Raw genomic sequence first — 72,089 nt, forward strand, 5'->3', positions numbered from 1 at the left:
ACGCGTTAGTCCCAACACTGATGATGAGTGATTAGAAATCGGTGAGTACACAGCTGAACTTAGTCTGACTAATGATACATGGAAATAACTGGAATACGCAGGCGGTATGCTGGCACAGAAAACAGGAAGTGAGAAAACTGAATGTGGAAAATAAACAGAACATGACAAAACTGAAAACGCTGGGTCAACGACCCCGGAAACCTGACACCCTCATGCTGTACAGCAGTGGTCCCCAACCTTTTTTGCGCCGTGGACCGATTTAATGTCAGACACGGAGCGGCCATTAAGGTGTCGCGGAAAAATACAACAAAATACGAAATGCGAATTAACTGTGTAATTGTGTAACTTTATTAGAAGCGTCCTCCTGAAAATGCGCCAACAGAGTAACATCCTCCTCTCTGCCCCTTAATGCGCCCCGGTTGCTATGGTAAGGTGTAAATATTTCTTTTAAAATAAGACACACAACTACAACAAAAGAAAAAAAAGAAAAGAAATAAAAGACCCAGGGAAACAGAGTAACGATAAAAACCTGAAAACCATAAATTTCACACCGGAGCCTCAAGTCTCACGGCCCGGTACCAAATGACTCCAGGACCGCTGCTGTACAGAACCTGTGATGTCCAGACGGTATTCCTCTTGTGTTCTTTTGGATTTAGGGATTAACATAGTTGCCATGGATTCCTTTCTTCTCTGATTTGTTGTGTGTGATCAGGACAATTCTGGAGAAGATGGGCCTGCAGGTGAAAGTCACCCCCTTGCAAGCCAGAAGACATGGGATAACTTTAAAAAATACAAAGTACGTATGTGTGTTTTCAAGAAGATAATCCTTAAGAACACAAGTTAATAAATGTGCAATTACTAAGAGTTGTTGTGTTGTTTTTATTTGTCTGCTGTCATTTTTGATTTCCTCTGCCTTTAGGATTGCAAGTATCCAGGCTCAGGAGAGGGGGTCAGTGGGAAGCCCACTGCTGCTACTTGGCCCTGGTTTGCCCTCATGGATGAGGTGATAGGACAGATGCCGTCCATTAAGCCCTCTGTCCTAATTTCCTCTCTTCCTGAGGACACTCCAGGGCCAAGCGCAGCAGTGGGTGACCAAAACGACAGCGATGACGAAGCGGATCAGCCACCTACAACAGGGAGAAAGAGGAAAATAGACAGGGATGATGAGCTGCTAGAACTCATCAGAGAAGACACGAGGCAGCAAAGAGAGGCTGAGGAGAGGAGAGCACAGGAGAGCAGGGAGAGGACGGACAGACTGTTTTCACTTCTTGAAAGATTAGTTCCAAAATAAGTTATGCATTAAGAAATGTATTTATTTGAATATATTTGTTACATTGTTATATGTGTTGTATTAGGCTACGTCCACACGTACACGGGTATTTTTGAAAACGGAGATTTTCCGTTTTCGTTTTTAAAAAAAATCCCGTCCACACGTAAAAGCCAAAACCGAAGGAAAACGCTGCCAGGAACATGCCAAAGCAGCAGGTGGCGATATATTCCTAACCGTGTAGAAATGTTGGCCAATCAGAAGTCTAGAAGCCTGGGTGGGAAAGAGTAAACAAAGATGGCGCATAGAAGCAGAACTGAGTCCTATGTGTGGAGGGACAGTAACTGTGTGTGTATATGTAAGCATTTAAACACTGCAGAGAGTAAAATTAACAGTAACTGTATTTTGTCTAAGTCCACCATTGTAGAAATTCATTTCACCAAAACAATACCCTGGCGCACAGTGTGACGTCAAAAAAGGCGCACACCTTTGACGCTGCGTTTTCTCCGTTTTCCTCGTCCACACGTAAACGCAAAAACAGAGTTTTTGAAAATCTCCACCCTGGCAGGAGTTTTTAAAAATCTCCGTTTTCAGTGACCGAAAACGCCGTTTACGTGTGGACGAAAGGTGCAAACGCACAGAAAAATCTGCGTTTTCAAAAATACCCGGGTACGTGTGGACATAGCCTTAGTTTAAAAGTTTTATGTTATTAATAAATTGATTACAACAAACAGTAATTGTCACTGAGCTCATTTTATTTACAGGAATTTTTAACATGTATGAACATAATGCTAACTTCGAAAAATATTTCATGGATATTTAGTTGATAGCTATAAAGTAAATAACAATAACAATTAAACAAGAATATTTCAAATACACAGTGTGTAAAAATAAAAAAACAATATTTACAGTTGTTCACACAGGATTAACCCGAGTGACCTGTTCCTGGACCGTTTCTTTTACAACTGTAATAGATTACAGGAAGTCTCTGGCAGTGTTGCTGAATCTGCCCGAGCAAGATCAGACATGGATGGGGTGCTGCAACTGAGACCTGCGATTTGTCTTTTCTGGTCGGCAAATGGAGAATCACACAGGGTAAAGCTCTCTGCAAAGAGAGCTTTAGGATGCTTCCTCCCACTGTCCACTGCATCGTACATCCACAGGGTTTGCAGGGCTGGCTCACTCGATGGCTGCCACACCACCAAGATGTTTTCAGAAATATGCAAGCAGATGGTGAGATGGTGGATGCTATATTATTAGTATAATACTTGTAACTCTGTAGCAGACAACAGTTTGATAAAGTGCTATGTACAAAACAAAACAAAACAAAACAAAAGATTAGATTCTATAAGTTTCAAAGATATTTAGTTTATATATACAGTACATGTGTAAGAATGACCGGTGTTGTGCCAAAAACTGATTTCCGGTTTTTGCCCTTGTTGAGGTTTAAATTCATAATCTTAAATGCTTATATGCTGATTATATTGCATTTTATAAGAAAGGCTTAACTCTGAGTACACTTTGTGTCAAAAGTCCTGACAGGAAACGATATTGTTTTGCAAAAGCATGGTAACTGCATACTTTTGCAGAGCATAGGACCAGAAAGTGAAACCAACTAGGCTGTTTGATCGAAACTTAAAGTGTATGTGACGTAGAGCAAGTATATAAATACCTGGGCTTCCGTTTGTATTTCAGACCTGGGGTTTTGTGTGTGTGTTCAGGTCTCCATATCCGAATATGTAAAATAAAGATCATTTTTGAGCCCTGTGTCTTTCTTGGCCCTAAGAATCCAAAGAACCGGAATTTAATACCCTAAACTGATTGCTCCTATTTAAACTGCTATAAATTGTTAGGATGCCTGGGTCGTTGACCCAGGGCTTTTGAGTTTATTATATTATTTATCATTTCTAGTCTTTGGTTTCTTTCTTAGAGTTCCGTCTTATGGTTTATGTCTCTGTTCTATAGTTGCTCTGTCTCCCCTGTCGGCTGTATCCCCTTGTTAAGTTCACGTCTCTGTGTTATGTTTCCTGTTTTACTTTGAAAGTCCGTGTCTCATGTTAGTGTATCTGGTTTTGCTTTCCTTGTCTCGTTAGTCCTGATTTGCCCCAGCTGTGTTTCCCTCCTGTTGCCCATTCCCTGATTGCTCCCTCTATGTATTTAAGCCCTGTGTTTTCATCAGTCCTTGTTGCGATCTACCGTTTACTATGCTGTGTGTTCTGTCTGCTTGCCTGAGTTTATTTGGAGTGTTTATTTGGAGTCTCAGTTTTGTTACCTTTTTTGAGTTCAGCATTAAAGCTGTTTTGAGTTCACCTTTTTGCCTCCGAGCGTCTGCGCTATGGGTCCACCATTCCTGCCTGCACACAGCCTACACCTAACATAAATAACTTGTTGGTCTATAATACGTGAAACATATGTCAAATGTATCCCTGATTAATGATATCAAGTCACCTGCCACCAGCAACATTCCTGTAACAAGGTAGAAACTGCAATTAGTTTTTGGCAGTGACTTTTATATATCCTTTATTTATCCAGTTCAAAAACAATCTTGTTGACATTAGAAATTTATTTTTTAAGAGTAATCTGGCCAAGAGGACAGCAGACAGCGCAACAAATATATCAATTGTACCTACATTATAACCAGAGTTATAAAGATACTTGAAAAACATGGAAACATTGAAAATCAGTTTTGGCAGGCGAACACTTTTTTTTGGCACAACACCGGCAATAATTCAATTATCCGTGTAATTAGCGAAGTAATTCCTAAATGCGTGTAGATTAAAGGAAATTATTTTAGCTGGATATGATTGTCTGTGATGAGCCTAAGGTACAAAACATGCGGGCGACGACGATAAGGTTTTTCTAGCTTCTCGAGAATTAAAATTGTCCACACAACGGAGCGACATTTCAGAGTCCATTTTAAAGTTTTCGCGCTGTGGCGCTTGCGACCGAAAAAACACGTAAGTAAGGGCAGAGTTGAAGGCTAGAAAGCTTTCCACAGCCCATCTGTTATTTTGGATACTCATTGTTTGTTCAATAAAGTTTGTATGGAGAAAAAAAAGGGGGCTGTCCACAGCTGCTCACTTCCTGACTACCCGTCCGTCTAAGGACACTACCTACGTGACATAAGTAGGTAGTGTCCTTATGAGCATCCTTCCCCTGAATTCGGACACAGCATTTGTCAGAGCCACTGGGACATGCCCAATAATGTGGTCCTTCGCACTCCAGTCTTCCCTTGAATGTCTTCTAGTTTAATGTGCTATTGGATGCGCTAAGCGATGTTTGTTTACACATAACAGAATGGCACCAACATGTTAACACACCTCTCCTAACCCTGCCTTACAGGTCAAATTCGACCAATCCCTGCTTCTTCACAGCTTTCAGTGGTGGCTCATTTAAACTACAGAAATGGTTTATCTGAAATCAGAAAAATACTTGGTCAACTTACTGTAATGATGTGATATCTACATGACAAATTAACACTGCGAGAACTGTCATTTTTCATTTGTCACTTAGTCACTGATTCTGTAAAAAATAATTTTATAGACAGAATTTCTAGTGAAGGTGGTGGAAATCTTCCATGCTAGTGGCTTCAGGATCCCATCTGATTTTTGTGGTTGTGGATCTGTTGACTTCATCTGGTGGTGGCCTCCCGCCTCCAACTGGAGCAGTCCATAGCTGAGTGTGAAATAGCGGGAGTGAGAATTAACTACTCCAGTGATGTACTCCCACATCCTTATGCATTTATTTGCTTCCTCTATGTCATTATAATACTAATCTTTGTATGGGTTGGATCCACATGAAGTTGTTCCAGTTATATCGTCAGTCCTAATGACCAAAAGGGTAAACTGATCGGGCAGGTTTATTGCCATTACTTTAAAACTCAAAAAATACAAGAACTCGGCAGAGGAGAAAACTAGGACTTGGAACTAGAATTGGAAAACTAAGGAAGTAAGAAACATGGAAATTACAAGAGAAGCATGGGACTCAGTGAACACAGGGGAAAACATACCATGAGGGGATGATGCAACATAAAACAGGGAGCACAGACATTACATACACCGGAGGAGATTAGGGCAGAACAGACACACAGGGAAACACAGCTGAATCAAGGAGGGGACCTAAGGGTACATCTGTCGCCATCTTACAATGCTGTGATTGCAGCCATTCCCAAAATCTCTGTGAATGGTACTCATGGCCATTGATTAGTGGCAAATGATCAGTGGTTGTTGATCAATAGTCATAACAATTTGCATATTATTGATCAAGAAACTGACCTCAGAGCCCATTTTTCATTCAGTGGGCTAGTTTTAGTCATTGTGCAAAGGTACTGCTTATAAGGTTGGGGAAACCTGCAGTCAGCTGAGACTGTCACTTGGATGAGTGACAAAATGCTTCTCCCACTGATCACGTTAGGTCCAGATGAACAGAATCAACTTTTTGGGATGAGGTCAGTAAGATGAGATGGAGCCTGAGAATGGAAGAAAGCAGTCCTACATATTTGTTTAATATGTGCATTGAAGGACATAAATGATTCCAAGGTGTCACGGTCAGACGGTCCTCCCCGGTGGCTGGTGGTGTTTGTGTTTGTCTCTCTCCTTTTTTCCTTCTCCCCTCCCTCCGGGTCCAGCTATGTTTAGGAGCCGCACTTTCGGGAGAGTGAGAGTGTGGCGACCCCTGATCCGGACGGCAGTCGACGCTGGATTGTATTTGAAGCTCGGTAGTAAAGCTTTAGCCGGCTAGCCTTCTCATCTGTTGTTGTCGCTCGTTCTTTAGGAGGAAGAAGTCCGGAGTGTTGGAGAGAAGGGCTCGCCAGGATTATCACTCGGGACAAGAAACACACTCGGATTACCACTGGGTAGACTCACCTGCACCGCCACTGGGAATTTGGAGAAAACCACTGTTGGACAATTACACTTCTTTCATGTTTGAGACTATTTTTGAGCACTGTAAATAAACGCACTGTCGGCTTTGCATCCAGAGTTCCGCGACTGAGTCCATATTTCCCATTACCCATGACACAAGGTTCCTCACAGTGTTACTGGAGGCCAAGGTAATGCCATCCAGAGTAAGAATCTGGTTAGATACCATATTTCTAAGATTTTAAGGGCCGAATACAATAACCTCAGTTTGATCTTAATTAAGAAGTCAGAGGCCATCCAGGTATTTATGTCTTTAAGATATTCCTGCAGTTTAACTAATTGGTGTGTGTTATTTGGCTCCATGGATAGATAGAGTTGGGTGTCATCTGCATAGCAGTGAAAATGTATGCTATGCCTTCTGATGATACTGCCTAAGGGAAGCATGTAAACAGAATTGGTCCTAGCACTGAACCCTGTGGAACTCCATTATTAACCTTAAGCTGGGCATAAACTGTGCGATTTTTTCAGTCGCGTTATTCAGCTCCTGCTCACACTGTAAAATTGAATCTCAGGGGTTAGAAGTTCATAGGTCACGATGCAGGGTCTCACGCTATACGGCCTGATGCTCTGATGTGACTTGAGTGCTCGAACTGTGCGTCCATAACATGAAGCTTATCATACAAAATCTGTCTCTCGCTCTCCCTCTCTCTGTCTTTCACTCACACAGACACACACACCACCACCATCGACTTTGCTAAATTACTAATGAAAAACATTGACCAGGCAGCTGCAATTGAGCAGCAATGTCCATCCAACTCTTTTCATGGTTGTTGTAGTCGTGATAATTTTGTGAGGCCACATTGAAAAGCCTTGGATACGGAAGCGTAGCACGGAAGCATAGAGCTGCCACCCAGGCAAAATAGAGCTATATCACGTTATAACGTGAAAAGTATATTGTTCTAACAATTATCACGTTCATACAATATGCTATTTATATTGTATGAATGAGATAATTATGTATATTGTAATAACGTGATATTATATTGTTCAAACGTGAAAAGTATATTGCACTAACATGAAAAGTATATTGTTAGAACAATAAACTTTTCACGTTATAACGTGATATAGCTCTGTTTTTCTTTTGCCTGGGTGGCAGCTCTACGCTTCCGTACTCGGATGAGCTTGCCAAAGTTCTACAAGTTGTGCCTCCATCAGATCACATGCTGCACTGCCGTGCTGCTCCGCCTTTTCACTTTAATTTCTGTGTTTGTGCGTGCGCAGTGTGAGAGGCTGCGTTGAGGGGCGACAGGATTTCGAACGACTTTGATTTTCTTGCGACCATATGATTGATGATCGGGAGCTGGTCGTGAGGTGTTAATCGCTTTTCGTTACCCCATGTATACAACACGATGCACGACACACGATTAAGGCGAAACCCGGGCAGATCCCCAAAACGGTTGCGCGACTGAAAAATCAGCTCAAAATGGGCCAAAAATTGCACAGTGTATGCCCAGCTTTTGGAGGCTAGCTTCATCCAACCCCCTCCCCTGTGGTTGGAAGGGGCGTGTTTCATCTTTTTGCAGCCAGACTGAGGTGTTTGCCTTCTCAGGACAGCCATGGAGAGATTAGAGGCTACATCGCAAATCCAGTCACGGCTTCCATCACTGTCTTTCTCGTCTTTTCCCAGAGCAACAGCCAAACAGTGCAAGGAGGATCTATTGGCTAGCACTGCTTAGCCTTGCATGCGTTCTTATTTTAAACTTAATCTGGAATTCATTGCAGTGCGGGATATGAATGACAAGATTTTGTTTTTCTTGTTTTTTGCCCTTTATCACTGTTCCTCTTCCCCGCTGTTTTTCTTTCCCTCTTTCTTTCTCTCTTTTCTTTTCCCCAGTCAAGTCTGTCCCATGTTTAGCAAGTGAAAATAAAATAAAATAAACAATAAAAGCAAAGGTGAATCAAATAGACCAATACGGCAAGGCTGGGATGGTCCATTTGGTAAAGTAAATCCGTTGGGCATCTTTCTTTGCCTTTAGACAATAATTCTGATGGCAAAAGAACCAAACAGGACAGGCGGGGAAAAAAAAAAAAAGATTTTGTTTTTCTACAAGAGTTAGTAAAAAACATCTCCAGTGTGATCAAATTTGCTTGCCAAACATCCGCAGCTTGGCAGTGTATACAGCACTATAACTGTATACACTTTTACTCCGATTAAAGATTTTTTGAATGATAGACAGATCCTGGAGATATTTCAGTCTGGATTTAGGGTGAACCACAGCACAGAGACTGCTCTCCTAAAGGTTTTAAATGATCTTAGATGTAACTGGGACTCCCAAAAGCTCTCAGTCCTGGTGCTACTGGATCTAAGCGCAGCCGTTGATACAGTAGACCACGCTATTCTAACAGACTGAAACACATGGTGGGCCTCTCTGGTGCTGTACACAACTGGTTCACTTCCTATCTCTCAGACAGAACTTTTATGGTGAGTATGGATACATGCTCCTCTAAGATCCATAAAATGACATGTGGTGTGCCCCAAGGGTCGGTTTTAGGCCCTGTACTTTTTAATTTGTATATGCTCCCTCTTGGCAGTGTCATCAGGAGGCATGGAGTGAACTTCCACAGTTACGCTGATGACACTCAGCTGTACATCTCCGTGTCTCCTGATGACACCAGACCAATTGATGCCCTTTTTAACTGTATTTTAGATATAAAATCTTGGATGGCAGAAAACTTTTTACAGCTTAACCAGGACAAAACTGAAGTTTTAATCATCGGTCCTGAGGCTCAGAGAGAGAAACTCTTGTCTAAATTACAGGCATTTTCACTATGCCCTTCACTACAAGTGAAAAACCTGGGTGTTATTTTTGACTCTGAGCTTGGTTTTATCTCACATGTTAAACATGTAACCAAAATTGGATTTTATCATCTAAAAAATATAGTCCGCCCTATTCTCTCTCGAGCCATGCGATGTTGATGCATGCTTTTATTACCAGTCGCATTGATTACTGTAATGCCCTGCTCTCTGGTCTCCCAGAATATTTCACCTTTACAACTTTTACAAAACTCTGCAGCTCGTGTGCTGACGAAGACCAGAGGGCGGGCCCACATTACACCGGTTTTAGAAATGCTGCATTGGCTCCCCGTGTGTTTCAGGATCGATTTTAAAGTTCTTTTATTGCTTTTTAAATGTCTTAATGGTCTTGGGCCTTCTTATCTCTCAGATTTGCTTTTACCATATGAACCCTCGCAGACCCTGAGGTCCTCTGGTACTGGCCTTTTGATTGTTCCTAAAGTCAGGACACATACTCACGGAGAGGCAGCTTTTCAGTGGTATGGTCCTCGTCTGTGGAACAGCCTGCCAGAGGAGCTCAGGGCCGCAGAGAACGTACATGTTTTTAAGAACAGGCTCAAGACCCACCTTTTTAATTTAGCTTTTACCTAACATTTATTTATTTTATGCTTATTTATTCTATCCGGTTATTCTATTTATATTATTAATTTAGGTTTTACCTAATATTTATTGATTTTATTCTTATTCATTTTTTGTCTTCTTATACTATTTTTATATTGTATCCCATTCTTATTTATTTTATCTTTTTATCCTGTATATATTCTTATTGGGTCATATCTCCAGTGTTTCTTCGGAGGGGGCTCTCTGCACTGGGGCTGTGATCGACCGTGGCTGCTGGGGCTCTGTCGGTCTTCTCAGCCTGGCTGGGGGGCTTCTTTGCCTCCCTCCTGCTGTGTGCCCAGCCTGGAGGCTGCGGTTTGTGACCGGCTCCCGGTGCAGACGGATCCCTGTGATAGTGTTTCCTCACCTGGCTCATGTGTGCCCAGCCCAATTTTACTCTTTAAGTGTGTGCGTGTGTGTGTGTGTGTGGGGGGGGGGGTCCATTCACTGGAGGTGTGGATCTATTGCATGGCTTTCGTCACATCAACAAGCTGTTCATCAAAATCAATACAGCTCTTCCTGCATCTGGAGCTTGTGAAGGACTTCTTAGTCATGCAGGACTGTATGGACCTTGTTCACTGCTAAACAGTTAGAGCTTCACAGAAAGAACCTTAAGAGCAAACTGCTGCTGAAGCTTAACCATCACCTCACTGACTGAAGAAATGGCACATTTTTCCTAAATATGCAGAAATAAATGCACACCCATACAATTTATGGTAAACTGAGCTGCCTTGTGTTGAAGATGCCTCGTTCTAATGTTTTCTCTGAGGCTGCTGTGCCATTTGGAGCAAAAATGAATATAAAGTTTACAGCATATCTTGTCACAGGAAATTGTTTGCACTGTTTATATATTTATATTATTTACTGTAGGTATTGGTGAAAAAAGCTTTATCTTGCGAGAAACTGAAATCTGGAAATTAGAATTGTTGTGCCTTATTTTGTTGATGTTTTTACATATATTCCTTTTAAAAATACTAAAATGTGTATATTTATTTATTTTCGTTTGTCTGATAGCATTTATTTAGAAAATAAATCGGACATTTCAAACAGTTACTCACTACTTGAGTAGTCTTTTCACCAAGTACTTTTTTACTCTTACTTGAGTAATTTTTTTGAAGACTACTTTTCACTTTTACTTGAGTAATAATATTTTAAAGTAATGCTACTCTTACTTGAGTACAATTTTTGGATACTCGACCCACCTCTGTAGGTACCTGGGTGTTCACCTGAATAATAAACTAGACTGGAGCCACAACACTGATGCTCTTTACAGGAAGGGTCAGAGCAGACTCTACCTGCTGAGGCGGCTGAGGTCATTTGGAGTCCAGGGAGCGCTTTTAAAGACCTTCTATGACTCTGTGGTGGCATCTGTCATTTTTTACAGTGTTGTATGTTGGAGCAGCAGTTTATCGGCAGCTGAGAGGAAGAGGTTGGATAAACTCATTAGGAAGGCCAGCTCTGTTCTGGGATGCACCCTGGACCCAGTGCAGGTGGTGGGAGACAGAAAGACTCTGGCCAAAATAACATCTCTAATGGACAGAGTCTCCCACCCCATGTATGTAAATGTTGCTGAACTGCAGAGCTCCTTCAGTGACAGACTGTTGCATCCTCGATGAATGAAGGAGCGTTTCCGCAGGTCCTTCCTCCCTGCAGCTGTCAGACTGTACAATCAAAACTGCTCCCAACAAACATAGAGGTTTACATCAGCGCTGTAACTTGCACTATTTTATCAACTGATTTACACTATAACCAGGGTTTGCCTCTTAACTTAATTTTATTTTATTTTATTTAATAACGGTACAGTGATGTAAATGTAAATGTGTAAAAATTGTGTATGTTTCTGTTCTGTGTCTTGTGTACTGTTTGTTTTTATATGTGTCTTTCTTGCTGCTGTTACACCCAAATTTACCCTTGTGGGACAATTAAAGGACAATTCTATTCTATTCTATTCTATTATAAAGACACAGTAAGTGAATACTGTAAATATAATTAGCGAGTGAATCAACAGAGAGTGCACGTTGGATAAAGCACATGAAGATTACACTATGAAATAAGATGTTATCTGTAGGTGTTTAAAAAATTGGCTACACAGGTGAGCTACACAAAAACACCACTGTCTATTGTAACAAGAACAGGAAGTGACACTCTACCACAGAGAGCGCCAACACCAACCTTCACGTAAACGACATGCCTATACCCACCCGAATGCCAACACCTGAACCATTGGTATCTGGCCCTCCAGCCCTATAAATTAAGGTGATCCATAGTCAGGGAGCACAGATGGTTGTGGCCAATTTTCTCTCAGAGTCACGGGGGGGTGAGGGTTAGGCTGGACAGCTCTTCGGCCTAAGTCAATGGGTTCAGGGGGCAATAGTGGAAATTGTTGTTTCTCATTATTTCCATCATGTCTCCCCTGTTTCAGTAACGTGCTGGGACCTGGAGGAGAGAAGAGTGAGGGAAGGCAACATATCCACTGATAGTTGGAACACTGTGTATAAAGCCCTGTAAATAAAGTATTACTGTTCACACGACACTGTGTGCAATAGGTCCTACTTCACATGCATATCTAGCAGGAATAATAGTTGAAGACATTATGGGATTGTCAGAATAGTCTTGTTTTTATTTTTCAGTTTTGTCTTCTTTATGGACGTGTAAAGCTGGACTGTGTTAAAACTTATTTTAAGGTCTCAAAAAAAATACAATCCAGGCAAAGTGAACCGTGCTCTAATCTGTAGTATTTTAAAATGAAAGTACAGGTACACTGTGGAAGGGCTAAAATGGCTTAAATCTCTCTTAATTCACTGCATTTAGAGAGAAACCAATAGAATGGTTTGATTTCTCCTCACAAATTTCAGTTTTTCAAACCACCATTCGTGTGTGACCGCTGCAGTGTGTTGGCTTTCATGCCAGGTTGTGTCTCTGTAATTATTTGTAACATCATGCATGATATTGAAAAAGTTAGTGTGTGTGTGTGTGTGTGTGAGAGAGAGAGAGAGAGAGAGAGAGAGAGAGAGAACATGGGTTTCCTGTCAGGTATGTGTATCTCCAGAGTTTATGAAGCCCTCAGGGCAGCCCGCAGCTCGCCTGCAGCATCTGTTCCTACACTGCGAGAGCAACAGCAAGACACACAGAGTGCTATCGTCATCACACACACACACACACACACACACACACACACACACACACACACACACACACACACACACACACGCACGCACGCACACACAGTATTTTAATGTGTGTATTTACATAGGACCTTCTGATCAATATGGAGTAATGCCAACTGTTTAAAACACACAGACAAACACACACACACGGACAGTATACCTGTAAGCCCTCACAGACAGTCCAATGTGTTCCTCTTTCTCCAGTTTCCCCATTTCCTCAGAGCTCACAGTCAGCTGCAGGATGAATGTAGCTGCAGTGTGAAAGGTGCCTGTTAGTGCCACCTAAACACTGATTACCTGGCTTTGTAGGTTAAGTCTAATTACCTGATGGAGTTGCCTACGTGGATTTCCGTCTGTCAGAGCACTCAGAGAAAGCCACTCATTATCACAGCCAGACTAGCTTCAGCTTGAGGTTGTTTTACTTTCAGCACCCCTAGGTGTCATTATGGCTCATGAAGACAATCAGGTGGGTGACACACATGAATGGTCTATGAATGAATCTGTGGTACCTTAATGGTACCTGCAGAACATAAGTCAGCCTGAGCCATTGTTGGTATTAAACAGATGTTTATTAATGTAGATACCTATTGTTACTAAAACCTAACCGAAACTAAATATGTGTAACCCACATACATAGATATTAATGTAGGTTAAAATGAATATGATGAGCCAAAAAAAAAAAAAAAAAAAGCAGGAACCAGGCCACAGCTTTGAGAAAAAGAAATGCTTAGCAAGTTAAACACACAGTTAGAAACCAAACATCTCTTCATCAGTGGATCAGAAACAGAGCCAGATTATTATGTATGATGGTAGATCCAGACACCAGGTAATAAATATTTTCAAAAACTAGAATCTAAAGAAATTATGGGATGTGAAAGTACAGCTATGAGAGATTAGATCATATGCAGCTTGAGGTTTTAGCTCATTGTTTGCTTTTTATTGGGCAAAAAAAGTTGCTGCTGTAAATAAATACTGAATGATCCTGGACGTGTTTATTGAATCAGTTTGTTAAACTTCACACTAGAAGATATAAATGTATTATCTCTCACCTTGATGTAATCCGTTTGTAATAACATCACAAATCACATCCTGCTGACTAAGGCTTTGTGCACATGCAGAAGTGTATATATATATAAAAATTCCCCGCTCAGGGTTAGGGTTAGGCTAGTCTAATGCTCACTAGCCACTGAGCATTGCCGTTATGGGTTATGGGTTTCTCCCATATGCTCTTCCAGTATTGCTCCATCTCCAGCCTTGGTGGTGCTGTTCTCATATTGTTCCCTCGCCACTGAGAGTACACCTTGGCTGGTTCTGTGGAGAACAGCTGGTTTATTCTCCTGCCTTTGATCTGTCTAGTGTACCTCTTCAAGCAGCTGGCCAAGGCTGCGAGTCGTCACTTGGCCATTTCCAAGGCCTCAGGTATGGACAGCTTGCTGTACTTCTTAGGTACCTTCTTCATCACATCTTTCTGCAACTCTGATAGTTGGCTAACCTCCTTCCGTGCTACCTTGATCTTAGCCTCTAGCCTCCTTCTCCATGGAGGGTACTGCCCCTTGTGGCTGTTCAACTTGTAGCCAAGCATTTCACTGATCACTGTGGCCGTGGTGTAGATATGATATGATATGATATGATATGATATGATATACCTTTATTAGTCCCACAAGGGGAAATTTCATAAGGCTGCCGACCTATTGCACGCAATGGCGGTGCCATCTTACCCTCCGACCATACATACATTACACAAAAACATCACATGGGGAAGACAGGTCAGAGAGGTATAACAATGGAAAATGCACCACATGAGGAAAGATAAGGAGAAAAAAAATAACTCCTCCCAGACTGAGCTCCAACAGGGAGATCAGTTTGAGAACAGAAAAAAACACCTCTGCACATAGCACATGAAAAAAACTCTTAATACACCAAAGAAACACATGACAAGCAACAGGGATGGGTAAAGGGTGAGAGACAGCCGATGTAGACAGTACATCCGGGCCTGCAGCCTATGCGCTGGTCTCCTTGATCCACTGTCAGCATCGGAAGGGAATAAGCGTCGATGGCGTTTGGAGGGGGGATGAGTGTATGTCTGCATGTGTATATATGTCTGTGTGCGTGTGTGTGTATGTGTCCAGAGTTCAGCTGAGACAGTGTTCTTCGCCCTGCCAGGCTAAGTAAACAGTCTTCCAGCCAACCCAGGTGGCCTTGCATAGAATGGGAAGAACAGTCAAAACACAGTCGTTATCAGGGTGTTGTTGTTCAGCTCCAGCCTTGCAACCGCACCTGGCGGTGAAGGGGTCTCCGCATGAGTGATGGTGCTTTTTACTTTAGTGCGAACAGCTCATATGAATTTCCAAGCAGTTCTACAGTCCAACACTGGTCTCTCAATCTCCCGTTGGAGAGCCGCGAGCTTTGCCATACTTGCGTTCTCTGATGTTGTCATTCTTGTGCCCAAAGAGCCTATTCTGAGAACTCACGACACTGTGCCTCCCCGAGATGTCATCCAATTTACGCTCAGAGATGTTATGCCGAGCGAGCCCTTCCAAGATGTAATCCAGTCTGCACTCAGAGATCTTATTCTGAGTATTCACGGCAGCCGTAAGCCTTTCTAAGATCTTATCCATGCTGCACTCAATGAGCCCATTTTGAGAAACTCACGCCTCTTCCCATCGTTTCAATCCCAGCGGGCAGCCTTGTGGGGGTTTGAACAGCCGGTTCCGCTTCCTTAGTTCTCCGGTAAGTCAGGGCCAAGCCAGCTCCGATCAGCCAGAACCCTGTTACCATGGTTCCGTATAGGTAGATATCTGCCGAGATGGTTCCGAATAGGTAGATATCTTCATCACTCAGGCTCACCCAAGCCCAAAGTTCTCGTTGAGAAAGGTGTGTCAATTGCATTCAGAGACCAGTTGATCAAATCCATAATTCTCTATTAGGTTTTAGAGAACAGACTGTGAGAGAGTGTTCCAGGGAAAAGTAATGCAAAAAACACGAGACTAGACAAGGACACAAGAGGCTAAGCAGGGAAGATAAGGGAGAGGAGGAGGAGGAGAGGAGAAAAGTGCGACCGCCTTCGTCAAGAGCAAGAGCATTACTGAGACTAACAAGATCAGCTTGTTAGTCTCAGTAATGGTGGTTGTAGGCATTGTCCGTAGTGCTGTATTAACACCATCTAGCAGACCTTCTGAGGGTACTTCACATAGTCTTGATAACCGGCTACGGGGGATCCAGGTTTCAAGCTTGGCCATGATCCTATCTTTCAGGTCAGTTCCTCTCTCTCTCTCTCTCTCTCTCTGTGTATATATATATATATATATATATATAAATAAATGAACTGTTTTTTTATTTAATAGATGCCATGGGTTCTAAACCCACAGTATGCAGGGGGAGCACTGTGTCAGTCATTTCAAAGGAGAAGCACTCCATTCATGCAGTCATTCATTCAGGATGAGGACTTTCCTAACTTATCAAAACACTGGAGGCGTAACCAGATCTACTGTTGGACCTAATATGGAATGCTCTGAACATGGAACACATGAAAAAGAGAGCTGATAGTGCTGCATGACAAGCCCAGATCTGTCCCCCAGAGCAGCGCTATCTCCTGACTCAACAAAGGTGTTACAAACCGGTGGGACGGTAAGTGACGGAAGTGACGGACAAGGTAAGGGACTCATGTTGTAACTGACGTCAGACGCCGGAGATTTTGGCGGAGAATTGAAGCGAATGGTAGTTTAGATTTGAACAAATTCCTTTAAGCTTCAATCTTACCAAATACATTTATCAATTGTCTTACAACTAACGTTATTTGTCTAAATAATCTCCAACACCCTGGAGAACAACGGGGAGAGTTTAGAGGCTCTCCAAGATTATATTGATCAGTGCTTTCAGGATCTAGTGATGAAGAAGGCCCAGTGTGCAGCTTCCCCGGCTAAATCTGAGACGCCGTCGTCGAAAAGACTTCGCCCGGCAGATTCCCCCGGCACAACATCGCCAGCCGGCAAAGATATTGCCGACATACTGGAGTCAATCGACAAGCGATTGTCCACTTTCGACGCAAGGCTGTCCTTGGTGGAGCTTCTTCACCGGGAACTTAAATGCTTACGAGAATCACTGGAGTTCAGCCAGCAGCAGGTGGAAACGCTCGCTGCTGAAAATGCCACGCTAAGGGAGTCGGTGAAATGTCTCACAGACAATGTTACTGAGCTAAATAGAGAAAATAAAAAAATAAAAGAAACAGTTATTGATCTACAAGCCCGTAGCATGCGTGATAATCTGGTATTTTCTGGTATTCCAGAAGCCACTGGAGAGGACGCGGAGACCACGGTAAAAAGCTTTATCAAAACCCACCTAAAGCTGCCGGAGGACACGGTGAAGAACATCGTCTTCGATAGGGTGCATCGCCTCGGCCCTATTCGGGCTGCAGCCGGGAGACCACGTCCTATCGTGGCCAAATTCGGCCACTTCAAACAAAAGGAACATGTGAAAAGCCGCGGCAGGGAATTAAAAGGAACGGACTTCAGCGTGAACGATCAGTTCCCCAAAGAGATCCTGGAACGAAGCAGGGTCCTCTTCCCAATCCGACGCGGCTTCATCCAGAAGGGCTCCCGCGCTGTCATCGCTGTGGACCGGCTGTACGTGGACGGACAGCTCCACCGCGACCCCGACACCACTCCGTGGCTGTATTAACTTCACACCAGATAAGAATCCGCTACACCCTTTCCCCATCCACTCACACTAACTTGCATTAACATCTGTCTAACTTAGTAGTATTAAATCGCATCTTAAGTGTGATATCATAGCAGAATTAACACCGTCACTCTCCGTCAGTGGTTTAATTGGAATGTTTCCGTTTTTTGTTTCTTTTTTTTTTTTTTTTTCCCCTCTCGTTTTTTCCTCTCTCTTTTCCCCCTCTTGTTTTTATGCTGCTCACCCTTGTCCTTGGTTTCTTTATTTATTTATTTCTTTCACTGCTTCGATCACCTGCTTCCACACTCATCCACAAACAACATCCTTTATTTCGACACATGCACAGCACGATCACGCACAGTCATGCGCGCAACGGCAGCACATTTACATCAGTCAGACAGCGCACACAGTCGTATAGGATACACACACTTAAGCCAAGCGTACTCATATTAGTAAATATGCAAACACATAGTCAGACTCAGGGAGCATCTCGCCACATATTCCTTCTCTCTCCCCGTCTCTTTATTTATGAACAAGTGATGCACTCTCTCCACCTGTCTAAGCGACACACACAGCATACACCCCTAGTTATACACAGACATCTATGGGTGCACTAAGATTCGTCTCATGGAATGTAAATGGAGCTGGCTCCAGAGAAAAGAGGTTAAAAATATTTAACCAACTCAAAAAACTACAGGCAGATGTTGTCCTTTTACAAGAGACCCACAGACCTCTTAGAGGTTCGAATGAACTTAAAACACCTGAGTTTCCTAATGTGTTCTCAGCTTGTTATAACTCTAGACAAAGGGGAGTAGCGATTTTAATCCATAAAAAAATTAATTTCACAGTACTCGATACAGTTATAGATCCAGAGGGCAGATTCTTAATCATTAAACTATCTATACTTGATAAAAAGCTATGTATTGTAAGTGTATATGGTCCAAATGTTGATGATCCCTCATTCTTTCACGGTTTTTTCAGTGCACTCTCTGAGCACTTAGATGGCACACTTGTTCTTGGAGGCGACCTCAACCTTGGACTAAATGAAGAAATGGATAGGCTCAATACAGCAGGAACTCAGCGTAATTGGCAGTCCACAAATATAATCAAACAGTATATGAGCGACTTTGGTCTTTGCGATGCATGGCGCTCCCTTCACCCCACCAGTAAGGAATATACTTTCTTCTCACATGTTCATCGCTCCTACTCTCGTCTGGATTATTTTTTGGTCAGCAGCTCACTGCTGAGTGATATTTCAGACACTAAGATTCACCCTATAGCTGTCAGCGATCATGCTCCTGTATCTTTAACACTAATGCAGAAGAATAATACCACACTAAGTAAAAACTGGAGATTTAATACATCACTGCTTAAAGATGAAAACTTTATTAAATATTTTAAAAAAGAGTGGACTCTATATTTAGACTTTAATGACACTCCCGGAACATCAGCTTCTGTTTTATGGGAAGCAGGGAAAGCTGTGATGAGAGGTAAAATAATTTCTTTCTCATCACATAAAAAGAAAAAAGAAAACAAAAATATTCAGGAATTAGAAAAAACCATCAAATCACTAGAAGAAGCCTACGCGTCCCACCAAGATCAGGAAACATTGAACAAAATACGCAAAACAAAACTAGAATTAAATGAGATAATTGATAAAAAAACCAAATTCTTAGTACAAAGACTACGCTTACAAAATTATGAACATAGTAATAAATCCGGTCAATTTCTAGCAAACCAGCTAAAAATAAATAAAGAAAAAACAACTATATGTGCTGTTCAAGATTCATCTGGGAACACAGTATATGACCCGAAACAAATAAACAACATCTTCAGGGATTTCTATAAATCGTTGTATTCACCACAAATAAACCCATCTAAAAAGGAAATTGATCAGTTTTTAGACAACATAACTCTCCCAAAATTATCAGACTCTCAAGCAATTGCACTGGATTCGCCACTGACATCAGGTGAACTCCAGGAAGCCCTGATAAGTATGCCCAATAATAAGGCTCCAGGTCCAGACGGCTTTCCTGCAGAATTCTACAAAGAATTCTGGACGATTCTAGCACCAGTTTTTTACAGAACGTTGTTGGAAATCAAAGAAAAGGGCAGACTTCCATCAAATATGAATTCTGCAAACATTAATCTCCTGCTAAAACCAGGCAAAGACCCTGTATATCCCTCAAGCTATCGTCCAATATCCCTTATAAATGTAGACCTCAAAATTATCTGCAAAGCTCTCTCGAAGAGACTAGAGAAAATAACCCCCCTCTTAATTCATCCTGACCAAACTGGTTTCATAAAAGGTAGGCACTCATCAACAAATACACGTAGATTACTTAATTTGATAGACTACTCATACAGTAAAAACCTTGAAACTACAATATTTTCTTTAGATGCAGAAAAAGCGTTTGACAGAGTTAACTGGAAATTTCTATTTACAACTTTAAACAAATTTGGTGTTGGATCTTCTTTCATCAGCTGGTTAAAAATATTATATAATTCCCCAACAGCTTGTGTCAGAACAAATGACCAGACATCCTCCAGCTTCTGTCTCCTGAGGGCACCAGGCAGGGATGCCCACTCTCCCCTTCACTGTTTGCAATTTTTATCGAACCACTAGCAGCAGCAATTAGACAGAATTCAGTAATTAAGGGCATAAAATGCAAGAACGTGGAACATAAAATCAGCCTTTATGCGGATGATGTGTTACTCTTTCTCCAAAATTCACAAACCAATATCTCTGGGGTGATTGAACTGATAAACTCTTTTGCAAGAATATCAGATTACTCAATTAACTGGTCAAAATCTACAGTCCTTCCGATTAATTGCTCCTTCCATAATTCCTCTTCTACTCCACTGCAATCGGGAAATATAAAATATTTAGGTATTAATGTTTCTCCCAAGCTTGCAGATCTAACTAAATTAAACCATATCCCACTTTTAAAGAAAGTAGAAGGTGATCTGGCTAGGTGGAAATGTCTACCCATATCACTCATGGGAAGGGTTGCCGCTATAAAAATGATGGTATTACCAAAAATAAATTATTTATTCTCAATGATCCCAACTAAACCGCCGCAAGATTGGTTCAGATCTCTAGATTCATATATGTCCAAATTCCTTTGGAAAAATAAGCCCCCACGTATAAGCTTAAAAACATTACAAAAGACCAAGGATAAAGGAGGATTAGAACTACCTAACTTTCAGCACTACTTCTTAGCCAACAGGCTTCAGTTTATCTCAGGATGGCAAAAACATACCCTCTTAGATGAACCTTGGCTAGATGTAGAACAAGCACTTTGCAATAATCTAGAGATTTCAAATCTACCATTTATTAGCTCAAACATCCAACGACATGAATGCTTCAAAAGCATCAACATCAGTTCTTCTCTGACAGCATGGTGGGAGTTTCTGAAGTTGACAGAGTCTTCATTAATCCCATGCACACGTACACCTATCTGGAACAACCCTGACATATTACAAAACAATAATATGATAAACTTTTCAGATTGGAGTGGTAAAGGAATCAAATATTTAGAACATATACTAGAAGGAACAGAATTTATTTCATTTGACAGACTAGTTACACAATACGGGATCAGCAAGAAAAGATTTTTAGAATATCAGCAAATTAAATCCATAGTAAAAAAGAGATTTAAACCAGGTCAAGATGAACTACAAACACCACCAAGTGTGGTTCAATTTCTGACTCTTAAAACCCCCAAATTACTGTCCAAAATATACAGAATGCTTTCTAAAATAGATGAATCAATATCACTTCCTATTGCAAAATGGGAAGTGGGTTTATCAGTTAACTTAGACCAAAACTTCTGGTCTCAGATTTGCTCAAAAACCTTTCATCTAATTAGAAATCCCAGTCTTCAATTAATTCAATACAAAATACTACATAGAGTGCACTATACAGGTCATCGGATGTTCAAGATGGGCTTTACATCTACCAACAACTGCTCACACTGCCAAACCAATTCACCGGACAATTATATCCACGCTCTTTGGTTCTGTCCACCAGTTCAGAAGTTTTGGCGCGAGATATGTGAAGACTTATCAAAGTGTCTGAAATGTAACATTCCAACTTCCCCTTTAGTGTGTTTGTTGGGCAGCTTAGATAATGTCACTACGGAAAAGAATATAGCCCATATGGTTTTCACTGCACTATGCATAGCCAAGAAAACAGTCCTCATGAACTGGAAAAATAAAAATAATCTTAATTCTAACCAATATAGAAATTATCTATTAGATTACATTAGTCTTGATACAGCCTCTGCCACCACATCATATCAATTGCTCTGGGCTCCTTTGATCAGCTCCATCACCTAGTGGGGGTGGGGGGTCATAGTTTGGTCCCACCTTCACTGTTGTGATAGGTGTGGGGGTAGGGACAGGCTTAGGGCATCGGGGGATTCCCCAGGAGCATCTTCCTTGGGGGGCTCAACCCGGGGTAGCGGTCATGGCCAATTAGGGGCTCTGTTGGCTCTTGGGTGACGGTTTCCTCGTGGCTGCGTGCAGCGGGGCTAGGGGAGGGTCTGTGCTGACGGACGTGGGTTACTGACCTGGTAGCCTGGCTGCCCCTGGGTGGGTCCGGGATGGGCGTGAGGTTCTGGGGGCGTTCCGTCTCTGGGCTGGGGCCCTGGCCGGGCCTCAGGGGCCTGGGTCCTGGTTGGTGTGTTGCCGGGGTTGTGGGCGGGTGGGTGTATGGGGGCCCAGCCCTGGCGCAGGGTGCCGCCGGTGCATCGAGCCACCTGGGGGCTCTTCAACTGGTGGGGGAGGTTGTCACATCTTGCAGGAGCTTTCCTCTCTTCGGGAACTCTCTCTGCAGGAGGGGGAGATACAGGAGAGGTGGAGGAAGCTCTCAGCCTGGGCGTCTATTGTCTTGTGTAGTCTGGAAGATGAGTGGATGATGGGGTGGGTGTAGTTTTCTCTGTGGTGGGGTCGGGTGGACTGTCCCGGGCTCTGTGGGGCTGGGCGGCGCTGCTGCACTGGGCCCCGGTCCGGATGGGCCTGGGCCCCCTTTCCCTGGCGGGTTGCAGAGTATGGGGGTGCCTACTGGGGTCAGCGGGGGAGCTGGCCCCAGGGAGGGGTCACTTGCCCCTCCCTTCCTTCCCTCCCCATCTCCAGCTGCCTCCCTCTTCTCGCTCCACCACAGTCACCCACACATGCAGGGCCTTGGGGTAGGGGTATGTCACCAGGGTGCGGGGGAGGCATCCCCCCCCTCTGTCCCCTTCTGGCTGCCTCTGCCTCAATTTTATCCCACAACTTAGACATTCACATTACTCACACTCTCATTACACATACATATAGGATCTTGGGGGTGGGCACGCCACACAGAATCCAAATTACCATCAGGGTGTACACCTCACCCCTGGCGTCGTTGCCCACCTCTCAATTTTAAATACACGTAGACATTGAGGGCTAGCAGGAGGGGCTATGCGCCTACCTGCTGCTCTGGCAGGTGGCTCCATGCCCTCCTGGGTTTTAAATGCACCTTGGAACACACATACATCAACACTACATATGAGCGGGTGGAGGGAGGTTTGGAGTCTTCACACACCCCCGTTCTCTGCGGCCTGCTGGAGCGGGGGTGCTAGGAGGAGGAGTTGGCCGTCCGACTGGGGTCTGGAATGTGGGGCCTCCCTGCTGCTGCGGAGTCGGGGCGGTCTGCTTCTCCCCACCGCAGGGAAAAGGGTAACACCACCTGGGTCTGGGTGCAGTTTCCCCCTCCAGGGGCAAGGGTACCCGGACCCGGTTCTTAGAGTACGCTTGGGGAGAGTGACTGTGTGTACAGCGTCTCTTTATGTCTGTCTCCGCGTTGGTTGAGTGTGGAATAATTGCCTATGAGAGCATGAGGGTGGGAATAGATGTTTGTATCTGTGTGTGCCTGTTTGTCTGTGTCTATATGTCAGGTTGGGTATCAGACGCCACCTCTCTGGGGACATCTCAGGCCCTCCAAGGTTTGGAGGCCTATCTCCCCCACCACTTCCCCTGCCGGTGGTGGACGCCCTCAGACATCGGTGCGTTGGTGGTTCTCTGTGTCCGGGGGTGGGCGCCCAGGTACACACCGGCTCACTCCTTGGCGGCTGCTTATCGGGGCCTGGAGCCTGGGGCTCGCTCGGGCCACTTCGGAGGCGGGGTGCCCTCGGCCTCTCGGCCCGGGGCTCGGTCACTCTGGCACAGCTGGCTGCCGGCGGAGCTCACGGGCACGTCACTGCAACCCCCCCTGGCTTCTGCTCCGCGGCTGCTGAGTGACCCCTCATCTGGGACTCTCCTCAGCTCTTTCTGGGACAGTGACGCGGCTGCCCCTCTGTTGGTCTTCCTTGGTCTCTTGTGTTCTGGGGGCCTCTGGATGTCTGGAGTTTTGATCTCCTCCATACCTGCTTCATGCCCTGGAGGACGGGGCAGTGGCCCCCCACACCCTCTAGCAGATCATTACATGAAGGAACCTTTTAAAAACAAGCGCGTTCATGCTCACAGGTGTACACACAGGTGATCACACACAAACTACACCCTTTTTGGCTCTTACCTCAAAGCACACTGTGCGCTGTCGATCTTACGTGCTGCACAATAATGTTTAATATTTAGTATTTACTGTCATATTCCCATAGATCATTGTGATGTTGTTTATTACTCTCGTTTTCTTCTGCTTGCTTTCTCTTTTTCTCAACAGGTGATCCAGGTGATCGATATATGTATTTTTTTGTCTGCTTATTCTGTTGGTTTTTGGTTTTTTGCCCTTTTTCCCCGTCCCTCTTCCCCGCTGTTTTTCTTTCCCCCCTTTCTTTCCCCCAGTTAAGTCTGTCCCGTATTCAGCAAGTGAAAATAAAATAAACAATAAAAGGTGAATCAAATGGACCATTACGGCAAGGCTGGGATGGTCAATTTGGTAAAGTAAATCCGTTGGGCATCTTTCTTCGCCTTTAGACAATAATTCTGATGGCAAAAGAACCAAACGGGACAGGTTAAAAAAAACAAAACAAAACAAAAAAAACAACAAAAAAAAAAAAACAAAGGTGTTACCTTTGCTCAGGACACAGACAGGATGACAGCCGCTGTTTGCCCCCATGTCACAGCCAGCATGCCCTGAGCAGAGCATAACTCAAACTGAGCGCTAAAACTGTCACAAGCAATGGCGGGGACTCAAGCGCAGAGCAGAATTTAGTTCCAAAAAACAGAGTTTTATTTACACAATCACCAGGTGCAGAATATATACAGTGGGAGTTCCCAGGGAGGAAATCACAACACAACGGGTTGGAGAGCACCGGCTTAACCTGGGACACATGAAACACGTTATGAATGCGCATGTTACCCGGCAACTTGAGACGTAAAGATACAGGGTTGATGATGGCGTCTATGGCAAAAGGGCCGTTGAATTGGGGTGACAGTTTCTTAGATTCGGCCCTTAGTGGCACAAAGCGAGTAGACAGCAATACCTGTTGTCCAACAGCATACTCCGGGACGGGCATCTGACGGTGGTCCGCGAGAGTCTTGCTCCGTTTTTTGGTCCGGAGCAGAGCGGCCCGAGTCACATGCCAAGCCCAGTGGCACCTCCAGAACGGTATGCTCACCTTCAATTTCGGGAAGCAGAGGTGGTAGGTACCCCAAGGAAGCTTCCAAGGGGGACTTGCTGTGGCAGTGGACGTGTGGCTGTTGTGTGCGTACTCTATCCACGGAAGCTGTTCACTCCAGAACGACTGGTTACGGGAGGCGATGCAGCGGAGGGCAGCCTCAAGCTCCTGATTTGCTTGCTCGGTTTGTCCATTACTCTGTGGGTGAAACCCAGAAGAGAGACTGACCTTTGCGCCCAGGGCAGAGCAGAATTCCTTCCACACTCTCGAAGTAAACTGCGGGCCCCTGTCTGAGACAATATCCTCAGGGATCCCGTGGAGTCTGAACACGTGAGTGGAGAGAAGCCGAGCCATCTCCAAGGCAGTAGGCAGTTTTGGGAGGGCGACAAAGTGAGCCGCTTTGGAAAAATCATCGACAATGGTTAGAATAGTTAGAAAGTGGTAATCCGGTAATGAAATCCAGGGAAATGTGTGACCACGGACGACCCGGTGTGGGGAGGGGCTGGAGAAAGCCCTGCGGAGGTCGGTTGGAGAGTTTGTTCTGGGAACACATAGAACAGGCAGACACATACTCACTGCTATCCTTGGCAACAGTGGGCCACCAGAAATAGTGCTGGAGGAAGTTTATGGTGCGGAGGACCCCCAGGTGGCACGAAAAACGTGTGGTGTTGACCCACTGGAGGACCTGAGGGTGGACCGACGTAGGAACAAAGAGGCGTCCAGGTGGACCGGTTCCCGGGTCCGGCTCGATTCTTGTGCCTCTTGGATGAGCGATTCGATCTCCCATGACACACCCCCAAACAAACACAGGCAGCCGCACCCACCCCAGCGTCGGATGCATCCACCTCCACAATAAACTGCTGGGTGAGATCTGGTTGATGGAGAATGGGCGTTGTAGAGAACTTTTCCTTGAGCAGGGTGAAGGCATGTTGTGCGGCAGAATCCCACTGACATGAAACTTTGGGAGAGGTAAGTTTAGTGCATGGGAAAGCGATTCTACTGAAATCACGAATGAATTGCCTGTAAAAGTTTGCAAAACCCAGGAAGCACTGCAGCTGCCGATTTGGAGGTACAGGCCATTCCACCACTGCTCGCACCTTCTCCGGGTCGGTCCGCAAGTTGATGATGTAGCCCAAAAAAGCCACTGAGGTCACATGGAATTTGCACTTCTCCCCCTTCACAAAGAGCTGGTTCTCCAGAAGGTGTTGGATGACTTGCCTCACGTGAACATGGTGCTCAGCAAGCGTCTTAGAAAGAATGAGGATGTCATCCAGGTAGACAAAAACACAACAGTTAACAAAATCACGAAGCACATCATTGACCATAGCTTGGAACACTGCAGGCGCATTAGTCAGACCAAAAGGCATCATGAGGTATTCAAAGTGGCCTAAGTCGGTGTTAAACGCAGTCTTCCATTCTAACCCTAACCCTAACCCTTCCCTAATCCGCACCAGATGGTAGGCGTCGCGCAAATCCAGCTTGCTAAAAACCGTCATGCCCTGAAGCACTTCAAAAGCGGAAGAAAGCAGCGTAACGGGTATTTGTTTTTCACCGTGATCTGATTCAGACCCCGATAATCTATGCACGGCGGCAGAGACTTATCCTTTTTATCCATGAAGAAAAACCCGGCATCAACAGGGGAGGAGGAAGGGCGAATCAAACCTGCCGTGAGTGACTGGTAATGTACTTCTCCATGGCGTCTCTCTCAGGCTGAGAGAGGTTGTAAAGCCAACTGGAAGGCAATGGGGCCCCGGGAAGGACATCAATGGCAACATTGTACAGGCAGGGGGGGGGGTGAACGCGCCCAATCTTTACGAAAAACCTCCGTAAGTCATGGTAAATCCGTGGAACCGCTGAAAGGTCCGGAGGGTCGAGTGGCACAGTCGTGGGCTGTGAGGAGATGGGGGAGTGGCGGCCCGGAGGCAATGCATGTGACAGTTGACACTCCATCCCATTATTTTCCCTTTCTCCCAGTCAATATGTGGATTATGAAGCACTAACCAGGGGTGGCCCAATACTAGTGGAGTGGGCGGTGCTTTAAACACCCAAAAAACAAATTTCTCTCTGTGTGATTGCTCGAAAGAGAGAGAGAGCGGCTCAGACACATGGGTTATGCTGGGTAGGCGCTGACTTGATAGTGCATGAACATGGAGTGGGTTGGGCAGTGTCTCTAGGGTGATATTTAATTTAGAGGCGAGGGAAGTGTCAATGAAATTTTGCTCCGCACCGGAGTCGACGAGCACAGAAAGGCAATGGGAGACAGTCTGAAAGCATAATTTAGCTGGTAAGAGGAGTCTGGGGAGAGTGTTATTACTTGATAGATCGCCCACCAATATTCCCTCCATTACTGGTGGGCGCGCCATTTTGCCAGTGGCGGGAAACCGAGTGGCCCTTGCGGACGCAATAAATGCACTCAACCGATCAAGAAAGATCGGTTAAGCTGAATCACAGATTTACATACGAAAACTTTACTGAGGCTAGAGGCTCACTAACGTGTCTCACACAATCATCCAGCGATGAGACTGTCTGTGTCCTAGCCTTAAATGGCAAACACATAATGGGCAACAGGTGTGTGGGCCAAGGGAGGGAACCCGCAGTGAGCTCCACCCAGGCGGAGAGGTGAGAGAAAGCGAAAGAGTAAACAAAAACACATGTAGCCTTGCGGGGCCGGCCGGGCAGACACGGGGACCATGACAAAAACTCCATATTGTGTCAGATTAGTCTGAAGTTTTTCAGGCCTTTCTGGTCTATCAGTACAGTGAGAGTGAGCAATAAGTCAATAAGCAGAGTGGGCCGAAAGGGCTGCCTTTTGTCACTGATTATTTTGATTATATTCATGGACAGAATTTCTGGGTGCAGCCAACGTGTGAAGAATAGAGGGTTTGATGGTTTCAGGATCTCATCTCCTCTTTTTTGCATGTATGCTTGAGAGATGAGCTCTCTGGATTTGTGTTAATTTAATTTCAATTCAGTACAATGTAATCTTTACTCGAAATGATCGAAAGCTAAGTGATACAAGATCAAAGGATGGTACATTCAAGATGTATCAAAGAAAATTGAAATGAAAATCTAAATTATGTATAATATATTTAATGTCTTTAGATAATATTATGTAAGTAATAATGCTTTATGAAAAAGTTTTATTTGCTTCTCACACTAAACAACCAACAACCAAAACACTACACATGATAAACGTACAGAGATACATGACAATAAGATCAAATGAGAGTTGAGATGGGCTCCGATCCCATCACCTCACCGCCTGACCCTCAGAATATAATAACTGATAAAAGACAAAGAATCATCCTGAGGGGAATTTTTTTGTCCCACAACCTGGGACACAGTGGGATATCTGGGAAACTCACAGAGGCCAAAACCATGGCCACCGTGAGAGACCCTCAACAACCTGGAGACAAAGGCAATTGCAACTATTAATGTTCCTTTCACAAGTTCACCTACAAACACCTTTAACTTTTACTTCCTTCAGTCAGATCTTGCTGACTTGAAGCTCCCTCCAGGTCGTCTTCCTCAAGCTGAACTAAAATGTGAGTGAAAGGTAATGGCTTTGATTGCCAAGTTAACAACAACAGGAGACTGTTGCAGCAAAAATAAATAAAGTTGTACAGTGATTATCTTGTTTACATAATTCTTGAAAATCAAAATCATAACTGAAATTAGAATTAATGTTTTCAGAACACCTGAAGACCGCGTGGTTTTGTCATTGGGTGGATGAGTGCAGCTTTCTATTCTCTTTTACATATTCTTTCTGATACATTTCTACTATAAACACAATACTGACAGTGGTTACACATTGAACTACTGTTGGAGGACACCTCTGTGTTACAAGAAAAAGGAAACCTGAAAAGAGAAGCAGAGGAGAGAGGAGAGCAGAACCAATGAAAAGAAAAAAGAAGAGCAGGAGGAGGTGCAAAGGTGAGGTGATGGAGGAGCGATGGCAGTGTGCAGCGGAGGCATGTGTCACATCCCATCAGGCGACAGGACGAGTGAAAGATACAGTATTGCCTTTGCTGTGTTAGGAAATAACACACACATGGTGACACACACTCAGGCCCAGCCGAGCTTATCCGGCGCAGCGTGGCTGCTCGGCCTCCGTGCAGAGCAGCTGTCGGCAGAGGCCCCAATCATTTTGGACAGTATCATTAAATGCCATGTCATTACGCGTTATGGAGTAATGCTCTCACTGCCTGCCTCTCCCCCAGGATGCTGCAGCCCATCTGATAGGTATGGAGGAGTGTGCGCCTGTATGCGTGTCAGCGCATGTATGTGTTAGCCTGTGTGTTCGTGGCGAAGCTGGAGGGTAGGTGTCAGCTGTGGAAATGGGATGGATGAGGCTGAGGGATTGAATTGGCATTAAATTTTAGACGCAGAGGGAGGATTGACTTTGACTGGAGCGCAAGGGGGCTGTTAGCTTATCTTTAAGGCCGTGTTTGTCACAGCACTGAGGGCAGCTTGGTTAGACAGGCCAGGAAAGAGGCAGGGGAGCACCAAGCCGAGCGTGGGCTGAGCGATATGGATAGGTGAAGGCTCCCGGTGGGACTGCCCTGCCTGAGCTGGCGAGCTGTGCTGAGGAAGGAGTGCAGGAGAGCAGCTAAATTGAAGGTTTATTTATCCAATTCGCTGTCAAGGTCGGCTTGTCGGTGAGCTGTCCTGTGTGTGTTCACAAAATGCCAAAATTCGATGAATTGTTTTTTTTTTTTAAAGGCAGCGAGCTGCACTGTAGAGGGGGGAATCAATGACCTTTGGTTGCGTCAAGCTTCAAGCTGCCAGCAGCTCTTAAGGCTGTCCTTACCGGCCATTATGGTTGCCTTTTAAAAACAAGGCAGGAAAGAGAGGAGCTGTCGAGGAGAGTTGTCCAACTCTGACACAAACACACAGGAAGATTTAGACTGAGATTTCACACACACACACAGAAATCACCTGCACACGAGCCCTTTCACTTTATAAAAGAAAACGTTAAAAAAGTCATTTAATAATGACTTCCTAATTTAACTTTAAGAGTTCACTCAAAGCCTGAATCTTCTCTCCACTATCTGAAGGTTTATTTACGGATGGATGTCTGCTTAACTTTGGTTAATTTTACACGACTGGAAGGTAGTGCTGCTTGTCACTGATAATCATTTTATGCCTTTACATCTCCGTGGGTAAGACTGTCCATCCTGGTTCAGCATGACTGAACCTTGGAAATGCAGGTTGAATAGGAAAAAGAATTTTTGATGCAGAGCATTAATCAGTTTGGCTTCGGCTCGAGCTGCTGCTGCTGCTGCAGTGTAACGGTGCTATCCTTTAGAGGGACCCCCTCGTCAAAGTTTTGGAAGGCCTCTGTCAGCGTGAAAAGAACATGACCTTTAAGATCGTATCAGCATGTTTGCTGGTGCATACACCACTGAGGAAAGGTTCAGTGCCCCATCAGAAAGAAAAGAAAATTGGTGTTTGTTTGAAAAAGCAGTTTGTTGGCACTCAAGAGTGAGCAGCTTTAATGCCACAGGCGGAAGGAGGAAATAAAGATGAAAATAACTTTTGTGCATCCGATGATTTGTTTCCTTGATTGCTTTTTCATCATTGAAAACTACTTCAATAAAAGTCATAATGAAGCTCAATCTGTGTCCAGACAATAATGAGCATTTGTTGAAAGTAATGTGACAGTGGTCATCGGTTACCTCCTGCACCCAGTCTTCAAATTTGTGGTCTGTCGGCTCAGCTACACACAAAACACCAACATCAACAGCTCCTCAAGCTCAGTTTAAATCATTTGTGTGCTTTGCAGATATATTCCTGCAAACACTGATTGTAGAAGCACTGTAGGAGAACCAAAACAACAAGCTAAAAAAAACTAAAATGCTTTTCAGTACCGAAGAGGACAGCAGATTATTTATGCTCCATGGATTTATAAAAAGGTAAGATGGGACTAAATATGAATTTATGGTCAGCTCCCATAGTTTTTAAATCATTTGCCAATAATAATATTCAGCACTGGAGATTTAATATTACATTTTTTAGAAGTGGAGAAGAAAATTGTTATGCTTTAAACTTCAGTCAGCATGTGTCATCCAGTTCCACCTTCTGCTCACCTAACCCAACACTGGATAAGGATAACTTTAGGGAAATAGGGAAACATTTGTACACTTTTAGATTTCTTTTCTTTAAAAGTGCCAAATGTCAGCAGTACCTCCACTAAAGGCTTTCTTTTAAGATAATTGAATTTGACCAGCCAACCTAGTGATCCATTGAAGACTCTGAGAACTTGTGTGTGCAATTCAAAAACATAATCTTGATTAATTACATGCCTTATTATCATGAATTGCAATTAATTACAAATACATTTTAAACTGTTGGAAACCCATTTCAATCCACACCCATCCCATTAAATTCACCCCACTGAAATCCTGAGATTTTAGTCGCAGGTGTCACTGTGAGTCATCAGCATAGAAATGAAAGAAGATGTTATGTCTCCGAATAATATTAGCAAGTGGTAGTAGATTAAAACAGAAGAGGACTGAGCCCAGGATGGATATATGAGGGACCCAGTAAGAAACAGGAGCAGGGTTTATTTCTAAACTATTACTTCACGTAGGTGATTACAGGCATTAATCAACACCATTTACAAGGGAAAAACAAGACAAAACGAAAAAAGAAAGGAAAAAAAACAACAAAAACAAAAAACAAAAAAACAAAAAACTGTCGGGAGTGACTAGTTAGCTAGGTTGGTAATTTCCAGCTTTGAAAAGAAGATTCGGCTTATGGGTATTGGCATATAGGACCCACTTATCCCAACACGAGCGGAACCAACACACCCTGTCATTGACATAAGCTGTTACCTCCTCCATCCTATAAATCTCTAGCGTAATTTCCCACCATAGTGACAGAGTCGGTATATCTTGCGAGGACCATTTCTTAGTTATACCTTTCTTACTGGCAACAAGTAACGCTCTTAACAGACATCTATCATTTTTAGACCAATTCTGCGGTATACAACCAAAAAAGATTGTCTTCATGTCCAGAGGGAATGTACAGTCAAAAATGCCTTGTAATGTACCATGAATGTCTTTCCAGTAGGTCCGTAGCAAAGAACAGTCCCACATAATATGGGTGTGATGTGCTCATTGGTGTCCACAGTTTCTCCAACACACAGAAGGATTCCCATCATAATGAGCCTTTTGACACGGAGTAATAAAGAACCTTATCAAAGACTTCCATCCAAATTCCCTCCAGCTGCTGGAGGAAGTACTCCTCCATTGCCATTCCCACATCTGAGTCCATTCATCCCTTGAAATACACACCCCTCCCTCCTTTTCCCATAACATCTTCACATAGTCAGTTGAGTGGGGAAGCTTTTTTATAAGAAAATTATATAGAAAAGAAATGAGTCTTGTATTGACATTCCCACTGTATGCCTGTCTAAACAGAGTTACCAATTCCACATTAGTGTTTGACATCACACCGATTGTTGTCTTTATATAATGTCTTATTTGCAAGTATCGATAAAAATCCTGTTTTTCTAGATTGTATTTCTGTTTCATTGTGTCAAAACTAATTAAGTTCCCATCCTTAATCAGACTATCGAATGTAGATAACCCTTTAGCAGACCAACTTTTTTAACTTTTTTAAAACGTGAGTCCAATTTATTCAGGGCAAAGTCAGAGTCATATGCATACCATTTGAATAGAGCCAAATCCCGTTACAATTTAAATTCTTTCACAACTTTTCTCCATACAGTAAGTGTACATGACACCCAGGGGTTGCAAATCTTGTCAACACATTCACGAATGTTTGAATCCATCAAGACAGCTTGTATTGGAGAGGAAAACATGCTCTCCTCAATGGTCTTCCATTGTGCTTGGTAGCTTGTATCACACCAATTGACCACTGTCTTCAACTGAGCAGCCCAAAAATAATTTTTTAGTGACGGCAACCTCTATTCTCCCGCCTTCTTATGTAGTTGTAAAGTTTTAAAACAAACCCTCGGCCACTCCCCCCCATATAAACCGCGATATTATTTTATCCCATTCGTTCAATCGTCTTGAATCAATAGGTATTGGTAATGTTTGGAATAAATATAATAATCTTGGCAGAATATTCATTTTAATAGATTCAATTCGAGAGAGAAAGGGGATCATGTTCCATCGTCTAATATCACCCACTATTCTCCTTTGTAGGGAACCAAAGTTCTCCTCAAATAGTTTAGTTAAATCCTTAGGAATAACAACTCCTAAATATTTCAATGATTTTGCTTGCCATCTCATTGGATATCGAACAACCAAATGAGCCGGAGGGCTATAGTTATAACTGAGAATTTGAGTTTTAGACATATTAATTTTATAGCCAGAGAGTTTCCCAAATTTTTGGCATAAATTCATCAACGAAGGCAGGGAGTTAGTGGGCTGATCTAGGTATATCAATATGTCATCCGCGTAGCAAGCAAGCTTGTGTTCCTGTCCCGCAATGGTAATCCCCTTAATATCTTTATTTTGTCTAATTGATTGTGCCAAAGGTTCTAAATACAAAGCGAACAGAAGCGGGGACCAAGCACAGCCTTGTTTATTTCCTCTTTGCAGAACAAAGCTATTTGAGAGAGAACCATTAACTTTAATTCTTGCGGTGGGATTAGTATATAGTGCCCTCACCGTATTAACAATTCCCTTATGTAAGGCAAATTTATCCAAGACTTTATATAGAAAGTCCCAATTTACGGAGTCGAAGGCTTTTTCTGCATCAATACTCATAAGCATGGCTGTACTCTTAGATGTCTGTATCTGATGTATCACATGAAGAGTTCTGCGTATATTGTCCTGGGTCTGTCGTCGTCTTATGAACCCTGTTTGGTCATTACAAATCAGGTCGGGTAAAAACAGTCTGTAATCGATGTTAAGAAAAGAAATGGGTCTATATGAGCCACACTCCATTTTGTCTTTCCCTTCTTTCGGGATAGCCAAGATGATACCACTCCGCGGTGTAACCATCGGAGCCCGGTGACTTATTTGGTTTCAACCTATTGATGGCCTTCGTAAGTTCAGCTTCCGTCACCTCCGCTATCATCATTTTATTTTGTTCTTCATTAGGGCTTGGTAGGCATAAAGAATTCAGGAAATCGTCCATTTCATACTCAGTCCCCCCTGGGACTCTCGCGTATAATGTTTTATAAAATGATTCAAAGGCCTCCTGTATCTTACTAGGATGAGTCGTTATATTTCCCATCTCTGGGTGTTTAATTTTAGTTACAGTATTCTCCGCTATCTTCTTCTTAAGTTTCCACGCTAAGATTTTCATTGATTGCGATCCCCCTTCATAATATTTCTGTTTCAAATATAACAATTTTCTCTTTATCATTTGTGTACTCAGCGTATTTATTTCATTTCTGATCGTTGTTAATTTCTGCATAGTGCCCGCTGAAAGCGTATGTTTGTGCTCACTTTCTAATTGTTTTTGAATCTCTTGTAATTCTTCCATTTTTTTCTCTCTTGCTTTTTTTTGGAAGGAGGCAAACGCTATGATCTTCCCCCTCATGACAGCCTTTAACGCATCCCATAGTATCGGGGGAGGCACCTCCCCATTATCATTAATTTCAAGATAATCTTTAAGTTCTTTTCTTGTTACTTTCCTAAATTCCACATTTTTAAGCAGAGATGAATTCAGTCTCCAAATTGAAGTTTTGGGGTATAGGTTCATATCAATCGTCAAATACAGCGGTGCGTGGTCACAGTGGTGGTCCTAGCCTGTTTGGTGCCCTGGGCGAACACTCCCAGGCTCAGTCCCCGGCATCTAGCGACTGTGGAAGTCGCTACACTCCTCCTCTTAATCAACAAAATATAAAATATACATTTAAATTGTTATTGATCCCTTGACCCCTAGTCCTAAAGTGTATATTTATTTTCTTACTCTTCTTATATTTATTGTTTGTTTACTTGCACTGCTGTAACTGGAGCCTCGTCGTCTCGTCTCTCTGGACTGTACAGGGAGTGCAGAATTATTAGGCAAATGAGTATTTTGTCCACATCATCCTCTTCATGCATGTTGTCTTACTCCAAGCTGTATAGGCTCGAAGGCCTACTACCAATTAAGCATAATAGGTGATGTGCATCTCTGTAATGAGAAGGGGTGTGGTCTAATGACATCAACACCCTATATCAGGTGTGCATAATTATTAGGCAACTTCCTTTCCTTTGGCAAAATGGGTCAAAAGAAGGACTTGACAGGCTCAGAAAAGTCAAAAATAGTGAGATATCTTGCAGAGGGATGCAGCAGTCTTAAAATTGCAAAGCTTCTGAAGCGTGATCATCGAACAATCAAGCGTTTCATTCAAAATAGTCAACAGGGTCACAAGAAGCGTGTGGAAAAACCAAGGCGCAAAATAACTGCCCATGAATTGAGAAAAGTCAAGCGTGCAGCTGCCAAGATGCCACTTGCCACCAGTTTGGCCATATTTCAGAGCTGCAACATCACTGGAGTGCCCAAATGCACAAGGTGTGCAATACTCAGAGACATGGCCAAGGTAAGAAAGGCTGAAAGACGACCACCACTGAACAAGACACACAAGCTGAAACGTCAAGACTGGGCCAAGAAATATCTCAAGACTGATTTTTCTAAGGTTTTATGGACTGATGAAATGAGAGTGAGTCTTGATGGGCCAGATGGATGGGCCCGTGGCTGGATTGGTAAAGGGCAGAGAGCTCCAGTCCCACTCAGACGCCAGCAAGGTGGAGGTGGAGTACTGGTTTGGGCTGGTATCATCAAAGATGAGCTTGTGGGGCCTTTTCGGGTTGAGGATGGAGTCAAGCTCAACTCCCAGTCCTACTGCCAGTTTCTGGAAGACACCTTCTTCAAGCAGTGGTACAGGAAGAAGTCTGCATCCTTCAAGAAAAACATGATTTTCATGCAGGACAATGCTCCATCACACGCGTCCAAGTACTCCACAGCGTGGCTGGCAAGAAAGGGTATAAAAGAAGAAAAACTAATGACATGGCCTCCTTGTTCACCTGATCTGAACCCCATTGAGAACCTGTGGTCCATCATCAAATGTGAGATTTACAAGGAGGGAAAACAGTACACCTCTCTGAACAGTGTCTGGGAGGCTGTGGCTGCTGCTGCACGCAATGTTGATGGTGAACAGATCAAAACACTGACAGAATCCATGGATGGCAGGCTTTTGAGTGTCCTTGCAAAGAAAGGTGGCTATATTGGTTGCTGATTTGTTTTTGTTTTTGAATGTCAGAAATGTATATTTGTGAATGTGGAGATGTTATATTGGTTTCACTGGTAAAAATAAATAATTGAAATGGGTATATATTTGTTTTTTGTTAAGTTGCCTAATAATTATGCACAGTAATAGTCACCTGCACACACAGATATCCCCCTAAAATAGCTAAAACTAAAAACTACTTCCAAAAATATTCAGCTTTGATATTAATGAGTTTTTTGGGTTCATTGAGAACATGGTTGTTGTTCAATAATAAAATTATTCCCCAAAAATACAACTTGCCTAATAATTCTGCACTCCCTGTATGTAGCGGAGATGACAATAAAGTTTACTTTGACTTCAGCAGCGAGCAGGCGCACCGAGGGCTCTCGCGCTCACTTTTCTCATATAGAATTTTGAAAAAACATCGGTGCAAATTATAAGTCTGTATCATAATGTCTGGTGTTTTCGTGTTTGTTGGTTTGTTTTTATTTTTGGGAGTTGATTATTAGATGCTGCTCCAGCCAGCCAGAGAATCCCCCGCCGCCCCGCCCTCTCCTCCCTGTGCTGCAAGCAGCAGGCGCACCTCGCAAACGGAGGGCGCCCTTACTCCCAGCAAATGGGCAATAGAAAACCGATCGGTGCCTATGCCATTCCCAAAATGCACTGGCATGATGTCGGGGCAGCATGAGTACGAGCAATTTTTTTTTTTTGCCGATGCCCGTGATGCCGCCCCCCACCACGATGCCGCCCCTTCTACTGCGTGGTCACTTATATCTATCGAGCCCATCTCACCTGTTAAGATTTTATCCCTATCTCTTCCGAACGTCAAAAAATAATCTATCCTCGTGTAAAGGGAGTGTGGGGCTGAGAAATGAGAGTAATCCCTCCTTGTAGGAAAACAATTTCTCCATACATCAATTAAACCCACCTCTTCAAACAATGCTGAAATTTTTTTATATAGGATATTTGATTGCTGCTTCCTTCTGTTAGAACTATCTAAATCTGGCTGCAGGCGTACGTTCAGATCGCCGCCGCAAATTAAAGGGCCCTGAGTTTCTGTCACCATTATATTAACAATGTTCTTAAAAAAACTCAAGTCACTTCCTGGTGGAGCGTACACGTTCATTAAAGTAATCTGATTACCATCAACTGTTCCCCGAACCAGTATAAACCTCCCCTCCTTATCTTTAAGTTCGAATGACTTTTCAAAATTTAAAGCCCTAGAGATCAATATCGCCACACTCCGTCTGCGGCCGGATTCGTATGCTGAGGAGAACATGTTTGTAAAGCCCATCCTCTTAAGTTTTTCATGTTCATTATTATTCAGGTGTGTTTCTTGTAAGTATACAATCTATACTCGATCTTTATTCATTTTAGTCAAAATTCTCCTTCGTTTAATAGGATTCGTAAGCCCATTCACATTAAAAGATACAACCTTAATTCCCTTAGCGCTCATTTTTCAAAAAATAAAGTATCCAAACTTAAGTAACTTATCAACTGATTGACTCCCTCTAAAAACCCGAACAGTGAACAACAACAACCATCCAAAACCGGACAAAAAAACAACCAAAAAAAACGAAAAATTTAAAAAAAAATTTAAAAAGATAACGTGATTCCAAGGTTGGGGTCAGTCCTATCAGACCCTGGCACATAAATCCCATAAACAGGGGGAAACCTCCCCTGGCTAAAGGGCAAGGGCCCCTGATAAATCCTTTAACATGCATTTCTCCGTAGTCTCTCTAGCAATCTTAATTATTCATCTAGTAAGGGGAAAGTATTTGTTATCTCACCCACTTCGCCAGAACAGTAGTATTGAAGCTGCTCTTGAGTAGGTCTTTCTCTGTGCCCCTCCGAGTCGCGCCGCTGCGGCATTCCCATCTTCTCCCACGTCAGATTTGACAGCTGCTCCGTTAGGGTCTGCTTTGGGACGACTTTAGTGATCTGGTATCCCCTTGTCCACATATCTGCTGTCGCCTCCTCCACAGTCGAGTAGAGCACAGTTCCCTCTTGATAGAAGACCCTCAGTTTGGCAGGAGTTTGAAATCTTATATTCTGTTGTTTCCGAGCCCTTTTAGCTTCAGCATAGTCCTTACGTTTTCGCAGGATATCTGGCGCGTAGTCCTGATCGAAATATATTCTTTTACCGTTCCACAGAACAGCCCTCTTGGCCCACGCTTTGCGCAGAACTTCTTCCTTTGTGGTAAAGCGGGCAAAACGGATCAATATCAAGCGTGGGGTTCCCTCTCGGTCCCTCACTGCTCCCAGAGCCCGGTGTGATCTCTCGATACCAAGCTCTGTGCCCTGGGGGAGGTCGAGGCGTTCCGCGTTCCCTTTTCCACAAAAACTGGCATGGAAGACCCCTCTGCTCCTTCGGGGACATTATACAGCCTCAAGTTCTTTCGCCGAGCCCGGCCTTCCTGATCTGCGATTTTATTTTCTTGCTCGCCAATAATTTTTAGCATCTTTAGCATCACCTGTTCTACGTTTTGGACCCGGTCTTCCATCTTCACGATACGGGTTTCTGCTTCGGTTATCCTATTGTTGGCTCTGACCAAGTTGGATTTAAATTCTTGGAACTCTCTTCGAAATTCCCGTAATTCTTCCAGTATCATGGTCAAAGCCGAGCCTTCCTCCGTATTAGCCCTAGCATGGGCTTCGTGTCGAGGTGGCGATGCCGCTGCTAAAAACCCTTCATTTGCGCGTTCTTCTGCCGAGCCTTCTTCTGCCCTGCTGTTTATATCTTTTCCCCATGTTCACCCCGCTTATATCTCTACTGTCTGTCAAAAAATTGGTAATAATTGTAACACTTCACGAGGTGAACTAATTAATTATGAGAGAGAGCTACTCGTTAGACTGCCATGCGTTGGGATGACGTCACCGGAACCTCCGAAATTTCCCTCCTTAAGATAAGAACTGGACCGATGCAAAGCTGCACTCTTGATGCCAGCCGAGTGTTCAAAGTTCAAGAGAACAATATAATCCATGGTATCAACAGCAGCACTGAGGGCTAACACACTTAGGGCTGCATTATCACCTGAATGTAAGGGTGGTAACGCCTTCAATAAAGCTGTTTCAATCAGCGGCTGACTGAAATGGTTCCAGTAACTTATCTGAGTTCAGCAAAGGCAGCAGCTGGGACATGACCACTTTTTCCGTCATATCTGACCTGAATCTCCACTTTTCCAGGGATTTTCCACAATTTTCCAGGAATAAATATCCCAGGGCAGAAATGCATTCCATCTGTAATTTGGTCAATTCAGCATTTTCAAGAGAGAGGCAGGAAAAAATAAATTAATTAATACTTTTCGTGAGGTCTGCAACTCCAAAACAATTATGCAATCTAAATCCTCATCACATTCTTGTTGTTGCACCACTGACATTTACCATGGGGTACTAGTTTGAGGGATTTTTTTTATTGTGTGATCCTGAGAACAGAATGAGAAAACTTAGACAACACAAAAAACGATGAAACAAAGTTGTTAGTGAGGAAGAAAATTGCACGTCTTCATTGGCACTGCAGTTTTCATGTTTATCATTAAACAGATATTTAACATAGTTTTTTTCTTTACTGCTGACCATCATAATATATATATATATATATGATTAAGCTGAGATCGGGGGTCTGGGCTTGGTCACTCAGCAGGGACTCTGAGTGGAGCTGCCTCAGTTAAGGAGCCAGATGAGGTGGCTCAGTATGTGGCTGAATGCCTCGTAGGTGAGACTTCTGATGTCCAACTGGGAGGAGACACTTGAATGACCAGCATACACAGGAGAGCTTAAGTCTCTGTCCTGGTTAAGGAACATCTCAGTCTCTCCCCAGAATAGCTGGAGGAGGTGGTTGGGAGAGGGAGGTCTGGACATCTGCTTATAAGGTTGCTGTTGAGACTTGGATAAAAGGTAAATAATGATTGACTTACTATAAATCCTTATAAAGACATCAGTTTCTATCTGCATGTAGTTGGCAAGTAAAAAGTCTCTTTCTTCTCAGTACGTCAACAGATTCCTCATATGAGCAGCAGATTCAAACCCAGAACCTTCCTGCTGTGAGGCCACATCACTAATCAGGGCACCGCTGTGCTGCCCACGCATGTAGGAACAAGAAGTTCAGACTGTGCATATACTCAGAATAATCTCATTGTGCAGCCCACAATGAGGCTGCAGCATAAATCATATGATGAGATGCAGAAATTATGCAAAATTTATAGATTTAAAAAGTAGTCTTCTAGTAAAACCAGTCTGTGGATCTTGTCCCTAGACGGAGTTGGGTGTGGAGTAAGCTGGTGTGTGGCAGCTCAAAAGCCGCCCTGTGGAAAAGACAAAAAACATTGTAAATAAAGACTCAAGTGTCAAGTGTTGCAAAGTTGTGTGCAGTTAGGTCCTTATATCACTGTGGTGCAGGAACCCAAGCTGTGGTATGACAACCAGCTAGAGGCGCTTGTCACGGCAGGGTACGCCGGTGTGTTTTGTTGATTGGACCCAGAAGCAGACACTGAAGAGACGAGTTGCTGGTTGAACAAAAGGCCATCCTTTATTTGGGATGATGGCACGTGAAAAAACAGAGAAACTAGAAAAACTAAGACAACAAACTTGACAACAAGAGCGACACAGACATGAAACATGACAGGTAGACGCACGAACCAGGGAGGCTTAATATAGGGGAGGATGACAAAAGGAACTAAGAAAAAAAGGACTAAACAGCAGTCTAGAAACTAAATAGAAGAGTTAAACTGGAACACAAATAAATACTAAAGATACATAAAAAGTCAAACACTGGGTCACACGACCCAGTACCGTGACAGCGGTATGGTCCTGGGTCTGGTGACCCAGTCTTTGTGTTTTTGATTATTAATATTATTTGATTTACTGTTGTTCATGGTTCTGTTTCCTGTGCCTTAAGTGTGTTCCATGTTTTTAGTTGAGTCACTCTTTGTTCTGTATTCCATCGTCAGTCATGTCTCCAAGTCACAGTGTCAAGTCAGGGTCTTAGGCTGTGTAGGTTTGCTTACAATAATCAGTCCGCTGCAACTGTATGCCAGGCGTTTATTAGCAGCCAACATGAACGTTTGTACATTCATAACAGGAAGTACACATAACCCAGAGAGAACCACAGCGACACTTGCTGGAACTCTCCGTAACAGCAACAACAGCAGGCAGTATGGACAAACATAACATTGCTGTTATCTACATCCCCCTTTTCAGTTTTTTTTTCTTCTTCTTAGTTTTGCACTTCTCAGGCAAACCCAAATCAAACAACACCACCATAATGGAAGAACTTATCAGGTTATGGATTACAAAAAAAAAATGAAGGTTCAAATGTCAAATGAAATTCACGGTAATCATTGTCATAACTTTGACAAGTATGCAATAACATAACACGAGATAAAACACATTTCGAAACAGAAATTACAGCACCAGTGCGCTTTTAATCCACATATTTACTATTCGGTTTAGACACTCTACCAGATCTGGTTCGGTACAAGTTGTCATCAGAGCATACTTGGCATTTTGTAGGTGTTATCACCTGTTCTGACTGTTTTGTGCCATGTTGTGGTGGGTCAAGTTGAACTTGAATTGTTTCATGTTTGTTGGTTTGTGTTTTATTGGGCTCAGTTTCATCTGCTCGTTGAGATGTGTCCAGTTCATTTTGTGTTGTAGCGAGCTTTTCGGGTTGAGGCTCGCTCACAGGCAGAAGATGTTGTCTGTTGCACCTGTATTCTTTTCCACCCGACTCAATGACATAAGAGCGAGGCTCAGCACATACCTTACTTACAACTCCAATCTTGTCATGTCCTCTCTGTGTTTGTAATCTCACCACCTCATTTGGTTTTAATGGACTGAGCAGCTTGGTGGACCTGTCGTAGTGCTGTTTTTTAATTTTACACTTTTTTGTGAGTTGAGTTTTGATAGTGGTTGTCACTTTTGCTGTTGGCGTTAGCAGTTTTTTGCACACAGGAAGGGTTGATCGCGTTCGCCTTGATAGCAGCCTCTGTGCTGGTGAACCAAGAATGTTGTCTCGTGGCGTGTTGCGTAGATGATCTATTTATTATTGTGCTATCTACTGTACAATATAAAGCGCCTTGAGGCAACTTTTGTTGTGATTTGGCGCTATATAAATAAAATTGAATTGAATTGAATTGAATTGAATTGAATTGAATTGAATGTAACAGGTTCAAACAGAAATCAGTTCCATCTCTTTTTGATGTTTCAAGGAGTCTTTTAGCACTCCGGACAGCTCTTTCACTGAGTCCATTTGACTGAGGAAACTCAGGGCTGCTTGTGACATGTACAAATTCCCTGTCTGTGGCAAACTCACGAAAGGTCTGGCTGGTAAACTGGGTGCCATTGTCTGAGTACAGTTTTTGTGGTATCCCATGTACTGAGAAGTGGCGTTTGAGTTTGTTAATGACTGAGGCAGATGTTAGGTTTTCAAGTTTATCTATTTCAAACCATCCAGAATACGAATCCACGAGCACAAGGTAGTGGCAGTTGTCCCATTCGAATATGTCTGTGGCTGTGATGGACCAGGAAAGATCAGGAATTTGGTGTAGTTTCTGGGGTTGTTTTTGTTGATGAGGTTTTAGACTGTTGCAAATGCTGCATGATTTGACTTTGTTCTCAGTGTCAGAGTTTATTGTCAACCAGAACATGCTGTCCCTTGCTCTCCTTTTTGTAGACTCCATGCCTGGATGTCCCTTGTGTAGTTCCTGTAGATAGGTTTCATGTAGTGATGCTGGAACGATGGCTCTGTTGCCTTTCATAATGACGTTGTTGTCGATGATTAGTTCATCATGGTAGCTGAAGAATGGTTTGATTTCTATAGGTACACTACTCACTTGTTTTGGCCACCCCTGCTGGACGTAATGAGCAAGTGTCTGTAGAGTAGCGTCCTTCGAGGTGTGTTCGGCAAGCTCTTGTAGGCGTCTTGGTGAGATGAGCTGAAGTGACATTACCTCGAAGTCGCGCCCCTCTTCCTTTAGAGGTTGCTCATCCAGCGTTGGTGTGCGAGAGAGTGTGTCTGCAATGTAAAGGTGTTTGCCTTTCTTGTACACCAGAGTCAGGTTGAACTTTTGTAATCGTAGCATCATGCACTGTAGCCGTGCCGGAACTGTGTGGAAAGGTTTGTTTTGGATTGTGACCAAAGGCTGGTGGTCAGTTTCAATCACCACTGGCTTTCCGTAGATGTAGTCGTAAAATCTGTAACATCCGAACACTACAGCTAGTAACTCCTTCTCTATCTGAGCGTACCTTCTTTCCGTTGGAGTTAAAGTTCTTGATGCTTACGCCACAGGTTTGTCGTCCTGAAGGCATGCAGCCCCTAGACCATGTTGGGAAGCGTCACATGTGAGAGTCACTGGCTTGTGCATGTCATAGTACTGTAGTACTGGTGGGCTGGTGAGGCACGCTTTAAGTTTGTTGAAAGCATCCTGCTGATGTTGAGTCCAGCTCCACACCACATCCTTGTGAAGCAACTGACGAAGTGGTGCTGACAGTTCACTTAAATTTGGAATGAACTTGCCCAGGTAATTGATCATTCCCAGGAAACGTTGGAGAGACGTCTTGTCCTCTGGTGGTGGCATTTCATTGATAGCGGAGATTTTAGTTGGATCTGCTTTTAGTCCTTCATCAGTGAATATGTGTCCCATGTAGCTCACTTCTTTAAGTCTGAACTTGCACTTTTTTGGATTCAGTTTGAGGTTTAGTTGTCTGGCCTGCTCCAGAACTTTTTTCAAATTTTTGTCATGCTCCTCTATTCCTTTGCCTCCCACTAGGATGTCGTCCACAATCACTGCGCATGGATATCCCATGAATATCTGTTTCATGGCTCTCTGGAAGACTTCAGAAGCGGTGTTGATGCCAAAGGGCATCTTCAGGAATTTGAATCTGCCAAAGGGTGTTGCAAATGTAGTGAGGAGAGATGAGGCAGGATCCAGTTTGATTTGCCAGAAAGAGCTCTTTGCATCCAGAACTGAGAAGATGGTTGCTCCAGACATCTGAGCAGCTACTTCCTCCACAGTTCGCATGGGATGGTGAGGTCGCATTAGTGCCTTGTTCAGATCCCTTGGATCAATGCAGATACGAACATCATCAGTATTCTTTTTGCATGTTGGATACCCATTCTGTGGGCTCCTCCACTGGTTCAATTACTCCCAAGGCCTGCATTCTTTGGAGTTCCTCTTCAACTCTTTTCTGCATAGGAACAGGAACGCGCCGTGGAGGGTTGACGACAGGTGACACGTTTGGAGTGAGTTTCATTGAGTAGGTTACAGGTAAGTCACCGACTTCATCTTTAAACAGGTCTGCATATTCGTGAAACACTTTCTGCGCCAGTGTCTCATCCTGATCTGTGTCAACATGGTAGACTTCCTTGCTGAAACTAACCAGTTTCATTTGCACACTGTCCTTTAATCCGATGATGGGTTGCACATCGTGTTTTACAACTTGGAATTGCAGGTCATATAACTGTCCAGCTAGCTTGCACTTGAGAGTAACTGTGCCTGTGGACTTGATCTTCGTGCCTCCGAAAGCAACGAGATTTACCTGTTTTTGTGACTTGGGTAGGGTTTCGTTGTTGCAGATGTTTCTGTAAGTGTCTAGTGAGATTACGTTGCACTTTGCCCCAGTGTCTACTTTTAGTTTGAGGGCCTTTTCAAAAACTTTGACTGTGCAGTATCCTTCTTTGTTGTGATTGTTCTCGCCCTCCGTTTATAGGTGTTCAATGCAAAATGTCTCATCACTGTCTGGATCAGCATCCTCTGAAATTTGGTTCACTTGTTTGCCTCTGTGACGTGGTTTTGCTGATCTGCATTGTTTTTTGTAATGATTGTATTTTTTGCAGACGTGACACTGTTGTCCGAAAGCAGGACATTGCTCCCGTGTGGCTGGATGCGAACCACCACAGTTTCTGCAATTTTGAATGTTCGTTAGAGGTTTATTTGTTTTCCTTTTGAACTTGCCATGTTTAATCTGTACAGTGTCCACACTAGCAGATGTAATATGCTTTGGTGTAGAGAGGGCTTTGCTATGTTGATCTGTGAGCTCGCTTATTTGGCATATACGCACCGCCTTGGCAAGAGTTAGTTCCATCTCTTAAAGCAGGGAACGTCTGACGCTGTCACTGGTTATACCACATACTAATCTGTCTCTGATTAACTCGTCTTGTAGTGCACCAAAGCTGCAAGTTCTGGCCATGTTCTTTAACGTGCTCACATATGCTTCAATGGTTTCACCGGGTTTCTGTTGTCTTTTGTTAAAGATATGCCTCTCCATTATGACATTGGTCTCTGGGTTGCAGATCTCCCTGAACTTTATCTTTAGACATGCGGGGTCTTCCCTCGATTCCGCGGCGACTTCTACTACGCCTTCAGCTGATATCACTGCGGGGGCATACGTGAATGATCGCTCTCTTTCGATGGTCTCTGGTCCTGCCAGATTGAGGAGTATATAGGCCTTAGTCTTAGCATTTTTGTCACTGTGGGCAGCGGCGATAAAGATGTCATATTCGCACTCGAACTTACGCCAGTTTTCAGCGACGTTGCTGTCAAAGATGAGAGGATCTGGGCGCCGGAATCCGTCCGCCATGTTGTGCGGAGATTGCTTTTTTCGTTGTCCTTACCGGCTCCCCTTTTCTTCCTGGACTGTGCAGGCTTTGTAGTAAATCCCACTTCTGACACCATGTAGGTTTGCTTACAATAATCAGTCTGCTGTAACTGTATGCCAGGCGTTTATTAGCAGCCAACATGAACGTTTGTACATTCGTAACAGGAAGTACACAACCCAGAGAGAACCACAGCGACACCTGCTGGAACTCTCCGTAACAGCAACAACAGCAGGCAGTATGGACAAACATAACATTGCTGTTATCTATAGGCTGTTTCATGTTTCCTGTTTTATTTTGACTGTCTCGCGTCTTGTAATAGTGCATTTAGTTTTGCTTCTTCCTTGTCTCATTGTTCCTGAGTAGCCCCAGCTATGTTTCCCTCATGTTTCCCGTCCCCTGGTTATCCATGTGTATTTAGTCCTCTGTTCTCCGCTGTCTGTTGTTGGTCCGTCTGCTTACCTTCCCTCATGTTTCTCAGGTCTCTCATCCCCAGTTTTAGGTTTTTGTATTGTTTTTTTTCTTTGTACCTAGTGTTTTGTGTTTTATCTTCCCCAGATTAGGGGACACATTTTCCCCCAGGGCCTGGCGGCTATGGATACTGTACCTCACCTGCAGGGGGCCACATGAACATTGAAGCAGAAGTGCTGGAGATGCAGGTGGCCGGGACACTTCTGCTGCGACTGCACTCTGAGGTTGGTCAGCTGTTCTGTATACACCAGGCTATGGTGGATCCCTGATTTGGCCGGGGGCACTGTTGGGACAGAGTGGGTGGAGGTCAGGTAGGTGAATGGCGACATTCACAGATATCCCATTGTACCAGTGTGAATAAAATATAAGAGGAAAACATATAAACTGAAGGCTACAGTTAGCTACTCCTGACACACTCCCTAATTGTGGGAATGGATTGGCCCAGGTTCAGCAGGTTTCTGATCATCTCCCGAGTTGCTATCCTGAAAGAGATACTCACTGACCCGGGCATATTGTTAATGTCTAACACACTAAAAGAACTGCATGAATTATTGGGCATTAAATCTGCTCAGACCACCGTGTACCACCCCCGGACTGACGGGCTGATGGAGCGGCTAAATAAGAGTTTAAAATCCATGATTCATAATTTCATTCATGAGGATGAACGCAACTGGACAAACAACACCATCTGTTGTTTGCAGTGTGGGAGGTGTCCTAGGCCTCCACTGGAATTTTCTCCTTTTGTGTTTTGCAGATGTGTTCTCCCCTATGCCCGGCCTTACCACTCTCACAGAGCACCAGGGATGGAAACACACCAAAGCCTGATAGTGTGTTCATGGCCCTACACATTACCTGAACATAAGAGATTAATTATTCAGAAGGAATTGCCTAAAATGCTAAAGATGGGAGTATTGGGAGAGTCACACATTTCATGGTGTAGCCCATAGTTCTTGTGGCAAAGAAAGATGGGTCTATATGGTTTTGTGTTGACTACCACAATGAAGTGTCACAGTTTGATGCTTATCCCAAGCCCCACATTGACAAGCCCCTGAACCGGTTAGGCACCATTCTCCATTTTTCCTCCAGCAGCTCAGCTGAGTCCCCATCTGTTTTGACTTCTGCTTGGGAGTAATAAAGAAGTGTGACATTGGGTGGAAAAAGACTGGATTGGGTGGAAAAAAACAGCAATGGTCTGGAACCAGACCATTGCTGTTCCCTAAATTATATATTGAATATATAGATGTAAAACTGCAGTGAACCCACTGTCCGTATCTTATGTCTTGTAATGGTGGCTTAAAATGAGAGTCATGGGCAGGCCACCTTAATAATTTTATCTCTTTTTGTAGTTTGTAATCATTGACCACTTTCACCCACATTTGTTCCATTCTCTGAACTATTTCTGTGGAATTGAATTGTGAAATTTATTCTTCATTTCAGCACCAATTTGATTCCTAAGGTCCTCTCAAAGATCTGTGTGGAATTCTAAGAGGTCTCTCCTCAATTCGGTGCAGAGTGTCACCATGCCTGCAGCAACTTGAACTTCCGGCGCCCCCCGTGTGCGGCAGCCTGTTACAGCAGCTCTGCTCATTCTGAGTTTCTTTCTTTCTTATCTTTTTCTTCTCGTAATTTTTTATAACTAACGTATTAGTAATTAGACTCTGCAACCATGTTCTACCGTTTTGTGCTAGTTCTGGTCGTTTTTCTTAGTTTTTTTCTACTTTTTTCACCCGTGTCTGGGGACCCAGAGCAGGGATCCTTTGTTTATAGTAAGGATCAGCTGTTAGCGCTGCATCCCGCAGCTGTACTGCCGGCGGACAGACCCGACATTCCCAGCGAGCTGAGGAGGAAAAGACGGGGGTGTCGTGCTGGGAAGGAGCGCCGTCGCCCGAGAAGGAGACGTTATCGACCATCTCTTCCTTCTGTAATTATTGGGAATGTAAGATCTTTACCCAATAACATGGATGACCTCACGTCGCTAACCTGGTCACAGAGGGAGTACCGGCAATGTAGCATCATGATGCTAACGGAGTCGTGGCTAACACCGCTAACTCCGGACACGAGCGTGACACTGCCGGGATTCCAGCTGCTGCGAGCGGACAGGACGAGAGACAGCGGTAAGAGGAAAGGAGGGGGACTGGCAGTGTTTGTGAATGACAGATGGTGTAACCCTGGGCACATCACTGTAAAAGAACAACTCTGCAGCAGAGACATTGAGCTGTTAGCCGTTAGCATGCATCCGTACTACCTGCCCCGGGAATTCTCGCATGTTATCGCGATAACAGCGTATGTCCCCCCCTCGGCCAACGCGGATGCAGCCTGTGACTCTCTCCACTCTGTGGTCAGCAGACTGCAAACACAATCTCCGAGAGCCCTTCTCATAATATCAGGGGACTTCAGTCATGCCTCACTGGACTCCACACTGCCCACCTTCACCCAGTATGTGACCTGCCCAACCAGAGACAATAAAACACTGGATTTACTGTATGCCAATGCAGAAGAGGCATACAGTTCATCACCTCTCCCTCCCCTGGGCAGATCTGATCATAACCTGGTGCACCTTGTCCCTGTGTATGAGCCCTTAGTGCGCAGGGAGCCACCAGCCACCCGCACAGTGCAGAGATGGTCGGAGGAGAGCGAGGAGGCTCTTAAGGATTGTTTTGAGTCCACTGTGTGGGAGGTGATCTGTGACGACTACGGAGAGGACATCGACAGCCTTACTACATGCATTACTGACTATATTAATTTCTGTGTGGATAACACTGTACCTACCAGGACTGTACGGTGTTTCTCCAACAACAAACCTTGGATTACCCCAGAAGTTAAAGCTGTCCTCAAGCAGAAGAGGAGGGCCTTCAAATCCAAAGACAAAGAGGAGTTGAAAAGGGTGCAGAGAGAGCTGAGGGGACTGATAAGGAATGGGAAGGACAGCTACAGGCAAAAGATGGAGAACCAGCTTCAGCAAAATAACGTTGGTGAAGTCTGGAGAGGCCTCAGAACCATCTCGGGCCACAAACATCAGAACTCTCTGCCTGGGAGGGATGTGAGGTGGGCAAATGAACTGAATCATTTCTTCAACAGATTTGATTCAGCCATGAGGCAGTCTCCAACATCGGCTGCAGACTCACCCACCCCCAATGCTGCTGTTCCACCTCTGACACCTCAGACACTTCACACCTCCTCTATTCACCCTGCTCACCCCTCCCCACCCCCAACAACAGCATCCAATACACACTCAACACAAGGCTCCAGCCTGTCTCTCTCAACCACCCAGGTTAGGAGGGAACTGAGGAGGATTAAAGCCAAGAAGGCAGCGGGTCCAGATGGCATCAGCTCGAGGGTCGTTAGGTCCTGCGCGGACCAATTGTGTGGGGTGATGGAGCACCTCTTCAACCTGAGCCTGAGGCTGGGACGAGTCCCACAGCTCTGCAAAACCTCCTGTGTTGTACCAGTGCCAACGACTTCACGCCCCAAGGACCTCAACAGCTACAGGCCGGTGGCTCTGACATCCCACCTGATGAAGACCCTGGAGCGGTTGGTCCCGGCTCAGCTTTGGTGCCTTGTGAGCTCATCACTGGACCCACTTCAGTTTGCCTACCAGCCTGGCATTGGAGCGGATGATGCCGTCATTCACCTCCTACATCGTTCCCTCGCTCACCTGGAGACCGCTGGGAGCACTGTGAGAATCATGTTCTTTGATTTCTCCAGTGCCTTCAACACCATTCTTCCCTCGGTTCTGAAAGACAAGCTGGAGAACTCTGGAGTGGACCATCACCTCACTACCTGGATTTTGGACTACCTCACCGACCGACCACAGTATGTGAGGACTCAGGACTGTGTGTCGGACAGGGTCGTCTGCAGTACGGGGGCCCCACAGGGAACGGTTCTGGCTCCGTTCCTCTTCACCATCTACACTGCAGACTTCTCCCACAACTCCACCCAGTGCTTCCTGCAGAAGTTCTCTGATGACTCTGCAATAGTCGGCCTCATCACTGATGGGGACGACAAGGAGTACAGAGGACTGACTCAAGACTTTGTGGATTGGTGCCAGCTGAACTACCTCCAGATCAATGCCAGTAAAACCAAGGAGCTGGTGGTAGACTTCCGCAGGCACAAACATCCTCCACTGCAACCACTGAACATCCAAGGTATGGACATCGAGGCTGTGGACAGCTACAGGTACCTTGGTGTTCATCTGAACAGCAAACTGGACTGGACTCATAATTCAGACGCCCTCTACAGGAAAGGGCAGAGCAGACTGTACCTGCTGCGGAGACTCAGGTCGTTTGGAGTGGAGGGCCCACTCCTGAAGACCTTCTATGACTCTGTGGTGGCCTCAGCCATCTTTTATGGTGTGGTCTGCTGGGGCGGCAACATCTCTGCTGGGGCCAGGAAGAGACTGAACAGGCTGATCCGCAGGGCCAGCTCTGTTCTAGGATGCCCTCTGGACCCAGTGGAGGTGGTGAGTGACAGGAGAATGGTGGCTAAGCTTTCATCCCTGTTGGACAACATCTCCCACCCCATGCATGAGACTGTGACAGCACTGAGCAGCTCCTTCAGTGGGAGACTGCGGCACCCACGGTGTGGGACGGAGAGATTTCGCAGGTCTTTCCTCCCCACTGCTGTCAGACTCCACAACAAAGACTTCAACTGATCAAACACACACATCCACAAATGTGCAATAATACTAAGTGCAATAATCTTTTCTGGCATCGTTGTATTTTTACTCAGTTGTATATAACATTTGTATTCTATTTTTATCTTATTGTATATTTTATTCTATTTTATTCTACTGTATATAGTATTTTATTTTATTCTATTCTGTACAGTTGTGTACTGTATTTATTCTTATTTTATTTTATTCAAATTTTTGCTTCATAACTTTTGCACTGTCCACTTCCTGCTGTGACAAAACAAATTTCCCACGTGTGGGACTAATAAAGGTTATCTTATCTTATCTTAACTACTTCACTCATGGCTTCCCAGACTAACGCCAAGTTTTTGCTTTCATTGTAAGCGCCATCTTGGCTTTGAGTCATGACACTTCTTTTTCATTTTCCTGGTTTAGCATTATTTTACATGGCAGGGAAAAGTTGACCAGAATGTGTGGAAACGAAAAATATATGTTGTAAATATACACTGAAGTGTCTTGTAATGCTGTGTTTAGTTGGGTCCTTCTATCACTTTGAGGTATGCTCAAAATAAAAGAGGAAAGAAACTCAGTAGAATAAGATAGAATGTGTGTTTGAAAGAGAGGGAGACAGGTGTGATCATGAACATGCAAGTAGCAGAGTTAATGAAGATAAATACCCACCATCCCCCCCCAAAAAAGGCAGTGCTCAAGAGAGGTCAAGAAAAGAGTCCAGGCAGTGTTGAGTGGGTGAAGACGAGTGTCAGGGGTGATTTATGACAGAAGGCAAGCCACAAGAGTGAAATGGAAGCCTTACAAGATGGTACTGCATGGTTTGTAGACGGTGGGGCCTGAGCTGGAGATGTCCAGATGTTCACTGCGAGTGAGCAGGATGGACAAGAAATGAGTCCATCAGAGGGACAGCTTAGAGTCAGAGAGGCTGAGATGATTTGGACATGTGCAGAGGAGGGAGATTGGATATACTGGACAAAGGATGATGAAGATGGAGCTGCCAAGCAAGAGGAAAGGAGGAAGACCTCAGAGAAAATACATGGATGTAGTGAGGGAGGACATGCAGAGGGTTGGTGTGACAGAGGAGGATGTTAGGGTTAGGGTGAGATGGAGGCAGATGATGTTTGTTGTAGTGCACCCCAAAAGCCAGAAAGAAGAATGAGGAAACAACTGATTGAGCAGATTTAACTCAGAAAGCAACATCAGTGGATGGATGTGATGGGATAACCAACAAAAAAAGGAAAACAGCTCTAGGGTTAGAGTCTATGTAATCAGTTGGATACATGCTACTAATTTTTTACTGATGTTTGGATGAACAGTAAAACAATGACGGTTTATAGTTTGTGATATTTATCTGAGTGCATATGAATACAACTGGTTATAACCTTTATGAATACACAGTGTATGTGATATGTGTACTATATATATATATATACCTAATATACATATATATATATATTAGGGGTGCAACGATACACAAAGTTCACGGTTCAGTTCGGTTCGATACTTTGGTGTCACGATTCGATATTTTTTCAATACAAAAAAATGTTCATGCCTTTTTAATTTGTCATTTATTAAAATTATAAATATATATTTTAACTCAAAAGTACAGTTTTTAAATTTAATGTTGCTGAAACAACAAAATAATAAAAAAAATAAATCTATCTGATCAAGAAATCACTCATCTTTGGAAAAGAGAGTTTGTTACAGAGAAATGGCTCTTTCCAAAATAAAAGCTATACTATACCCTTCTTCTGGGGTATATTCTCAGCAGCATATTAAACATATCAGGTCCCCATAAGGAGAATAATGTGCTAACGGCTGTCTAAATGACTCGGGTAAAGTTTGTAGCATGTGTGCTTGTTGTTTTTGTCTGCTTCCACTTGTCTTTGCACTAGGATGATGTCGGCGTAAATGTGCAGTCATATTTGTTGTGTTTCCACTAGTGCTGTCAGCGTTAATCTCGTTAAAATGACATTAACGCCATGACGCGGCAAATCTCTGTTAACGAGTTACCGTGGATCGCCCCGTGTGTGGGGCTGGACGGCATCAACACATTAACGAGCTAACTGCGCTAACACACTAGTTCCCACCAATGTAATTGAGCACTGCGTGGCACATGCGACATATTGTTTTACTTTTGTCCATGACGCGCTTACCATCAGGGTCATGCTTCACATGAAAACCAAAATAGTTCCAAACGCCAGATCTGAATGAGGGTGGGGGAGGTTTAATTTTGGGTAGCGCTGAGGCAGTTGCCATGTTGCAACGAGCTTAACTTCTGTCTCGCTAGCTTGCGCTGCGCTCAGTGGATCTGCGCTCGACAGTTCAGCCTAGGCGGAGTAGTCAAACGCAGATCCACTGAGCTCTCAACGCAGACAGCATCGTCAGAAGGAAAGTTGATAAAATACATTTAAAAAAAAAAAAAAAAAAAAAAAAAAAATATAAAAATGTGCTATTCATAATTTTCACTGTAGAGGATGTGCAAAAGGGTGTAACTATTTCCCTGTGTACTGTACATTAGATGGAGGAGTTGTATTTCCTTTGTCGTTCAGTGGTGCATTATGGGTAATCTCAGTCTCTCACTAAACATATTCCTGTGACCAGTGTTGGTCAATTTACTTGAAAAAAGTAATCAGTAACTAATTACTGATTACTTCCCCAAAAAAGTAATCCTGTTACTTTACTGATTACTTATTTTCAAAAGTAATTAATTACTTAGTTACTTAGTTACTTTTTAAAAACACAATTTACAACCTGAATAGGTGATAAAGCGATAGATCTTTCAGCCCAATTCTACTTTTTCTGCATAATCCATCATACAAAATGTAATCAAATGGAAAAGTCTCTTCTTAAAACTTGTTTTATTAGTTTTAATCTTTTAACAATATGCATCAAGCAAAAATTAAATTATACGCAACATTCTCTGACTGGAAGAAATTTGTTTAACATTTAAGCCTATTTTCTGCACATTCCAGCACATAAAATAAAATATATTTTTGTGTTTACACTCACTCTTTCAAATAGATGCAAGTAAAACACAGCAGAAAATAAATAGAGTCAAAGGCTAGTTGCTCTATTTTCACCTGTAAAGCAGGACTGGGGTAGGCGGAGGTTTACCCTGGTGCAGGTGTGCCGCAGTGGTCAGTGGAAGAATCCGTGAGTTTCTCTGTGAATTTCCCATTACAGTCGTAGCGCACTCAGCGCTTGCTTGGAAGTTAAGGGGTTTTTTTTTGCTGTAAAAAGAAGTTTTCTTCCCACGCACAACGGACGCTAATGTTTTTGTCACTTTTTATGGAATCAAACTCAAAATAAGGTCAGTACTTCCACACTTTAAACGCTGCACGCTCATACTCTCTCCCGTACTTGATATATTATCCATTGTTGATCTGCAGACAGCTGTTGTCACGAACGTTGCACTCGCTTACGTCACTGTCATGAGACACTCTCGCAAAAAACTCACGGTTTTAGTAACACAGTAACACAGCGTTCCTACGGGAAAGTAACGGTAATCTAATTACCGTTTTTGCAATGGTAATCCCTTACATTACTCGTTATTTGAAAAAAGTAATCGGATTACAGTAACACATTACAAGTAACGCGTTACTGCCCATCTCTGCCTGTGACTGGCCAGCACATCATGGAGTGAGCACATCATTGGGAGGTATTGTCCAGCATTGTCCTTATCTTGGACAACGTCCGCATCTCTGACATCAGCTTAAAAGAGTTCAGCTCCATACCCACAACATTACTGGCCTTCTGATCAGTTTATTTAGTCTGTTGGCATCTGCGACCCTCAACCTGCTGCCCCAGCATGCAACAGCATAGAGGATAGCACTGGCCACAACAGACTCATAGAAAATTCTGAGCACTGTCCGACAGATGGTGAAGGACCTCATAGATGACTCTGGCCCTTCCTGTAGAGGGCAGTGGTGTTTTTAACCCAGTCCAGTTTATTATGTATGTGTATTCCGAGGTATTTATAGTCCTCCACAATGTCCACTTTGACGCCCTGGATTGAAACAGGGGTCAAGGATTTCCTGTCCACAATCAATTCTTGGTCTTTCCCACATTGAGCTGCAGATGATTCCGCTCGCACCACGTGACAAAGGATCAACCACAGCCCGGTACTCTGACTCATCACCCTCACTGATGTATCCAGCCACCGCAGAGTCATCAGAAAATTTCTGAAGATGGCAGGTCTCTGTGCAGTGGCTGAAGTCTGTTGTGTAGATGGTGAAGAGGAAAGGGCAGAGGATGGTCCCCTGTGGTGCCCCTGTGTCGTTCAAGGTGGACATATTGTGGCCTTCCTGTCAGGTAATCAATAATCCAGGACACAAGAGTGGCATTCACCTGTATTGCTGTCAGGTTATCACCCAGCAGCGTCGGCCTAAAAGGTTGATTCTGCTCAGAATCAACCTTTTGGGATTTACTTACCTGGATGACTGAGCATGCATTTAGACAGCATGACGATAGTTTGGAGCTGGTCAAGAATGAGTCTTTCCAGGGTCTTCATGACGTGGGAAGTCAATGCCACAGGCCTGTAATCCTGGGACCATGGGGACGTGGCGTCGTTGGTACAGGAACGAGGCAAGACATCTTCCACAACACTGGGACCCCCTGCAGACTCAGACTCAACATGAACAGTTTATGGAAGAAAGCTGGGGGGTCGCAGGCGTTGAGGACACGGGGACTCACCCCGTCTGGTCCAGCAGACTTGCCTGAGTGGAGTTTTCTCATTTGTCACTGAACCTGGTCATGTGTGAACATGTTGGGTGGGGGAGGGGTGTCAGGACTTTTGCAGGAGACTATGGTGCAATATGGATAAGGAGGGAGAGAGAGCTTCGTGGTTGTGGATTGCAGGCTGACTACAGGTAAGTAAATATCTAGTCTCTAATATTGCCCTTTAATGCATGAACCATTCACACCTCCTGTCTATTGCCTGCTCTGAAGGCCTTCTTTTTGTCATTGAGGAGTGCTATGATGTCCTTAGTCACCCACGGCTTGCTATTTGGGTAACAATGGACAGTCAGCAGGGACAATGGAGTCGGTACAGAAGGTTATGTAGTAAGTGAGGTAAGGACCCTAAAATAATACATCAGTGTAGGACTTCATGTGTAAATGTGCAATATTGAAGTTTTTACTTTTCCATATTTACATCAGAATCTTGTTCCCTGCATCTTTAATTGATTTCCATAAATGTTTAATGACACTGGGTACACCGATGCTTGCTGAAAATGTCCTGCTCTTTTAATTTCCTTCTCCTTCTTTCTTCATTAGCTCTCCCTGTGCTAATGTCTGATAATGTCTCACAACGAGGCCTGAAGCGAGATGAACCAGTTGTGATATTGTGCTTTTACTAAAGTGCTGATGGTAAGTGAACAAATGATAGTTCTTTTATTCCAGCCTTTGATTTGATGGGTTTCTCTTCTTGCATCACATACTAATACCTTTATATTAACAGTTGTACAACTTATCCTGTGCATGTGCGTAGTCATTTATTACAGGCCACAAGAAGTCAGAAAAAAAGGATGTAGAAAGAGCCTTTTCGTTCATTTTAAAAATGACAGAATAATGACCAAAAATGAGAAAACCCACTGTAGTTTTCATGGCTGACCATGAAACCTACAGTTTCTAAAATTTAGGCTGTAGCTTCATCACCTCTATACCCTCCCCCGTAAGTGGACCTGTTTGTTCTTTTATTCTGATACCTCAGAGTTCATGTCTCCACCTCCAGCACAGCCAATTTCTATTTTTTCTAAAGGTGACCTCAGTTCATTTCAGCTCCACATTTTTATTCTTATATTGTTCTGAGTAGCTTTGCATGACTCACACCTCAAAACAATCATATTTTATTTTATCCTGAGGCTTGGTGCAGCCCCTTACTTAGAAACAAGCCTTTTTAGCCCCTCCCCCTTGAAGAAAACATTCTTCTAATTGGCTGCCCTTCATAAACAGAAAGTTTGAACACGAGGTGGGTGTACCTTCTGTGCCTGAAAGGATCACACAAGAATATTCCATCTCTGTGACATCATAATGACCCCAGAGTAGAAAAAAAATGATCAGGAATTCTCGCTCTATTATTGGATATGAACCGGACACTTTTGAAAGAAGGTTCCTAACTCATGGGATGAGCCAGTGTTGTGGCTAAACATAAGAGACAACTTGGCAAAGAAACAGTTTTAAATGATATCTTTGGACTTTTTGTTCCCAACAGCCTGTCACAAGACACTTCATTTGTTCCCATTTCTTGAACTGATTGTATGAAAAATACCAACAATAACAGAGCTGGAGTACATAAAATAGGATTTTTGTACCAACAAGGGGATCTCCTATAAGCTGTTAGCTGTAAAGCCAGCATAAATCAGCATGGTGTGCAGTGTGTCCTTAAAAATTCTGAGGAAACCAAAGAAGTGTGAGTCCTAAAATACTATTTACAGCAGATGAACATTAGCTGAAATTTGTCTTCTTAAGGAAAAAAAAAAAATCCAAAAAGAACTGACACACAGGAGTTAAAGTGGGTCGGAATGATCCAGACCATGTTCTAGCATCTTCATTAAATGAATAATTACATCTAAACTAATATTTTACTGTGTAAACAGTAAACAATCAGATGATCTTATGTGCAATGCCTGGTGGCAGTGAGAAGGAAGAAGCCCAGACCTCCAACAGCACCTGATCAGGGAGGCACAAATCTCTGCCATTGCTTTTTCTGGTTTGTTGTCATGTTTCTGGTGCCATGAAAGTGGTCATTTCACATATTTCGTTAAGTCTGCCTGTGTGGTGAAACCTGGAAGAGGAGGGGTGATTTTAATCCAAAACTTTCCACCCCCAAGGTAAGACTGAGAAGATGAGAGGGGAATTTAGCCAGTTCTGTGTGTGTGTGTGTGTGAGTGAGAGAGAGAGAGTTGGCCATAGAGAACGAATGGGTTCAATGCTGCAGCTGGACAGAAAAATCAATGCTTCATATGAAGAGGCTGCGGGGGTTAGGCCTCCGTGTTCATGTCAACAAGGCTATTGGTTTTCTTAATACTCCAAAGTTGGCGTTTCCCTGCTTCGGGTGGGCCGGCGAGGTGACTTGTGTGGTCAAAGCTTAACAAAGGGATCTTGCCTTCTAGCCTTTGCTGTACTGCTCGGCAGAGGGAGGCTGAGCCAGGATTAATTACCAAGTGTGCCAGCTGGATATTTGTTGTTTTCTCTCATTGTCATATGGCCACGATGCTGTTGGAGGCAGGCTAATACTGTTACATCGAGGAAGCTGGGTCAGTGTAACACTGAAGGAATGTCCATCAGAAAGGCTTTCACAAAATAATCAGTGACTATAATATCATACTGGTATTGTATCAGTATTTAAGTGAACAAACTCAAAGGAAGGAGCCAATAAATGATCAGAATTTTACCTGAAAGATTCTTTTTATTAATTAACTTGCTCATAAATTTTCAGTGAAACAATTAGTTACTTAGGTCCACGTGTATTCATTTAGTAACAGATAAATGCAGAAAAAAACACATGTTCTGAGTGTTTTTGCTTCCTCTCATCTCCATGTCAGAATTAAACTGAGTCACTTCTTAATTGCATTTTGTGTTCATGTATTATTGTATTTTATGCAAAAAGCAGATAGTTGTCCTAAGCAGAAAAAAAATCAGCCTGATGCTGCAATTGCAAAAAAATGTGACAATGGGAGTGGAAAGTTCTGCTGGTGATCCGTTACCAACATGATAATTAATAAACAGCCACAGTGCATGAAGAAATGAGAAATATAAACAGTGAGATTTCCCCCTGTGTGGCATTTCAGATGATGACAGGCAGCTCTTTGCTTCTGAATAGATGCAAACTGTATTTCGTTACCCTGTATTTATATATGTGTAATGACAATAAAGTTGAATCCCAATCCTAATGTGTCTGTGGGTTCGGTCATGAAAGTTTAGATAAGTGATATAAATATTATACAAAAGTGTTATATGAGCTTCAATCTGTCTAACAACTGACCTGTCAAAAGAACATATGAAGCTTTTGCATAAGTTCAACACGGAAGATCTGTAATCACTCATCTGACTGCTTTCCTGGGTGTTAAGCTACTTTGTGTGTTTTGCATCTCTATCATTTTCCCACTCTGTCAATCTCAATGCTGACATCATTAATCTAGTTCAGTCATCTTCCTGCTCCCCTTCTTTGAGCCAGTCAGGCTCCACTTTGCATGGTTTAACCCACAGGTCAAATTTTTAGGTCAAACTACCGTAACTCTTGATCCATTAGTGAAATGGGAACATTCCAATGGTTCCTCTGAAAGCGCCACATCCAAATTTTGGCAAATAACACAGAAAACAGCAATAACAAAACAATTTAAAAAAAACATGGTAAAAAGAACACAAATGCCTGAAAAAATGTCTGTTTCCTGTAGAGCTCCATCACATTCACTCACTCTGTCTTCTCCGAACCAACCGTTGTCTTCGCGGGGCTGCTGTGATGCCGTGCCTGGAATTACCAAAAGGACCCTAATATCACAGAAAAGCTTCTTTCAGGAACTGGGGTCATTCTTTCAATTGACCAAATGGTTCAGCAGTTACAGGAATTACAGATTGGAAAAAACATACATTATACATTAACAATACATTAATTTCTATATTTAAAAAAAACTTTTTCAATTGTTCCAAGTTATTGCTCCTTATTGAAATGAGATTCTTTACCATCACTTCCTGTCCGTTAGGGTTACAGTGCCAAATGTGTAAATGCCCACATCTCCAAACACTCCTAAACATCATATTGATTCATATATAAATCATATATGTTCTCACCAAGTTTGGCACTCTGAGAGCGAAAGTACATTAAAATAAGAATCCACTCCTTTCGGGTTTTGTAAAACTGCTCTATGGGTTCAAATTATAGTTGCTTCCATAGTATTTGATGGTTAATTTAACCAGCCAGAACACAGCCAATTAAGCTGAAGATCAGCAATATTAAATCCATGCTGCATATAGGAAAAAACATGTAGAAAGAAATCGCTAACACTGAATAAGATCACACAGCACAAGGCTGCTTACACACACACACACACACACACACACAGCTTCTTGTGTGCAGTGAAGAACCTGAAAACATTTTGGTGTTATTTTGAAGGATTTTTGTTTAATTTCTTGATCCTACAACAAAGTCATGTCCTCTTATGGTGACTGTGAAAACAGATTCATGACTAACACACACACAGCCCAGTCATTAGCAACTCTACGGTATGGACAGCAAACCTTCAGGGAGCGGTGCGCTGGTCGGAGAAGGCCGGACTAACCTGGCCACTAAGCATTGTTCACCCAGAGCAATCGGATGAAAACGCAGTGCAGATGTAATTTGTTTTCAATGGCTGTTTCAAAAGAATAATTGTGGTGACACTGGAAGGTCGATAATATGGATTTTTGTTTTTCGAGTGCAGTGTCTGTGTGGCACTAAGAGAGGGGAGGAAATACAGTGCTGCAGACCCAAATACAATAAAAAATGGATTGTGTGTGTGTCTGTTTGTAGGGGTATTTGCAGGTCTGGTAACCATCACTGGGACTCAGACATCATTGGAAGGATTACTAAATGTGTCTTATGGGTGAGCATGGGCTGGTGTTCTCCCTTTTTGTTTCCTTTTTATATTTCAGGGAAAAACATGGCCCTGCCCTGATGGCTCACAGAGCAGAGCAGCCTGAATAAAACTGAAACCTGGCAGAGCAACACCCACAGTTGAATCCATTCAAATCTCCAAAAGACTGCTTTTATTCATACTACAACTTAAAAAAATGTCTTTTCAATCAGATGACAATAATAAGAAATGCTTTAAGACTGAAACTGAGAAATTGTTGAAAGAAAAAAGAAAAAAAAACAGGTGAAGTAACCTATATTTTTCTCCTTTGAATTGGTTTCTTGCAGTTATCTGCTCACCCTCATAGTTATCAGTGGCATAAGTATTACTACACCACTGCACTAAAACATGCACACACTCGTTATACTGCTGTTATTCCATCTTCCTGTCTTCCTTCTTTCACCCCAACTGGTCGCAGCAGATGGCCCCGCCCCTCCCTGAGCCTGGTTCTGTCAGAGGTTTCATCCTGTAAAAAGGGAGTTTTTCCTTCCCACTGTCGCCAAAGTGCTTGCTCATAGGGGGTCATATGATTGTTGGGTTTTTCTCTGAATGTATTATTGTAGGGTCTGCCTTACATTATAAAGTGTCTTGAGGCGACTGTAGTTGTAATTTAGTGCTATATAAATAAAATTGAATTGAATTGAATTTCATCAGGAATTTATTGGACTTTTTATTCATTTCGCAACAAACATTTTGTGCCTTTAACCATCTGATGCCAGTCTTTACTGCAGACCCAGAATCCATAGAAAACACTCAAGAAAACAAATAGAATTAGTTCTCATAGTATTTCGTTGTCCTCAGTTTAGTTTTATGGCGTCTTTAACTTATAAAAGGGATAATCTGTTCAGAATCAGAATCGTGTTTATTGGCCAAGTATATGTGCAGACACATACAAGGAATTTGGTTCCGGTAGACGGTGGCTTTCAAGCACAGCAATGTAAATCACACACACACACACACACACACACACACACACACACACACACACGTGTCTATATATACATTACACATGCATACACATACATACACAAAGCTGTGTAAACCAACTATAAATAACTAATCTAAACTTATATACATAAAATACAGAAATGAAAAGAGGTGGAATGAATGTTGCCCATTTCTCTATGCCTTCATCGTCCTCCACCTTGCTGATCTTCTCAGGCTCATCGTGATTTGGTCTCTTTGCTTTCAGATAATGGCCACTTTGACCATTTGCCAAATCAGACACTGTTTAGCTGGGAGATAGAGTCGAGGTAATTCTAATTCCTCAGAGGAGGTGGAGGGTGGCGTGGACACGGCCAGGTTCATTGGAGGGGTGGGATTGTATGACATTAAATGAGTGAAGGTAGATTTAGACTGCACGCTGGTTCTGGGTGGAGAGGGAAATACAGTGGAAGCACATTATTCGTCTGTAGTCCGAGCCCTTGCTGACACTCTCTCTCTCTCTGCACTATTCCCTTGCCGCGGGTGGTCACCAGAGACCAGACTGGGGCTGATTTATTCCTCTCCTCTGCTGTCCTCTGCCTGACTGCCTCTGCAATGGAGAAATTTCCTCTCTCTCTCCTCAGCAGTGATGCTAAAGCAGGGAAAGCAGGTGAATGAGACGGAGGGCTAACATTAGAACGTCTCCCTCCCTAATACACTCTCCCTCTACTCCCTGTTTTCCACCCTGGAGGTTTCTTCTCGCCAACCATGTCACTCTCAAAGGCCATCTGTATGTGGTGGATATAAGAGCATGAACACATTGTACAACCTTGTGCTTAATTAAAAATATTAAGTGGACTGAACTCAGGTTTTCTAATTGAACTCAAATGAACTGTGTTTTTCAGCTTTTTGAATGAAAATGGTAACTTACACTGAGTGCTAATAACAAGCTGATAAAAACTAAGTAAGCTGGATATTTTGCTTTTCAGTGGTGGAATGTGACAAAGTACACTTACTCTATACTGTACATAAATAGGCTACAACTCACAGGTGGCCTGCTTTTCCTGAGCTTTTGATTTCCCTTTTATTCCTCTCTCTATTGTTGCTTCACTATATTTTATATTTTACATCATTATCTGACAATTTATATTTCTGTTGGAATTTTTATATGAAACATACAAATAAGAAAACACAGAGCTTAAATACCCAAGGGAGCAATGAGGGAATGGGAAACAGGAGGAGAGCACAGCTGGGAGTAATCACACATAACGAGACGGGGAGTAAGCAAAACTGAACACACTAAACATTAGAAAAGGGACTATCAAAATAAAACAGGAAACATGAGACACAGACTAAGATGTCGACTTGACACTGAAGCTGTGTCCCAATCCAGCGACCGCACGATTCGTAGTGCGCATTTGTAGACCGATTACGTCACAGCGACGCGACGAAGGGTGTCCCAATTTGAAGTGTACTCCAAATGTGGTGACAAATACGCCCTTCATTTCCCCAAATTTGAAGGCTGGGTCCGGTGTAGACTTCGCGGCCCCACATATCCCACAATTCATAGCGCGGCGGTGGATGTGGATATTTTTTTCGGAAAAAAAACAGCAGATGGCTGAAGTGGGGCGGCCGAAGAGTAAACTTTCAAAAGTAAGTAGTGAATATTATGTAACTTAATAACAAAAAACATTAAAATATTACTGTTGGCCACATGTCGGCAAAGTTATGTGACATTAGTGATGTTTGTACTAACTTGGTTTTAAAGCCTTTACTTTAAAATATACGCCGTTCAATAGTCGACCTTAATCTTACAGAGAATGTGATGATTTTATGGATAATTAAAGTCAGTCATATATCCACAAACACAACAAGCTGAAAGTCAGTGATGCTGCTCGGTTTGCAGTCCTGAATATTATGGCAAAAGCAGGATTCACTGCACTGTTAATGTTAGCTATGTTATATTGCTGCCTCTGTTCGGTGGTGTCGAGCCAAACGGACTTTAATGTGTGTTTGAACGAGCTGACAGTTCACTCGTTAAGCTGAAAGAAAGATGCTTTAATCACAGGAGTCACACATGTGTCCACTGTACCATCTGGGAACTCTTCTTGTTTAGCACTCGTAATAACACAAACACTAAATCCTCCTTCTCTTGTGCTGTTTTGTAGCAGTGTAAACACCTGAGACTGTCACCTGTCTGTCTGTCCCACACTCTCTCTCTCTGTTTCTTTCTCTCTGATTGTGGAATAAAAGTATGAACATGTATTTATAAGTTACACTTGTGTTTGAATCCTGCAGCTTATCACACATTTGAGTTCCATGTGTGACAACTGCAAGTGTCCAGAGTGAGGACAGACTGAGGGACCCACTGCTGCACATCATCTGTGAGGCTTTGCACCCCTGATGATCCACCAGGACAAACTCAGCAGTGTGTGAGGAAGAGGAGGAGGAAGAGCCAGCAGCAGCTGACAGATGGAGAGAATAGACAGACCGTTCCCTGTTTGTGAAGGACTGCTAGGAAAGTTTAAAATAACTAATTGTCTGTCCTGAATCAGTCTTATTAGGTAATGTTCAAATAGTTATATCATTCAAGCGTTTTCAGTGTGGGAGAAAGTACTCAGGGCCTTCAAGTTACACACTATGAAAGGCAGCAACAAGTTTAATATTCAGAAACTTAAAGTATGTATCAGCAGCAGAATGGACCTAAAAATAAATGTAAATATTTTTTTCAGTTATACGAAGCATTGAGTATTTTGGTTTAGTAGTACTGCTGTGTTTGTTGCATCATATTGCTGGAAATGTTTATATGCTTTATATATTCTGAGGTAAGTTGATCTATAGTGTTACATCATATTCTATAAGGATGTTATGTGTTTGTGTACTTTCTGCCCAGTTTGACCCATTTAGCAGAAGTCAGCCTGTTTAAGGCTCTGATATCTATTCTGTATGACTTAAAGCAGTTATGACATGCTCTGATTTTCTCACCCAATAAAGGAATATTTAATATATCAGTCTGATCTTCATTCTATCAGAAACAGTTATCACAGCTCATAAACTTTCTTTTTACACATATATGTAAGCATTCAGACAGATTTAGTAATGCCAACATATTAAAAGAACAATGTTTGTCTTGTATGTATAATACATGATGGTAAAAGATGCTTGTGTTTGAGTGAAGATTTAAGGTGATAATGTCATGGTCCTGGGTCATTTTGACCCAGCGTTCTTCGTTTCCTGTGTTTCTGTATCATGTAAGTTCATTTGTTATTCTTGGAGTTCCTATCGGTCCTAAGTTGTTTAGTTTATTGGGTTTCCCCAGTCCGTCATGTCTGTGCTCTCCCTCCTGCTCCTCAGTGTTCTCTCTCTCTCCAGTCTGCATCTATGTGTATTTCCTGTTTTATTGTGAAGGTCTGTGTCTTAGTGTATTCAGTTTACGTTTCCCCTGTCTCGTCTTGTCTGATTACTCCCAGCTGTGCCCTCCTTCTGTGTCTCATTCCCTAATTGCCTCTTTGTGTGTGTAGCTGGTTCGTCTGTGTTCTTTCCCTGTGTCATTTCCTTCCATCATCCTGTGAATTCTCCCTGTGCTGTTCTCCCTGCTTGTTGTCTCCACTCGTGTTCAGGTTTGTTGTTTAGGTTTTAGTTTTCCCAGTATACAGGGTGGGCCAACCAAGCACACCATTGTTTTTCTTGTGACATTACCAATAAGTTTGATGTGTCACATGGCCCTCTTCCTATTCAAAAAACAAAAGTTGTATCCAAGATGGCCGACTTTTAAATGGCCACCATGGTCACCACCCATCTTGAGGAGTTTGCCCCCTCACATATACTAATGTGCCACAAACAGGACTTTAATATCACCAACCATTCCCATTTTATTACGGTGTATCAATATAAATGGTCCACCCTGTAGTTTATTTCTAAGTTCTGTTTCTCGCCACTCTCATCTTTTGTTTGTTAATCACTCAGTCTCAATAAAGCCCTCTCACTTCACTGCAATATCCACATATGGGTCCTTTGTTAAATTCTACACGGCTCGCCCTGCAAGCCGTGACAGGAAATATAAACAACTGCAGCTTGAATCTTTCCTGAAGCTCAGTATTTGAAACAGAGTTCAAGCTCACTGCTTTAATAAATCATAATTAATATAATAATAAATATAATATTGGCCATATTGTATTTACATTACCAAAATGAGATGGCACTAGTCTCATGTCCAACATTAGCTAATTGTTATTTAATAGCTAATCTTAATGAAGGCCAACAATCGTGTTTTTACAGTCCTGTGGTCTCAGCCTCAGATACTCAACAAATCAAAACATCTCATAAAACAAAACAAATGAACAAAAAAAACATTTTATTTCCTTCATTTCTGTCAAACAATACTGTATGGAATGTTTCTACCGCTTATGGTTCCTAGGCAACCTGAGCAGCGCGAAGAAGGCCAGACCCCGTTGTAAAAGCTGTCCTTGAGTCTGTTTGTGTGGGTCTACAGTCTGGTGACTCCATGTTTTTGTTTTGTGTTTATCTATTTTTAGATTTTTTCTGGATTTTTATTTTTTCCAGTGTTTAAGTGTTCTTTGTGCTCCCCTTGTCTTCATGCCATTTTACATTGATGGTCCCTTGTCTCATGTCTGTGTCTCTAGCCTTGCCACCCCTTGGTCTCATCAAGTGTGATTCCTACCAGCTGTGCTCTCCTCCTGTGTCCCATGCCCTTGTTATCCCTCAGTGTATTTTAGCCCTGTGTTTCTCTCTGTCAGTGTCGCTTCATCCCCTCATGCTGCGTGTATTTCTCTCTGAGATCTCCAGGGCTAGTTTCTTGGTTTCTCAATGTTTTGTTTCTACTTCCCATTTTCTAGTTTTTGGTTTTGCAAGTATTTTTTTGTGTAAGTTTTGCCACTGCAATAAAGCAGCCTCCTTGAGTTTATTCCTCCTTCTGAGTGTCCTGCATTTTGGGTCCTACATCCTGCCTGCCACAGCCGTTTCATGACAGAACGACACGACCACACAATGGACCCAGCAGCACTCGCCCCCTCAGAAGAACTCCAGCAGGATATCATTCACTCCGTGGACCAGCTATGTAACCAGCGGCTGGATTTTCCTGAGGAGGAGTATCGTTGCACTTTAGCTAACCAGCTACAGCGATTAGTTTTTGGTCTCCCGTGGCTACTGAATTCCCTTCATCCGCTAATACAGGACTTTTTTCTCAATAAATTGCACCCTCATCCCCACACCAACTGCTCACCTGCCCGGCCTGCCAGAAGATTTGCTGCCCGACCTGGCAGAGGACTCGCAGCACAAGCCACAGGACATAACGCCACCAGAAATGTCGGTTCCTCCCTTTTCCCAGAGAAAGCGGCGTTTACGCTACCATCAGCCTTCGCTCACCGAGCGAGCTCCGGTGGTTAGTGGAAGTGACTGTTTTACTCTGCCCGCGGGCCTACCCGGCCTGCTCACAGCAACACAGGCTTTTTACAAAGCATTGGAAATGATTATCGTTCCACACAGCGTTAGAGCTGTATCACATCGCCATCAGCTTCCCCTGCCGCTATCGCTCCCTCTTCTAGGAGGAAGCAACGTCCACGCCACCAGCGGTCATCACCAGATGCGGTAAGTCACAAAGACTTTTATATTACTTCATCCAAGCCTGGTGAAATAGAGACTGTATATTCTGAGGCCATTTATTCAGGAACTATGGAGTTAAAAAACCCCTTGAGGTGGAGCCCGCCTGGATGCCCCCGACCTCCGCACCCGTACATACTCCTTGGGTGGGAGTGGCTGCTGTCCAGCAGGTATCTGCCCCCGTGTCTGTCTTCGATGATGGCTCAACCCATGTTCTGGAGACTCAGGAGAACCAACACGACCACCTACTCTACGTTCACTATAACCTTCAGCTCTGCCCACAGCTCTGCCCGCAGCTCAGCCATTAGCCCTGCCTCCTGTTCAATCTCCTGTTCAGTCGCCATTAGCTCTGTCTCCTGTTCAGGTTGCAGCTCAGCTATTAACTCAACTGCCAGTTCAGCCATCAGTTCAGTCATCCACTCAACCATCAATTCAGCTACCTATACAGCCAGGGGTCTCCATACCTTCTGGCCCTGCATCTGCTCCCGCTGGAGGCTCAGGTGAGGCAACTCAGCACTCCGCGGCTCCACGCCACCATCAGCCTCGTTGGCTGGGGGCTATGGAGAGCCCCGGCCAGCAGTTCCTCATGTCCGCTGGGGGTTCTGGAGAACCTCGCCAGCCGTCTTCTGTCTCCGCTGGAGGGTCCGAGGGGCCCGTTCAGCCATCTGTTCCTGCTGGGGGGGTCAGAGGAACCGCTTCAATCGTCCTTCGTCTCTGCTGGGGGGTCAGAGGAGCCCATTCATCATCAATGACACCATGACCACCACCAGATCCTCCATCTGTGGTTTCTACACCATCGCCTGCAGCTCCACCACCGGTTCCATTGCCTCCGATTGCCATGCCACCATCTGGTCCATCTCCGTCACCTGTGGTTGCCATCCCCTGATCTGGTCCTGCCTCGTCTGGTCCTGCGGCTGCCCCACCGCTGCCCCGGCCACCTCCAGCTCAGCCTGCTCAACCTCGTCCATGTCAGGTTCTGCATCGGCGGCCACCTTCCAGGTCGCTGAGTGGACTTTTTCACCGGAGCACACAGCCTTTGGACCTGCTCCATTGCCATCTTCTTCCACGCGGTCGGCCTCCAGAACTGCTCTATCGCTGCCGCTGGCTCCGCGGTCAGCTTCCAGAACTGTTTCCACGCCGCTGTTGCCTTCCGCATGGTCGGCCTCCAGATTTGCTTTGCCCGTACTGCCATTGCCTTCCGCATGGTCAGTCTCTGGACCTGCACCGTTGCCGCCACTGACTTCACGGTCGGCCTCCTGAACTGTTGAGTCACCGCCACCTTCCACGTGGCCAGCCCCCTGAACTGTTTTACCCTGGGCTCCTGTGCTGTTGCCCTTCAGGTTGACCCCCCGAGCTTCTTGGTTATGGACGATTGAGCCGTCGACCTCCGGGCCTCCTCAAGCATGTTGTTCGACTCCTGTGCTTAGTGATGCTATCTTATAATCAATAAAACTGTTGTTTTTAATGTCTTGCTGCATTTTATATAAGTTCATGCTAAAATTTTAAAAACCAAAACACTAAAGCTATTCTATTACGCCTATATTTAAAAAATACACTGCACGATACTCTATATTAGATCGGTCCATCCCTAATATTAATGATCCTCTGAAGGGCCTTTTTGTGTGCCATGGCGCAGCACAGATGCAGTATGTCAGCAACGGTAGAACACAATCAGCAGCTCCTTCAGGTCCGTTTTTCAGAGGATTCTCATAAAATGGAGACGCTGTTGGGCCTTCTTTAAAACCTCTGAGGTGTTTGGGCTCCATTGGAGGTCTGTGTCTATGTGCACACCCAGGAACTTTGAACTGGACACTCTTTCCACACACTCCCCGTTGATGCTGATGGGCTGTAAAACAGACTTCCTCCTTCTGAAGTCGACTACCAGTTCTTTTGTCTTGGTGGTATTGAGGTCCAAGTTGTTGTCTGCACACCAATCCGACAGCCTTGTCGCCCCCTTAGATGAGCCTCCCCACAGTGGCGTCATCTGCGAACTTAATGACTGCGTTGTCTGGGTGGGTACTGACACAGTCATGTGTATATAGAGTGTACAGTAGGGGACTTAGTACACAGCCTTATGGAGAGCCGGTGTTAAGGCTGAGGAAAGATGAGGCCCCACTCTAACTCTCTGTACACGGTCTGACAGGAAGTCCCTGATCCAGCAGCAGGTGGTAAAAGAAACTCTGATATCCAGAAGTTTTACTATTAGTCTGTCCGGGTGTATCGTATTAAAAGTAGAGCTAAAGTCAACAAAGATCAGCCTGGCGTAACGCCCCTGTTGTTCCAGGGAGTAGATGGTGGTGTGGAGCGTTGTAACAATGGCATCTTCAGTTGATCTGTTAGCTCTGTACACGAACTGGAGCAGGTCGAATGTGGGTGACAGGCAGGACATGATGTGACGTCAAACCGGTTTCTCGAAACACTTCATTATAACAGGTGTTAGAGCAACCGGTCGGTAGTTGTTGAGGCTGCTAATGTTGGTGCGTTCAGGCAGTGGGACAATTGTGGCCGATTTTAGGCACGGCGGGATGCAGGAATGGGACAGTGAAGCATTGAAGAGCTTAGTGAAGACCCCAGCCAGCTGGTCTGCACATCCTTTTAAGACTCTCCCGGTCACGTCATCTGGACTAGGGGCCTTCCTGGGGTTCACTGCCCTCAGTGTGCACCTCACGTCATATTCCTGCACCGTGAGTCTTGGGCTGCTGCAGCTGTATGATGTTTTAGCTGCTGCTGCCTCTGGTCCCTTCACCTCAAAGAATGCAACAAAGTGGTTCAGCTCCTACGCAAGCGCCACATTGCCCTCAGTCAACATGGTATTGCCAGGCTTGTAGTTAGTTAGGTGCTGAGCTCCCTGCCATACCTGTCGTGAGTCGTTGTTGCTGAAGTGGTCTTCAATCCTCCTTTTGTACACTGCCTTTGCCTCTCTGATACCTCTTTTCAGATCAGATCTGGCTGCACTGCACTGCATGCAGGGATCAGCAGCATGGACATGTAGTCTGACAAACCTAAGTGTGGTAGAGGGTAGTGCTGGGTGATATGGAAAAAAATATTTATCACGATATGAATTATTTTATATCACGATAACGATATATATCACGATATACCATCTGACCTGTGGTCATCTGGAAAGTATGCAGTCTTTAAACAGTGAGTGGAGAGGGTGCAGTCTTTGTTTTGAGTTACTGTAAAGCATGTCGCAAATCCGGGTGCACGTAAAGCAGCACCACTTTGCGAAACCACAAGACAGAGTTTCTTTGGAAAAAATATCATTTTTTTATACTTTATTTTCTCTTGCATAAAGTTAAGAGTATGTATAGTGAGAAGACAACACTAATATATTTGCACAGGCTATTTAACCCTTTAAGACCTACCATAGAACCAAGTCCTCCAGAGCTTATCTTTACATTTATTTATTTTGAGTGTCTTCATAGTTTTATTTTTGAGGTACACAAATTTTTATATACTACAGGAAAAATGAAAATAAATAAATGCAAATTTGCAAAAACACAGCATGTGCATCAAAATAAACTATTTACAACAGTGCAATTTGACTTCTAACCATCCCAGAAATGATACAGAAGAGCATAAAGTCAAACATGACTTTTAAAAATACCAGCATAGACTTTGAAGCTTAAAAAACTACATTTTCCGCGAAAATGACGTCACTTCCGGTTTCGGACAGGTAATGGCGGACATAAGATAGTTCGCGCTGACTTATATTCCAACGTAGGAAGTGTTATGAACAGCTGATTGGATCGGCAAAGCCTGTTTCTGGAATATTGTGTTTTTGTTGCTGCAAGTCTGGAATATTATGTTTTTTGTTGCTGGAAGTGCTTTTTATGCAATTTTTTGCAAAGCTATATGTGGAAGGAAACCGTGACCTAGGGCAAGCTAATGGAATAAGATGTAAGTACAACTCCTACGGTTTCATATGCAAAAAAAAACATTATTGCGCTACCTTACGTGGTTACAGTTCTACAGGGATTTAAAAATAGTTAGGGAAAACGGAGTTTGCCTGCTCCGACCGGTTGTCAAGGGTTAATGATATTGTAACAATGGTTAAATGTTATTTTACAGTCAGGTTGGTTATCTCTGCACGCTGTTGTTTCTTTAAGTTGCATGTTTGGTTGTGCTGCAGGGAAAAGGGGAATTAATGTGTGCAGGAAGGGGAGGGGGGTCCTTGTTGTTGTGTGTGACTGTGCGGGGCTGAAGTGAGGTGTTGTATGAGAGCACTCTCCCCGGAGTTAACGGCCCGTTTGCCTATGGCACCGAATAAATGGACAAACTGAGACCAAAACGTCTGGTTCTTGAGAACGTTACACTGGTGTCAGAAGTGAAGAACGACCACCTGAAACGCCCGACAACCTGTTGCTGGCGACGCTGACCGTCACGAGACACGAGGATGTTGCCGGACAAGATTAAGAGGGAGACGGAGGAGAGGGAGGTTCGCCCACGCTCGCCTGCCCATAGAGTGAGGGAAACGGCGCTGCGGCTGTCTGCTGAGGCTGGATTTTCTCCAGGTTTGACTAGGCTTGGGACCTTTTCGCACCGTGGCTGCGATTCCGGTGGGAGGGAGTGGACCTCGCTTGGCGCGCCGTCACATGATGTAAACAAACATGGCGGCGCCCAGCAAGCTGCAGCGAATATAAAAACGCCTAAGTTCAGCGGCAAGGCGCCATGGGAAGTGTTTATTGCACAGTTTGAGCTGTTAGCTGTTGCAGCTGGCTGGTCTGAGGAACATAAAGCTCTCCAATTGGCTTTGTGCCTGTGTGAGGATGCAGCTGCATGCCTGCTGCTGCTGACTGAGGAGCAAAGGGGAGATTATAATGCTCTGGTTGGGGCACTTCAGAGACGTTTCGGGCAGTATAACCAACCGGTGCTGCTGAGGTCGGAGTTCCACAACAGACGCAGATTGCCAGGAGAGCCCCTTCGCATTTTGGCCCATGAAGTCGAGTGTCTTTGCCGGAGGGCGTATGACAGCATGCCACCATCAGTGCAGGCGGAGTTAGCTCGGGACCAGTTCCTG

Source organism: Oreochromis niloticus, linkage group LG1 (genome assembly GCF_001858045.2).
Source record: "Oreochromis niloticus isolate F11D_XX linkage group LG1, O_niloticus_UMD_NMBU, whole genome shotgun sequence".
In the NCBI taxonomy this organism is placed as follows: domain Eukaryota; kingdom Metazoa; phylum Chordata; class Actinopteri; order Cichliformes; family Cichlidae; genus Oreochromis; species Oreochromis niloticus.